The following is a 72,089-nucleotide window of genomic DNA, read 5'->3' as shown; positions in this document are numbered from 1 at the left end:
TGATTAATCGGACTGGTGCGACTCTTTACTGGTACCACCCCTGTATAAACTAGCATTGAGTGTTAATGGTTATTAAGTAATATTAGGTTAATTAAATAAAATTAAAAAAAATAAAAATTGATGGATTTTTGGAAATCCAAAACAGTGAAAATTCAGGATGTTACAATCTACCCCCCTTAAAAATAATTTCGTCCCCGAAACTGCCGAAGGGTAGTAAGTAAATGCTTCATTATTTCATTTGCCCAGGTTTGTTGATTTTAAGTTTATATGTATGGTAGGGTGTATATTATCTATACTAAGCTGGCTCATTTTAGTCTACCCCCCTTAAAACTTTTTCACCCTGATGGTTTACTAAAATTTATTTATAAAGATTTAGATTCATGGCGACGGTTTTCCTCTATCTAGAGTAAAAAATATTTGTTTTCAATGGTAGACCAATACGGAGAGACGGTTGTAGTAGGCTTGAACCCGATACGTCGATCATTTACCTGACCAGGGTAGAAGGCTCATCGTATCGCTTCTTCATCCTGGTGGATCCTGGTCTTCTGCTCGGTCAAAGCAGTGAGTCCTTTGGTAGTCACCCAAGATTGAGAATTGAGTCAAGCCGCGAATGCTTCGTAGGTATATACTTCCGTAATTCCGTAGTCTAATCAACCTAAATGTTTAGGAAACGGCCATTATTGGAATGTTTAAATCTCCTATTTATGAGGTTGTCCTTTGGGTCTTGGTCTGAGAGAGTTCTTATTTTAATTCTTGTCTAACTTAGTGATTTAAATCTCCCACGGTGCTTATGGTCAAATGATTATCTTAAAAAGGTTTCTAATAGTATAAAATCTTATATGTATATCACCATTTCGATCTCATGTCTAGTGGGTTAGGAGCAGACTGCACTTTAGTTTCATAATTTTCAAGAATGAAGGAATAGTCGAAAGTTTTAAAGTATTCTGGTGGTTTGAAGTGCTAATAACGTTAACAAGGACGCAGTAAGGCAATCATACCTACAGGCATTCACAAGGCAACAAGAAAATTTCAAGGCAATCCATACATACATATTGGATTCATAATGCCATTAGTATGGCCAGTTACATCCTACAGTATGGATTTCAGCATAGATATTTCAAACATAAGGGAAATACAACCTAGTCAAGCAAAAGTTCTAATTATCCTTCAATACATGGAAATAGCCCTAACTGACTCAAAACAACTACTAAATTTCCATAAAGTTACGCTACTATTCTTTTGGGTCGGACGAGGACGGGGGTACCTCGTCCCCTATGCTGCGGCAAATCAAGATTTGGGAAGTGATGAGGGTGATTTGGAGAGAGCTAATGGAGTCAATCAAGACTCAACTTCTGCTACAGCTCCAACAGGACAACAAAGGCAACTTATCGGTTGGAACACCTAGCGCAAGCTATTGAAGGGTCAGATCGCACCATCCAGGTCGATGTTTTGGATCCTCATTGATTATGTGGACTACATAGCATCATTAACAACTTTCTTTATCTGGAAAGCTTTGGAGAATGGAAAGAAATTAAGGTTTGTGGCCAGAAAACTCAAAGGGTATGGTCGTTTGGTGGCAACAGCACCAATTGGCCTATGAAAGGAAGGGAACGGAAAAGATTATTATTTGGGCTAAAATAAAGTTGAAAATGGATAGTAAAATATTGTCTCTTGATTATTATCAAACCTCATATAAAAATTTCAATTGCAACGATCTAATGATCAATCTGGGCTCAAGTATATAAGATCAAATTTACAAATTATTGACCCGTATTGATTTGCATGGGGATAAAGACGAATTGATGGCTCATGTTGCTACTGATGACATATGTTAAACATGAGTTGTTGAGGTTGCACTCACTCCATTCACTTGAGTAAACCAATACCCAGAACCAGAGCCACTCGACATTAGTAGGTGTTACTTTCTTGCAATCACTGTCATTGAATCTTCTTCAATATATATCTGGAAGAAGTACATGACACCCTGGTGCACTTATTCTGTTTGTAATATTTAGGTGGATAAATCTCCAAGCATCGACATACTCTTATACTTAGTTAGCTTTACTCCTTAGACTGTGTGCTTTTGGTATGTAATCACAATCACATTCTCTATTTAAGAGATATATGTAGTCACTTGCAACACCTTTCCACCAATCCAAACAGCCCCTCTAGTATTTTAGAAATAATTATTTCTCATTTCATAGCCAGTTTTGGTCGTGCTCACGTTTCTCCAATGATTAATTTACGTGAGCTCACTGTTGTCATGTGTATTTTCAGAATTTATACAAAGGAAAAGACTAATGCCTCCCTTTTTACTTACCCTCTCCCAGGATCCTTCAACAGCACTGGGCTGGTAGTCTCTTCTAAGCTGCCAAGGTTCTCTGAAATGTATACACCCTCTATTGTCGGTGCTGATCTGAAACCAATTTATGCTAGAAGGCTAGTCCAGTTCACAAGAGTGTCACCAAGTGGTTTACTCGTGATGGGGTTATTGTGAAAAATCTATTCTGAAAAGATGTTATAAACTGATTGATGATTTTCCTGAAGATTCTCGAAAAACCAAATGAACCTAAACAGACTATAGGTACTAATATACAAGGCATGATTGGCCAATCAAGTGAAGTGACGTAGTGGCACCATTGCCTTGAAATTTTTGACAGTTTGAATCCTACCTATTTTACCGGAGCTCTTTGGAGGTTGCGTGATTTACAGTAAGCTATTCTCCAAACATGGTTGAAAAGAAAATTGAATCCATAATACATTTCTTCCCAAAAAAATATATATATAATGATATTAATAAACAAACACTTCAACACATAAGCAAACAAGGCATTATGATTCTCATCTAGTAAAAGAATATTGACAAAATAGTTGGTACACAAATAGTATCAAGTACAATGCACGTCTTCAGTTAAAATTAGAATATTAACAAAATAGTTGGTACACAAATAGTATCAAGTACAATGCACATCTTCAGTTAAAATTGTATGACAAGACTCATTGAAGACCATATTAAATAGAGGTGCCATAGTTGGAGATGGGTTTTGGAAAATGAAATTGAGAAATGGGTTGGAGGTGATGATGAGTAAGATGAATTTGGGTTGGATGTGAGAAAGAAGAGATGGGTGTTTGTTGGAGGAAAGGGATTCGAGAGTGGGTTTGAAGAAAAGGGAATTTGGGAATGGAGTTTGGAATGATTGAGTGAATGAGTTTTGAATGGGTTTGTGAGTAAATGAATGAATGAAGTGGGATTTTTAGTGAGTGGGCTTTGAGATGGGTATTTTGTGGGTTTTAAGAGTGAAAGAGAGTGTGGGTGAATGGTGTTGGATTTTGTGAATGGGATTTTGTGGATGGACTTGAGAATGGGAATGAGAAAAAAAAAAAAGAAAATGGTTAAGAAACAATTTAGGAAGGTGGTTTGGAGGTGAGGAAGAGGAGATGAGGAGTTTGTATGAGGAGATGAGGGATTTATTTTTTTTTTGAAGAAATGGGTTTGAGGATGGGAGAGTGAGGATGATGGAGTGGGAGAAAAGGGAAATGGGCTCGAAACATCCCTAACTTTTGAAATGTTTCTCATACTTTTAGTAACTAAATTATTTTTAAAATTTTTATGATAATTTATCATTAAGTTTAAAGCCATCCTACAAAATTTTACCTCATTTGGAGTTGTAAATAAATTATTAAAATTCCAGGAGCAACAGTTGTCCGAAATTAATAATTTTTAGGACAGTTGATAAAACATCTTAATTTTAACTATATTTTTAATTTTTATTTTATTTTTTAATTATTTTTATATAAAACTAGACTCATCAAGCTTTAATTTGGCTTTTGAATCACTTAAATCGGAGTTGTAACGAAGGAAATATGAATTTTTGAAGTTGACCTAAAATTGCAGGAACTGCGGCGGGGGCAATGCCGATTCGGCGGGGGCCACGCGGTCCCCTGGACTGTTGGCGGGGGCTGCGGCAGGGACCACACGGAATCGGCGGGGGCCACGCGGAATCGGCGGGGGCTACGGTGGGGGCCACGCAGTATCGGCGGCGGGGGTACTTTGCGACGGACATATCTCGCAAACCAGAATGAGTTACGCGACGTGCCATATATGAATTTGGGGTAGGAGGATCTGATCTACATAATGAGCCTATCTATTTTATAAAATTCCTCCTATTTAGGGGCTAAAATTCTATTTTTTTCTTCAGTTTCACTATTTTCGATGAATTTTCATTCACCTCTAACTCTTTACCCCCAAATGGGTCGAAACTATCAAATTTGGCCCGATATTCGCTCATTTGGTGTAGGATGATGGCTTTGACCGTCAAATCGTTAAGTCTCCGGCTCGTTTCTATCAATGTCCCAGAAAAACTAAAGGACAGAGTGATGGTAGGTGAAGATTTTAAGGGGATAGGTTGGGGAGAGAGATTTCGATTTAGGTCTGTTTGGTCAGTGATATTAAACTGCACTGAATGGGATTACAATGCCAATCCCAGCTCAAGATTGGGAATGACACGTATGGAACGAGTGTGGGATAGACTCAAGTTCACTTCACAAGCTTTGCTAAGTGAGCCTTGCGTTGGAAGGAGTAATGTAGGATTTTCAAATCCCAGGATGACGAATTTCTAAGCATAATTGGGAGGGAAGACCCGGGATTTACCCTTAATTGAATACATCCCAACGGGGCATTATAGAACATGGGATGCACTCATCCTAGGGACAATACCTTACCTGCATTTATCGTTACTCTAAAATTCATTCCACCCTAATCCCACCTATTTCAGTTAGCCCAACGGGCCCTAGGAATTTGGTGGACTAAACTAGCTAAATTTCCTAGTTAATCGAATCGAATCTTGCCGTCAAGTTTTCAATTTCTTGCCCGAGAATGAGCTGTGGCACTGTAAGACTCTCGGATCCCCCTCTCTAGCATTACCATTCCCTTTCTCGCTACCCATTCCTAACTCCTTGGAAGTCCTACCCTCCGTCTACAATTGTTGGTTCAGGGTTTGGGACGGTTCCTAGCGTTCTAAGTCCCTGTTGCGTCTTCAAATATGTATCTTCTCAAGTCAGCGGACGCGTTAGTGAGTTCATGACCCATGGCCCAAGGGATTCTAAACTATTGCTTTGATACCATCTTGTAACGCCCTAAAAATCGGGGTCGTGCATATGCTCGACTCCCGAGTTTCCGGGGTCACTTCTAATCGGTTTTCATTAATATGCATTTAATTAGGTTTAAATGCGCAGCCTGGAGTTCCTGGAACATGAAGCACAAATGCACCTGTCGACTGAAATGAAAGAGAGCTAGCATATATATATATATACACACACATATATATATATATATATATATATATATATATATATATATATGTATATATATATATATATATACACACACATATATACATGACCAAGAAAAAAATAATAAAGGGTCGCACATGGTGCCACCTAACAAAATCGCAAAAGAATAGTATGTCCAAAAAGAATAGAACTGAGCCCGTTGCTCAGCGATCCAACGGCCCATCTATTAATCCGACGAGGTCCCGCTCATTAGCTGGAAGTAAGAGAACTCGTCCTCCTCCTCGAGACTCGCATCACCATGCTCCATGATATCTATATCACTTGCATCTACGGGCGAGTCTGGTTGGTGTTTTAAAACACCGTCCTAGAGTGAGAGTGAGGGATCAACTCAGTGGGTGCTATTAGACTTAAGTTGTAACAAGCATCAATTATAATAAGAATTTAATGAAAAGTAAGCAATCATAAACATCTATCTAGTCTTGTTAATGTGCATGCATGCAGGATGATATGATGTATGCCCTCACCACAATACTCCCTCGTGCGACAACATCTAACGATCGCCAATGCCAACACTCACTCAGTGCGACCTCGACTGCCGAGTCGCCAACTAGCTAATGTCATGCAATGATGATGTTAACCGGGTTCTTAGTTAAGTCCATTCATCCAGCAGATTTGGAAATCTGATACACCCCATGTATCAAATGCCCTGAACTAGTTGCGAGGCCAAGACCCCCCAATGTGTGAGGCCGAGACCCCCCGATCTTTGACCCCGTCAGGTTTCCCCCATCCCCGACTTCAAGCACATTGGGGGTGCTGAATGTCGGGTCGCTCGCGGTCACTATGGGGAGGCGCGTCACCCCAGCGTAAGCCGACAGCTCGGACATAGTGTCCCATTCCACCATGCCTGGCTCACGAGACTGTGGATCAATATTTCATCCGGTATCGATGGGCTACAACGGTGGTGGGGTGTTCCAGTTTTCATACATATGTGAACAAACAAGGTTAACAAATTAGGTGGGTCAGCCAGTGGACTAAACCGCACGAGCTCAGGCAAGTATGTGGCGGAACGACATCGGGTACAAGCGACCCATGTAGCCTGACTACTACCACCCACACATACTCGTCTAAACCCATGGGTTTAGCCTCAAGGTGGTCCTACCAACGGAACCACCTTCGCTCTCCTCATGTTCCTGACCAACCCAAGGGTAGGAATAGTGACTTATAGCATGCCAACTACCAATGCCGCATCAAGCATATTCAACACCGTGATCTCATGTTACTCAACATACAATTCAAATTTTTCTATAAGCAAATCATTAATATTATAAATAAAGTGTATGTGTGTGGTGTGGATTATTGAGGAAGTTAACACTTCTTCCATGTTGAGAAATCATATACACAAGAGTAATGAAATCATACGAAATATGAAGCAACAACGTATAAAAATCAATACGGCATGAGCATATGATCATCCATACATCGAATCATGTGAGAAACATAAACGACATCATGAGAGAGAGAGTCAAACATATAAATCCATACCATTTCAACCAACATACAATTCCTAGGATTTCCTAGGCTTTCAAAAATAACATCCAAGCAATCAAAATCATTAATCTCGTATTAAAATTGGTGCTAGATCACCTAAGAGTAATAGTCCGCACCTCCGGATTGTTAAAGGCTTGAAAGACGACCTATGAAGATGGATTTTTGGGGTTGAACGGCCGGAATCCCTAAAGCAAGCATTTGTATGTTAAAATCCATGTCAATCTCTTCTCAATACATGGATTTCAAGAAAAATGGGTGAGAGGTTTTACCTACATGATCAACGGATGATTCTTGTGGTTGTAGTGGAGGGGTCTTCCTTGAAGAAGAGGTAGGGAGGTGCAAGATTGAACTCCCTTGTGTCTCACCTTGCCTATGGTCCACCTTCACTCTCACCTTTATTCTCTTCTTCCTCTCTTCCTTCTCCTTTTTCTCTCCTCTCTCCCTTTGTTCCCTAGGGCAAATTCGTATGGGGGAGGGGGTGCCCCAAATAAGGCCTTTATATAGTCTCAGGTTTGGTGTAAATGGCCCTAAGGGATGGGTTTTCACTATACTAGACCTATGAGAAGGTCTTTCTAGCCTCAAGGGCCCACTATGGGGTTTACAAGTCAATATACACCGTAGGATAGCTAGCCCTAATGATGATCTACGTATGGATATGATCGGCCCGCTATTTGGATGCGCCGATCAACAGATATGATAAGAAGTCTATTCAACGGTCACCGATAGTCGATCAGGGCCGCGGCTATATGGATATGAGCAGGAAAATATTTTTACTCCATGGGTAAAGTTTGGTCGCAAACCGACGGTCCGAAATCCTCAACTTTGCATAAGAATGGACGACTCAATTCACTTAAGTTCCAACTCATTCCTTTAGGGTATTTGCACTTCTCATGCACTCATCCTTCAGCTCAAGTTGACCGGTTATGGACCATACCCAGGTCCGATTCCCGCGATGGACGTCAAGCCCAATGGGATGGACATTATTCTATAGTTTTGGAACTAGTGGTCCACCAACGAGCGGTCTAGATCTTGTTTGGATAACCGGGACAGTTCTGGTGGTCCTCTGACTATGAAACTTATAGGATAAGTGCTTCATGGCCCGATGAAGGGCCATGCAAAATTTGGGGATGATCAGATATGAGGTTTGGTCGCACGGGTCTGATTCGCGATCAACGGTCACCGTGCCACGATCGGGTCATAGAGTTTGTGGGTGGGCGTAGAAAAATACATTAGACCCTCATCGTAAATTATGAAGAAACCTGACGGCTGAAATGTCTTACATTTCAGTTTTTATTTACACGTGCCAGATTCCAATTTTGGCATTGGTGGGGCGCATCTGGCAAGTGCTAGATTCCACTTCTGGGTGTCCACTGGGTCCGTGGTTCTGATGGTCCCCAAGCCCAGTGAGATCTATGCTCCCTTAAATTTTTTATAATTTTCTGACCTTCCCATATCGAGGTATAGCCCGCACGGGCTGTCGCTAAGTGTAAACGGCCATCTGGCTTGGAGGCCCGCACCAGGTTCTATCAAGGCTCGTCTGGTCTATTCCATTGAGTTAATTTTGGTCTAATTTATTTATGATACCTCACTATGAGTGTCTTAAATGAATGGTCCTGTGACAAATCCTACGTGGACGCCCAGGACACTGTTCTGGTTGGGCAGGACGTTATACTACACCTGATGTTCAAGTGATCAGGCGAATTCATTGGCTTCCTACGGCTGATTAATCGGACTGGTGCGACTCTTTACTGGTACCACCCTTGTATAAACTAGCATTGAGTGTTAATGGTTATTAAGTAATATTAGGTTAATTAAATAAAATTTAAAAAAATAAAAATTGATGGATTTTTAGAAATCCAAAACAGTGAAAATTCAGGATGTTACAGGGACACACACCACCCACCTCAATGGTGTGTTGAGGTCACCAAGTTTTGTACGCCCTACGACGATGTATGTGTTTTATCCACACCGTTCTTCCCTTTTTTGAGATCATTTTACGGTGTAGGAAAAAAAAATGTAGATCCAAAGCTCAAGTGGACCACACACAAAAACCAATGAGTATTGAATGCCTATCATTGAAAACTTCTTGGGACCGCAGAAGTTTTGGATCAAGCTGATATTTGTGTTTTCTCTTCATCTATGTCTGTGTGACATTATGAACATGTTGGATGGAAAATAAACATCACGATGAGCACTAGGAAGCTTTCAACGTGAATGTCACTTTCCCCACTGCTTTATATGGTGTGGGCTACATAAGCTTTGGCAGCTTCATTTTTTAGGCTGATGCCCTAAAATGATCTCCCAAAATGGATGGATGGTGTGAATATAAGCCATATCTTATGGTGGGGTCCACAAAACTTGGAGATGTAAACACACCATTGATGAGGCGATGACAATAATCCATCTGTCCATGGGCTCCCGTGGAGCCTACCATGATGTAACTGTTTACCCACACCATCCATCCATTTCCTCGAATCATTTTAAGGTATGAGTCTAAAAATGAGGTAGATCTAATGCTCAAGTGGACCACAATAGAGATGACCTTTGCATTTAATGCAACCCAAGCTCACTATTTGGTGTGGTCAATTTGAGTGTTGGAACTATGTCATTTTTTTATTCATATCTTAAAATTATCTGAGAAAATGGATGGACGGCATGGATAAATAGATACATCACGATGGGCCTCACAAGAGCCCCTGGTCAAAAAGATTATTATCCGAGCGAGGTCGGACGAATTATTGGGTTTGTTGAGGAGTGATTTCTCTTGTAGTTCTTCAGAACTTGAAATTAGATATGATGGTTATTAACATGGGAGAGTTGTGGTCCATGGATCTCAGCAACCTGTTAGACCATGACCATCACAAGTGCATGTGATCCACATGTGGACATCAATTCATGAGATGTACGGTTATCTTATATGAGGAGATTGACTTAGGTCAAGGTGGACAGTCTCCACTATCGGGAGTTGACTTAATGTTAGTTTATGTCTTGTCCTTACCCTGCACAAGAGTATGAGTGTATCATGAATGAAGGATTCAAGTTCGAACATTTGGTCACTCATATTAGTGGATCGAGATCAAGTCAACGGTCTGGGGGTCTATTAGTTTGGACTGTGATCATGAGATTAAGACTTCATGATGCATAAAAAAAAATAGTTTGATCGTTAAACCTGAGGATGTATAAGGGTCATGATCTTGACTGTCGGTTTTGGCTCTTCTTATAAAGTCCATGCAAGAGCCAAGAAAGTGAACGTAAATAGGTACTTCCATCAAGAGTCGTTGATTCTTGTACAGGCCAACAAACAATCCATTGATTTTCCTAGGAACATGTTTATGGACTTGATTTGGATAGATCAATGACTCATCGAGTGGTTTTTCCATTGGGCCCAACACTATGAATGTTTTAATCGAATTTTCAAAGGGTTTTAACCGTTAAAACTATTTTGAACGCACTTGATGATAATTTGATGGCCCAGATCTAATGATCTACTTTTGCTTGGCATGGGATATGATCATTAGTAGATACCTCATAGTAATGAAGGGATAGAATTATGAGCATACGCATACATGAGATGGATTGATGAGCTTCTTCACAGTAGGTTACACCGAAGTTCATAGGGTGACCGAGTATCATACTGGGTACACCCCTGAAACCCTAACCCCTCCTTATTTTTATGATTCTATCCAAGTGAAGAGGTAGAGCTAGCCCTAAACATCCCTACCCCATGGGACCTGTGAGTGTGAGAAAGTATGTAAGAGAGTGGAGATCCACTCCATCCTCTTCAATTGTCCTCATGTGTAGTCCACTTGTGTGGATGGTATACGTCTTCCTCAGTGCTTATCAGAAGATTAGACGTTGGGCTATCTTGATTCTCTGGCACTAGGATAGATCAATGAGAGACTCCTTAGTTTAAGATATCGGCATTCACAGATTGGCATCACATACATCTCTTTCGTGCACATCATGTGCATATATGATCTCCTCCATTTACAAATTGCTATAAATTTGATGTTATTTGCAAACAAGAATTCTCAAAATGGGTCCCATGATCAAATTGTATTGTACTATATTCTACGGCATCCATAAACTAGGGACCCAACACATGCTCAGCCATATACCATAAGAGAACAAGCTAGTATTTACTTTTTGAAGGAGCAATGAAAGCGTTCTAATCTTCATACAAATATGGCAATCTGTCCAAGTTTTTATAGGGTAACATGCAAACAAGTCTTAAATAAATCATGTATAAGAGGCTTGCCAGATGTGCATCTTGCACCTTCATTGAAATTTATAATGACTCTCTGACCATTAGTATAGAATATTTTTTCCAGACAATCAAAACCATTCAAAACACCAACTCAATTATGAATGAAGTACAACCTAAATATTACATTTAGGCCAAGCTATTTACCATCTTATTTTACATTTTGGAATTCGGATCACTCAATACTTTAACCATCCATTCCATGGCTACCAATTGAATGGCTAGAATTGATTGATCAACATGATCACAACAAGAGTCTTGCATTGATTTCACTACTTTCCTACATGCTCACCTTTTGGTTTTTGTAATTAGAAATCCTTCTTGCGTTTTTCAGGCATTTCTAAAAATTAGTGTGAAAAATCTCACACAACCATTATTCATAGGAGAGATATTATGCTCTCTACTATAAATATGGAACTATCCATCTCTACTATGAACATGGAACTATCCGTGTTTTCATTTTAATTAGCTAGGTGGGCCCATTGTTTAGTGCTCCACCCCATTATAAATCCTCCATGACTAACCAGCTCTAAACTTTTCAATAGGTAGTAGGAAAGAAAATGCAGCAAACGTTCCAACTCAACTCATAAGAGGCCAAATGTTGGATTGAACTATCTTAACTTCTAATTCTTGGACACTTGCTTGAAACATGACCGTTGGATTTTTATTTTTTTTTTAACGGTTTAATATGTTGTGTAGCTATACTCGTAAATATTTGACAATATCACACGGTACCCAAAAGAAAAAATCCAAAACAAAATTTTAAAAAGCCAAATAAGAAAAAAGAGATTAGTCGTGGATATTTATGTGATTCAGCAATATAACTATTTTACGAGGGTAGCAAGACTGTGTTTTCTTCTTCATAAAATAAAATAAATAAAAACTACAACACTAGCCTCTTATTCCCACTCTTTCACTGCACTAAAACAAAATCACTCAAAAAACTTAGAAGATTCACTCACTCGATACATATATTCCTTTATCTCTAGAAAACACCACAAGAGGAGTACTTGACAAAGCATAAAGAAACTAGACTTCACCATACATGCACGTACAAAGAGACGTAAGAAAGTGAGAGAGCGAGAGTTGTAGAGAGAGACAGAGAGGGATAATGATGTAGAGTCAGTCGCAGACAATTTCATGGCCAAGATGAACCAGAAAAGACCCGGTTGGCGACAGAAGTGATCCGGATTGTCAGAACCTTAAAACAGACATATCTCACGAACCGGAATGAGTTATCGAACATGCCATATATGATTTTGGAGTAGGAGAAGCTACTTTAGCCACCCAACCCACTACGCTGGGTTGCCCACGCCGAATTTGCAAGATTCCATCAGATCGACGGTCGAAATCCCAGTTTATTTTTGTTTTTAGTATTTTTAATAAGTTTTGGTTTAATTGTAACTCTTCATCCGTTGGGCTTTAGGAGTTGTGTCCAACATAAAAGGTACTTAGAAAAATTAAGAGAACAACATGGTTGAGCCAAATGGGACACTTATTATTTTTTGCTGAAAACCATGAGGTCTAGTGAAAATCATTACTGTTTATAAATAGTAAGTTTACTATTTATAGTAAGTCACGATTTAAGGGAGTTTTAGTTGTAGTTTGATTCCGAAACTTCTCCCTAGGGTTTTTGTCTTTCTTTAAGAGGTTGTAAACTCATTTTTTATCATCAAGCAATTTATTCTGAAGTTTTTAGAATTATTTCTAATTTCTTATTTTCCTCGTGGGTGAGGAGTCCAGAGTGATGGGGTTTTCCTCCTCAAGTCAGAGGAGATGCGGTGCGGTTCGGATGCCACAAACAGTGGAATTACCGCACTGCTCGACCAATTAAGAGCACTGCTCAACCAGGCGAGGGTCACTCGACTCAAAGTCCAACGAGCTCAGTGAACAGTGCTCGACCAGTCGAGGTTACGCAGATTTGAGTCCGGATCTTGTGCGGACTACGGAAATCTGAGGCGGTTTCGCAAGAGGTGTGAAAAGGAGTTGCCTAAACTATAAATAGGAGTCCCTGGGGTTTTTCTAGGCCATGCAAGAGGTAATGCAAAAAGGGTTTCCTAAAGCTTTGCAAGGGTTTGCTAAAGGGTTTAGGTCTATCAAAGGTGTGAGAGAAAGAGAGAAAGAGAGAGTGGAAGCTTGTGGAAGGGAGGTTATGCTCATAGAGGTGATCTATTGTGCTCTCAACATCTCAGTGCTTATACGTCCTCGTAATTGGTTAGATCTCTCCGTTTTTCTATTATTCTCTTATTGTTTATCCACTCCTGTGTGAGTAAAGAAGGTTTGATCCAAGCAGTGTGTGCTTGTTATCAGTTGTAACGTTCTACTTCATAGTAGATTGTTGATCTGGACGAGGTCCCGTGGTTTTTACCTCTTTGAGGATTTTCCACGTAAAAATCTCTTGTGTCATGTGGTTTGTGCTTTGATTTATTTCATTGTTTTATTATCCCATAATTCTAGTGTTTTTGGGAGGCTAGATCCTAAGGTTTTATGCAAAGGCCCCCAACACAGAGAAGCTCCATGGATTCGGAGTGGTTATCCCCTCGAGGAAGACGGTGCTCGACCTCAACACGTCATTCCTTGCATCAAATAACGTCTCATGATGGGAGACGTATACTACCAAGAGACGTGACACAGATAATAAAATACAAGTTTACCAAATCCGATAGTTAGATATCGATAACAAGATCTAAATTAGGAGCCATATTTTGGACAATTTCGTTAGGATAACTTACACACTACGTATGCAATTTCGATTTAATTTATAAATGCTTGTGTATATCTATCACACTTTAGACCATCAACGATTTTCTCATGTAAATATTATAAGTGAGGTTGTTGTATAGATAGGAAGATGAAACATTTAAAGAAATTAGTAAAATAGTGCTTCTTTGCAAAATATTCTGAAAACCAATATTCTTAAAAAAAAAAAAAAGTTTAACATTTTGCAAATATCCTTCAAAATGCTATCATTGTATAAAAATTAGTTAAATTATGGACAAAAAATCCTTTGAGAACAACCTTCTATCAAAATGGAGAGCTAGTTTTAGTCGACATCAAAAAGGATGGCCAAGGAGTTTTATCCTTCATCTAAAATAACAGCCGAAGGCTCGGCCTATGTTAAGAATATTTTTCATCTATAAATCCAACTCGCTTTAAACCTATTAATGGCGTTTTTGTTCATAATTCAATCAGCTTTTGTTAAATTTTAAAAATTATTTAGGAGTCATGCAATTCGTGGATGCATAACACATCCAACCATTAAAATTAAATAAAAATAAACTATTTAAATCTTATTATAAGATCCAAGTTGCTCAATGTGCCATATATGATTTTGGGTTAGGAGAAGCTACTTTAGCCACCTAACCCACTACACCTGGTTGCCTATGCCAAATTTGTGAGATTCCATCAGATGAATGGTTGAAATCCCAGTTTATTTTCAATTTTAATATTTTTAGTAAGTTTTGGTTTGATTGTAACTCTTCATCTATTAGGCTTTAGGAGTTGTGTCCAACATGAAAAGTGCTTAGAAAAATTAGGAGAATAACATGGTTAAGCCAAATAGGACACTTATTATTTTTGGCCAAAAACCATGAGGTCTAGTGGAAATCATTGCCATTTATGAATAGTAAGTTTACTATTTATAGTAAGTCACGATTTATGTGAATTTTAGTTGTAGTTTGATTCCGAAACTTTTCCCTAGGGTTTATGTCTTTCTTTAAGAGGTTGTAATCTCATTTTTTATCATCAAGCAGTTTATTCCGAATTTTCTGAATTATTTCTAGTTTCATATTTTCCTAATGGATTCGAGGTCCCTATATGAGGAGTCCAAATAAGCTCCGTGGATTCGGAGTGGTTATCCACCTAAGGAAGGCAGTGCTTAACCTCAACACGTTATTCCTGCATCAGATAACGACTCATGATGGGGGACGTATAGCACCAATAGACATGACAAACACAATAAAATAAGCGTCTACCAAATCTGATGGTTAGATATCAGTAACAAGATCTAAATTAGGACCCATATTTTTGACAATTTAGTTCGGATCACTTACACACCACGTATGCAATTTCGATTTAATTTCTAAATGCTTGTGTATATCCATCACACTCTACCAGACTATCAACGATTATCTCATGCAAATATTATAACTGAGGTTGTTGTATAAATTGGAAGATGAAATATTTAAAGAAATGAGTAAAATATCCTTCAAAATGCTATCATTGTACAAAAATTAGTTGAATTATGGACAAAAAATCCTTTGAGAACAAACTTCTATCAAAATGGACGGCTAGTTTTAGTCGCCATCAAAAGGGACGGCCAAGGAGCTTTGGCCTTCCTCAAAAATAACAGTTGAAGGCTCAGCCTATGTTAAGAATATTTTTCATCTATAAATCCTCCTTGCTTTAAACCTATTAACCGCGTTTTTGTTCGTAATTCAGCCGGCTTTTGTTAAAATTAAAAAACTAATGGAGAGTCATGCAATGCGTGGATGCATAACACATCCAACCATTAAAATTAAATAAAAACAAAAATAAACCATTTAAATCTTATTATAAGATCCAAGTTGCTCAACGTGTGGAACCCACTCTTAACATAGTGGCCCAAAAATGAAGCATGTGAGGTCAGCATTGATCTACACATGTATCATGTTGATTGGTAAATGACCATTTTTTAAATAGCCCAATTACTGAAGGGCTTCAAATTTCTTTTATTTGGAGAACATTTGCAAAATGTTGAAATACATACAGATATGAAAATTTTAATATATATTTTTTTTTCAATAGTTGCATGGGCTAGGCATAAATTCATTCAAGTTAAAGGCTCTATATGAGAAAGAATAAAATTAAAAAATAAATAAGTAGAAGTCATACAAAAAAGACTTAATGAACTATGGTTTAATTGAGATAGGACATGATTCATGTAGTGGACCCCAATTAGTTAGTCCATGGATAAGAAGATAATGGTGTTGAAATATATTTTTTTAAAATAAATTCTAATATTTATGGTAATTATTTGTTTATTATTTCTAATAAATAAATGTGAGCCTCTTATCTAAGTTTTCAATGAGAATTTGTGGTATTCAAAGTAATCTTTGCCGGCTTTTGAATTTGGAATAAGGACTTGAGACGTTCAAGTTGAAGTCTTTGAACGGAAACATTACGAGACTAAGAGGTTGTGTAGGGAGCCTTGGATGGTCAAGTCAGCTCATTCACATGCCACCACCATATGCCGGCATGACAGATGGGTGAAAATCCAAGCCATCCATCAGGTGGACCTCACCCTATAGATGTTACTGCCATGAATAAAGATGGTCCATTTAGTAGGTTTGCGATGATATTAGAAATAAGTTGAAGGGTTAGAAAACTTCTGATTTTTTATGACCGTATATTTTTTTCAAACCGTTCATGTGGTGGGCCTCACCGTTTATAAAGGAAAAATAAGAAAATACTCAATATTCTAATTTGGGTGTTTCTAATTTTTTGGATATACCCCATCTGAAATGAGATCCACCTAATAAACGGTTTGGATTATTGAAATATGATCTTAGATCCAAAGGCTAAAGTCCCAACGTGTCCTATAGTAAGAGAAGATGGTCCACCAGTTAAGCTACACGTGAAAGTTCCATTGATTACCTATGGTGCATGAATGTGAGATCTGAGCCTTCTATCTGATGAGAAACGCTAATGAAATCAGGACATTTGAATCTTCAGTGGCCCACAATGAGTAGAACAAATGGATGGTTGGAAATCCTCGATGGGCCACAATGTGCAGAACCGATGGGTGGTTGAGAGAATTCTTTTTGCTAACCATCCACTTGCAGTGGACAATGTGGTCCGCCTGATGTAATCCTAAACAGTAGGGACCACCTGATGGAAATCTCGGATCTCTTACACGTGTTTGGTGTGAGACACGTGTGCCAGCGTGTGGATGGACATGGCTCTAGACGCGTGTGAGTTAGAGAGCGGGCTTGATCCACCTATGGCTTGATCCACGTGTCAAGCTTGCATACGTGGTCACACGTGTTTGGGAAGGAAAATTCTTTTGTAGTTAATCCATCTTCAATAGAAATCTCAGCCCTCCATCTTCGAATCTTTCTCGATAATGATGTAACGCACAAAGAATCGAACGTGGTTAGATAGAACCCAACAATTCAAAGGACATGATCCGCAAGGGATTATAAAACACCTTTTCTAGTAATTCTAGAAGCTATTGTTGCCGTAGAACTTTGGGAAATTCATTTGCAGCCAGAGTCATTGCATACCTGATATACCTTTTAACTCAATCATAACCATCCAGATAATGGGACCCACTCAATAATTATGCTGCACTAATTATCCTGACTGACTGACTGGTGGCCATTAAATGAACGGATAAAATCAAAATTAGTCAGGGATCTGCATTCGATAAATAAATAACTATTGATCAATGGTTAGGATGAATTGATTTGTTGATGTGTTCCATCTAGAGTTGGAAATTTTGGATTTTCATACATGACACATGTACAGAGATAAATGCATGTGTATGGATCATCGTACTCTGCCGGCTTATCAATGTTTTCTTAATTCATTAATACCGAATTACATGAAACATGCTTCTCATGTCGTCTACGCAGTTCACAAGAATCACGTAAGATTGTGCCACGTGTCAATTGATATACAAACAACGTCTCAGGGTGGTGGCAGGTTGGTCACACGCCTTTTATATAATCCGACATTTCGGATTCACACACACGGTTGCTTCCACACGTACCACAGTGGGTGACAATCCAAGCTATGAAACAGGTGGCGCTAAAAATAAAGCCACTCCACAGGTGGGCCACACAGTATGAAAAATGGCCAGAAAGAAAGTTGGATTAACGGTCCATATTCATTGTACATGTTGCAAAGCTTGCAAGATCATCGCACATGCGGGAGCATTTGCACGTGCATGGATTGGGTTCCCTTTTCTGCATTCATCTCTTTAATACACTCAATTGCACACATGAGATTAAAAATAAAAATAAAAATAAACCGTCCATTATTACGGGACCATTGTAATGAAATCGTCTGATGATTTAACAGGCATTTTTGGCAGCTCTTTTTAACGATGCGGCCACCTAATGAACGGTTCCGATATCCTACAAAGTAGGTAAAAGGCAATAATTTCGGACGCGGATTGTGAAGTAACTCACCCCACTGTAGCGCGGTGAGTAAGCTCTGTGGGGTCCACCATGATGTATTTGTCAATATCCACACCGTCCATCCGTTTTTCCAGATCATTTTATGGTGTTATTCCAAAATTTTCAATGTCCAAAGGTCAAATGGATCACACCACAGGAAACAGTGAGGATAATCACGTCCACCATTGAAACTTAGAAGGGCCCATAGTAATTTTTTTTTTTTCATCCAACATGTTGATAATGTCACACAGACATAGATAAATGGAAAAAACAAATATAAGCTTGATTGAAAACTTGTGGACCTCGAGAATTTTTCAACGGTAGGCGTTTATTTCCTACTGTTCCAGTGGTGTGGTCCGTTTGAGACTTAAAATTTCTTAAATTGTAAGAACATGCACTAAAATGATCTGGAAAAATGAATGGACGGTTTGGATAAAAAACATACCTAACGGTGAGCCCCACAGAGTTACCGTGGTGAAAATCCCCGTGTCTGATAAGTTCTCCGTTGGTAGAAATCACATGATTCCCTTCCATTTTTTTCTAGAAAGAACAACAGTAACGGAGCTGAACAACCATGGGCAGATGTATTCTAAGTGATTATGCAGTTATTTTTTTCAATAAAATTGTCAATTTTAGGAAATCTAAACCGTCAAAATGTTTTAACTCACATTGATGATTATATTTGATGAAATTCAGAATGATTCAATAAATACTATGGACACATATATAAGAACAGTCATATCATCGTCCATCCATTTATTTCGAAGGCGTGGCCGAGATGATTTGTATAACAGGCCTTTTTTTGTTCCTTCATGTGTGTGGGCCACCGTTTTCATGGCTGAGATTTCTTACAGCAGTATCAGGTTGGCATGAAATATCAGGAAGCGTACTAAGTTAGCATACAGCCGACCGTAGGCAATCAGTTCTACAGCTAGCTGCAGGTGATGAACGAGCTGTACATCCAAGGGAGATGATACGGTAGACCAGGGACAACCGGAACATGGTACAGCCATCTCCCCACAGACACGTGGCAGGATTATCTATCAATCGGATCAACCATATACTCGCAGTAGAACCGATGGCTTAGCTTTAAATAAAAGAATCATGATACATTCTCACTACCATTGTATTTTGTTTCTCCACCGTCACTTTAATGACCACAGATCAGATGGATAACGCTGTCTAATAAAAGAATTTTTTTTTAAATATAAATCATCCCATGTTAGGGCCCACATATGTAGGTACTCAATTTCATGTTGCCTTGCCACGTATACTGTAGAGAGATGGCTTTGCCATATAACGATTCTTCCGGCTCCGTTGTATGAAATTATTTGATACGCGGGCTGCGTATGTCGTAGAATCCATTTCTTTTAAAAATAAATAAATTACATATAAAATTTCTATGTAAGATATGGGTAGCATCCAACCCCTTTTTTTCTTACGGTGTGGCCCACCTGAGTTGTGCATATGGCTGATTATTTTTTTTAGTGGCTAGAATCGAGGATGAAATCTGATGGACGGATTGTATTTTAAATATTCAATACGGAGGCCTCACAGAGCTTGGGTGTTTTAAAAAGGGTGGTACAGTGGATTCCGCTCCTAGCTAAATCATCCACTTGGCCACTCTAGGTAGTTATGGTCCGAAAGTCAGATGGATCGGACAATCCCGTCCTTTGATTCCTGGACAATTGTTTGATGAAAAGGGACAGCTCGACATTTTCATTTGAACCGTTCATTAAATATTCAAAAATCAGTCTTGATTTGTTTAATCATTTGAATTGGGTCCCCCAATCTGGACGGTTCACTTGCTGATTGACTTAGATCTTACACAACTTTCCGTGGCCCCACATGTTTTGGACCCGCTCATTGTGCCATTCGGTTGTTGTTTAACTGAAAGATGAGACCGTCCATTTTCAAGATCAAATGCCCAAAAGATCGAAGATCTGAAATATTTTAATATGAGATTTTTCTTGGTTCTTTGCCATCCACTCTGGGTCCCATCAAATAAATGGTTTGGATCATTGAAAATATGATCCCAGATAAAAATATGTGTCCTATTACAGTACGTCGCGTTGCATCCGAGCAAACACCGGGCCTGTTTGTTTTTTCAAAGAAATGGGAAATACAGGGAAATGATAATTATTACGATTTCACTGCGTTTGTAAATTCATAGGGCTCTGTGCCTGTGAAATTGGTTCAAAAGATGTAATTTTATTTTTTGAATTGCAAATTAATGTATATGATATATCCATTCCGTCAATCTGTTTTATTACAATATTTTGAAGCATCAGATAAAAAATGAAATGGATCCAACACTCAAGTGGCCCACACCAAAAGAAACAGTGGCCTTACAAAGTTTTCACCGGTAAGTATTCGATTGCCTTTTTTGTATGACGTGGTCCAATTGAGTATTGGATATACCTCAATTTTTTACTCATGCTATGAATTTAATTAGAATAATGGATGAACGGTGTGGATAAGAAAAATGCATCACAGTGGGACCGACAGATATTTTGTAATATTTTCGATTTTCGTGTAAAAAGTAAGTGGTCAAGTCAGGTAAGTTGTAAATTCATGGGGAAGTAATTATTACTTTTCTACACGCTATTTACCATTTCACCGTAAAATCAAACACGCCCATCCACAGAAGCATCAAGCATGGATGAAACCGGCATCGTTTATAGCGCCGGTTTTACATTCTGTGTAGTACACCCAAGTCTGTGGGGCCCATCACGTTATAAATATCAAATTCACTCCATCCATCCGGTTCTAGCCCAGATGTTGGACCATAGCAGAGACATCAGTTATATCAACTACTCAGATGGGCCACACCGCATGGGCAAATGGGAAAGGGATACCCGACCATAGGTTTCTTTGTACGGCCCACATGTTGTGTATCTTTCATCAGACCCGTTAATCAGGTGTATCTCACGATGATAAAGAGAATATACGAAAATAATTCTGTTAAACGATTTAGGCGGGCCACACAATCTGAAATTAGTAGTTTTGGGAGAATTATATATTATTCCTATTGGTATGACCCATATTTTCTCTTAATCCGGTATATATTTTGTATACACGGTTAAAATAATGCTTCTTACCTGATGGACGGAATGGATTTTTCACATACAATATCATGGATCCCACAGAGCTCTTGCCTAAAACAGATGTTGTAGGCCATTCCAGTCTCACACGCACCCTTCTGCACACGCCTTTATATGCAGCACACGTCCCAACCTTGTAAGCGTCGGAGACGTCTGTACGATTCCTAGCTGCCATCGGGAAAAAGACCATCTGTAAAATTCAAGCTAGTCGACCAGCCAGATGGACCACACTTATACGTAAGGTATGGACGGTTCAAATAAAAATGCCAATGGTCCAGATCAAACGTACACACATGGCCCGCCTGATTAGCGGATCAGCCTGGTTTTCTTTTCATAAAAAACTTATAAAGGTGGCCACCTCATGCACTGGAAAGATTTTTGGCACACGTAGCAAGTTCGCACGTGTGCTTCATGTAAAGTTCTGGTGGATGGGTGTGCATGTAGGGCTGGCCCAAAATAGGACCAGAATACAGTGATGCTTACCCCTGTTTTTTTAATGGCAGTGATCAATCCACCGTACAGGTGGGGAAAATGTTCATAGATCAGCCCATCTAAATTTTACGGCCTACCTTGGATGGCGCAAAGCTAAAAATTCTCACTGATCAGACAATCCGAACCGTCCAACTGATGGCATTCAAATGGACGGTTGAAAAAACTAGAAGGGTCAGCAATCCAAATTCAATTGGTGAAGTGAGATTATAAAACCTCTTGACGGTGCAAATGAAGCCCATGGATTTGGATGGTCCGTACGCAGATTGCCTGCTACAGCCAGCGCAAGCTAGGTGGGGCCCACCGTGATGTTTTTCGTGACACCCCGTTCGTCCGTTTTGCCAGTTCATATTACGACATGAGACCAAAAGTTTGGCTGATCTAATACTCAAGCGGACCACACAAAAGGAAACAATGAGATTGAACTCCCACCGTTGAAACATTTGTGAGGCCACAGAAGTATTCTAGCATACTAATATTTTTCGTATTTTCAGTTTATCCCAGTGGGAATGACCTTATGAACGGCTTGGATGACACATAAACATCAAGGTGGACTCCGTGAACGTTTCAACCGTGGCCATTTCACTACCCCACTGTGTCCTGCCGTGTGGCCCATTTAAGTCTTGTATCTGTCTCATTTTTAGTCTCATGTCCTAATATAATATGAAAAACGGATGGACGGGATGGATTCCTCGAAAACATTAAGATGGGCCCCAGATAGCTACGTACAGTAGTAACTTCATGCGCTCGGCTGTCGCAGGCAATCCCGTTCCAGCATCGTGTATGATTAACGTGATTGAGTTTCAACCGCGACTTTTAAAAAAAGAAATTACCATCACATACACAACATGTATCATAGAATATGATGCAGCCATTTTTTACCTTCTAACAACTCATGTATGTTGATAATCGTATACATAAAAACTGTATCCAACTACAAGATGATCCACTTGTCCTGAAAATCATGCCAATCCACTAATTGAGTGGACCACATAAGTACACTAAATATACCAATGGCTATCCGTTGATATCTGTTTTTGGTCCCTATCAATCAGTCGATCATCCTGATTTTTAATCCTTAGTGATCTTCATGATGTGATCCACCTTTTGTACGGTTATGATACTCTACACGTGACACGTGGGCAAGAGAAAAACATCTCATTTTATAGATGGTGGTAAACCACCACGTTAGTTACGCGAAAATAAATAAAGAGAAATGGCGCATGACCCACTTTTCTCCTCCAAATTCAAGATTTGTGGCCCATTTTTCAAATTCCAAAAAATACCCATTCGTCAAAACGGGACAAACAACCTGCCCTAAGCCACACGTGCCAGGAACCCACCTCACTCCACACGCCTCACCCCGACACGAATCCCGACGCCAGCCCATGGCCAAATTCAGGAATCTACCACCTACCAACGAATCAGAATCGTCCACGTGTCATCCCAAAATGATATAACCTACACGCGGACTACCATTCACCTGAACCTCTTTCAACCTCTCTTTGGCCGCCTTCTCTGTTTCTATTTCCAATTTCGAAATCACACAGGATTCTTCTTTCTTTAGACTCTCTCTTCTCCTCTCCTCTCCTCCCCCTCTCTTTTCATAAAAATCAAAACTCGTTTTTCATTGGGTTTTCTTCTTTCAATCCAAAACCTACTTCAAAAAAAGAAAAAACCCAAAAAGGAGAGAAAAACATCTAGAAAAAGCCCCAAAGTCTTTTAAAAATATAAAGACTCCAACGCATCCTTCGTTCTAGACGTACCTCCAGAACAAGAAAAGATAAACCCAAGAGAGAAGATCCCAACTAAAAAGAAAGTGGGCCATTGAATCATCAAAAGACCAAGAGACCCATATCAATTTCTTTATAAGTTTGAGGATTCTAACCTGTTCTATGTTCTAAATCCACTCCCAAAGGAAGGAAAAAAAGCTCAAGATAGAAGAAATTCTCCTTAAAAAGAAAGCGGGCTAATGAAATTGGAGACTACCATACATCTTCAATTTTGAAGTGTTCAATCGAAAGAGATTTACAGAAGAGAATGAGAAGAGCCATCGACAGCCTGACATATTGGTTCTCTGAGCACCCATCAATCATCGGATTCCGTTGGAGCGCCAGCCAATCATGGGGCTCCACGTGGTCATTTCTCTTCAGCTCAATCTCAACTTATGTCATTCTCTCTCTCTTCCTCCACCTCACCTTAGTACTCTTCAACCGCCGCCGCCCGGTCCCACTAGGACCAATCCCCGCCGTCCACAGCCTCATAATGGCCTTGATATCAGTAACCATCTTCGCCGGAACCCTCATCTCCACCATCGCCGAAATCCGTGACACCCGTTGGATATGGAGCCGATCCAAGACTCCCCTCCAATGGCTACTCTGTTTCCCGCTCGGTACTCGGCCGACAGGCCGCGTTTTCTTCTGGTCGTACATGTTCTACCTCTCTCGATTCATCCACGTCCTCCGGACCTTCTTCTCAATCCTCCGCCGTCGAAAACTGACCTTTTTTCGAGTATTCCACCACTCGATCTTGATATGTATGTCGTTCTTGTGGCTTGAATTCTCCCAATCGTTTCAGGTGATGGCGATTCTATTAACGACGTTTGTACACTCGATCGTGTATGGGTACCGATTCTGGGTGGCAATCGGACTGCCAGCTGCGTGCTTTCCGTTTGTGGCGCATTGCCAGATTCTGCTACTTGGGTGTAATCTGGTATGCCATGTAGGGGTTCTTAAGCTGCATTTTTCAAAGGGTGGGTGTAATGGCATTGGAGCTTGGGTTTTTAATTCAGTGATGAATGGTGCATTGCTGCTATTGTTCTTGAATTTCTATGTGAACATGCATTTGAAGAAGAGGCGTGTCATGGATGGTGATTCTTCAAGTCATTCAAGGTCTGATGTGATAGATGGGAAGAAAGACACATAGGGTTTTTTGGGTTTTTCTTTTTTTCTTTTTTTTTTTTTCTTTTTGTTCTTTTACTCCCAGTTGTAGTTTTTTATGTTTTTTTTTTTTTTTTGGTAGATTTTAAGTGGGTGAAGAAAAATCAAAATTCCCCTTTTTGTATAGACTGTCAAGGAAATACATACTTTTGTGATTTTATTTTTATTTTTTTAAACAAGGTTTCTGATTTTTGTGAGAAAGACAACGGGTAGAAAGGGTTTAAGAAGTGATGGGTCAACATGCTTTTTTTTTTTTTTTTTAATTGCCATTTTTGTTTTAAATATTGAATATTGTATTGGCATTGTAAAGAGTGCTAAATCATGTGTGGACGTCTAGCCTGAGGATTTGCACAGTTTCCTAAGGCCTGATGAAGATTTACCTGGTATCCATCACACTCAGCTCCATTGGAAAAGTGAGCCATCAATGAAAACGGGCCATGTTTGTGTGTACAGGCACGAAATCTTCATTCATGATACACCCACGCGGCGCTTTGTATTTTATGTCATGTGAAATCCACCTCATGAAACAAGAGTGATGCAAGTTGGCTCGGCCCTTTGGGCAAGGAAGTTTCTACATGTGAAAGTCTTGTGGGGCCCACATTGATGTATGTGAGAAATTTATATGATGTACATCAAAGGTTAGTACATTAGTTCAAAAGTGAGACAGATCCATCACTCAAGTGGGCTACACCGCCATAAATGCCTCGTGATATTTACATGACATCCAAACTGTTAATAAGGTCATTCCCACTTGGATGAATTAAAAACAAAAATATTAGCTCAACCTAAAACTTTCGTTGCCCAATGAATGTTTTTATGGTAGGCAATTAATCCTCATGGTTTTCTTTTTGTGTCCCACTTGATTTTTGGATTTGTTTTATTTTTGGGCTTATGTCTTAACATGAGCTGGATAACGAGGAATGGATTGGGGGGACATATCATGACCATTATGGGTGAGAGCTTTGGGCTGTAAAGCAAAGAAGACTCCCTCCAAATGGAGATTTGCACTTTCCAATGTGGGTTTTATGTTTGTACTAGTGCACATGTCACTTATTCATTTACTTGTCAGACCCCTTGTTCTCAAATAAACTTGATATCTTTTTAATGGGAATGATTTTTAGCAACGAAGATGGTTGTTTTGCAATTAAACAAATGATTGTTTTTGGGCACGGAGATGTCCTGACCTAATCGGAACATCCATTCCATTCATCCATTGCACCGGCACATGTTAAGACGTGCCCCCAAAAATCAAGCAAATTCCAAACTCAAGTGGACCACACAATAAGAAATTGGAGGGCTTTTTTTTATATATACATACTAATGGTGTAAGAGAGAAGGGATCTACTTTCAAAATTCTAAGGAGGTGCTCTCTTGGCAACCATTCGTAATGTTTAGTAAATCCCTCATACAGGTAACCATGCACACATATGCCTACGACCCTATAGCTCAGTGGTAAACTCACAAGAGTACCTATTGCAATGTGAGAGCGTGGGTGTGTGTGAAAAGAAAAAACCATGTACACATACACACAACTGGGATGTGCCAATGTGGCACACATGCACATGGTCAAAATGATTCATTAGGCGGGCCATCACGCATGTGCCTTGGAACGAAATGTATGCGGTCTGATCATCAAAGTGGGCTCATGGGAATTAAAAAAGCGAAGAAAAGAAAATCTTTATGACTAGAATAATTATCAACAATCCACATTTTAATTTACATGTGTGGCCTATAATACCATTGGGCTTATTGTTGTTCAATCCAGATACATGACCATACGTGTTATGAATGGCTTGAATTCAGTCAAATGTGTGCGATTAAATTTAATATCATGCTATACTTGTGTGCGACTTAAATCGATTGAACGCTTATAACTTCAAGCACTGAACTAACCAAATTAGGGCTATATTTGTAAAGATTGACTGACTATTCAGCCACCAATTGCTACAACAATCAAGTAACTTTAGAATGTTAGGATTAGTCCTTCTTAATGGGATCTTTTTACCTTTAAACTAAGTACTTTTCGTTCAACAGTGATAGCAAATAAAGTTTCTTATAAAAGAAATAAGGATGAGAAAGAATTAAAAATAAGGCTAGATTGCCAATTTTATTGATTTAGATGTTAAAGTGGTACAATCAATGAATGAAAATAAAACTAAGTGGAGGGAAAAATAAAATACCTATGGTGGCTTATATTATCAAACTGGTTGTGGAAACTACCAGACGGTCATAGCGTGAAGTCAATAGGATGTGACTAGAGATGTAGTAAGGATTCGATAATTAAAAAATTCGACGATGGGCTTGTGGATATTTAACCTACTCCTAAGTGTATATTGGAGCAATGAGATGTATAGTAGCAATTCTAAGCTAGACTAATAATGCCTTTGGACTTACTACAGCATGGCTGAACAGAAGTGGAATGACTAATGTAAGAAGCTAAATTAATAAAAGTCTATAGAGGTTAAAACATAAAGGCATCGTGGAGCTATAAAGAGATTGATTGTTGTTGGCGAGGACCAAGAGCTCTTCTTCGAGTGCTTGTTTTATAGAATTTTGAGAGATGGTGGTCACGCATAGGTTTCATGGTTTATGCGTGAATCTTCTGATTATGCAACGACCGTATCCTACGAGTAAGTTTTGTGATTTATGCATGAAAGATATGATTGTCCTATTAGGATTTAGAATCATTGCTGCACAATGTCATCATATGTGATTTATTTCTAATTTTGAATGATTTTTTTAAAACTTGCTCCTAATTCTTTAATGCCTTCGAAAGAATCTCGAGCGTCCCTTTGGAAAATTTTCCTTTTGGGATTGATCTAGGACAACCATATATTGTGTACATGGAACTTAAAAGAATTTAAAATCGGCAGGTTTTTGGGAAACTTCCTTAACACGCTAGGAGTCACATGTGTGTGGCATATGTTGGTCACATACGTGTGTCATTGTGAGATAAGAGTTGGCAATCTCTCTTAGTGCGAGTTCGTTTCACTCCCGTCTTTCCTACGAATGTGCTGACAGTTGGTGGCTTCTCGTTAACCAACATGGACTGCATCAAGCCATGTGTAAGAAAGGCTAACTTGAATTTTGGTTGAGGGCACATACATGTTACTAAGGCCTATGATAGACAAGTTTGATAAACGACGTACGTCCAGACACATGTAGGATTGTTAAAACATTCAATTGGAAAAGATTCAATTCGTCCGATCTAAACTTATCTTTACACACTTTGATGATGATATTTCCGGACTTTATGTCCAATAAAAGTCCTCGGAAGAACTGGGGTCCATGGTTCACTTATCCGGATTGTTGACATGATGAGCCCCACCTTTGATTGATGTCCTCTTGGTAGAATTGGGGTCCATGGTTCACTCATCTAAATTGTTCACATGATGAGCCCCACGTCTGATTGATCATGCACAAAAAATCCCCGATAAGAAGTGTTTACACTCATTTTGACATACTCTTATGGACCAATAAGATGTCGCCATATGTCACACTACGCGTATAATAATGAAAGAATCACACTCGCACCTGACGATATTTTTTGCCATTATCCTTCTACGACATTTCACCTACCAAAATTAAAGTGGTGCAAAATTTTATGCATATTTCAATAAGAAATGAAGCAATGAATGACATGTAGCACTTGGCTAAGGCAACGTGCTTATCACATCTATGAAAGATTCACTGAGGCAAGGATCTTCTTACATATTCGGATATGCTCAGTAAGGCCATCTCTCGCAATCCTTCCAAAATCGAAGATCTTCCTATAGATGTTTGGAGCTCTTCAGGCAAGTACGAAGATTTAAAAATCAGACTAATATTTGAGTGGATAGAATATGATCCCAATTTGGATCTAGCAGGACTAGTCCCATCAAATATACAGATTTTCATGATCACGATAAGAGGAGATATGAAAACGGTTTGTAACCAAATCGAATGAGACAAAACCCTAAAGATCCACGGATGAATTGAAAATAGTTTTTGATATTAGATGTCTTGGGCAAGATAGGATGATCAAAGAACAATTCAATGTCATGATTACAAAGAATCCTAGATCAGTAAGGAAACCCAGTGAGGATTTACCACCTCCCAAAGTTATAAAAGGAAAACGCGATAAAGAGCTCCTAGCTCATGCCATACACAATCTATCTTTACAATTTATGTGTGTGTGTGTGTGTGTGTGTGTGTGTGTAATTTTAGTCCATTTACTTCTGTCCATCCATACTACAGAATGTTTTAGGTTTGGATTAGATTGCTATTATCCACCATCACCAAAGCAGTACCATAGAAGTAGGATAAAGATCTACAACTTTTTGTTTTTAGATACTGATCAACTGAGTCCCTACTTGGAAGATCAAATGTTTTAGTCAAATCTTGGTGACCATTTTCCTAGATCATTTGTCTATGCGAGTGGTTCAAGTATTTTTCTTGTTTTTATTTGTTAATTTGCCGATTGTGCTGAGCATCATCTATAAATCAAGAAAATTCAACAAATTTAACAATTTTCTAGCTTTCTTCTATTTTAATTTGTTTATCTTTGCTCCATTAATGAGAAATACATTGACAACAATTACTGGTTTTAAAAATTAAAAAAAAAACTATTTGGAATGACTAACCCCTACCCTCATTCAAATTGCCTGATTAGTTTGTATTCTGTACACGTTCATAGCTTTAATGGAAAGATGTGTCACCACATCCTATGTTTCATAGCTTATATGGAAAGATGTGTCACCACATCCTATGTTTCCTTCTTAAGAAATATTCAATGTGGACCCTCGATTGACAGGACACTGATAAAAAATTGGTTTGATTAGACTATTCTTAATCAATCTAATAAACGGACCTTTTCAGACCCTATAGCTGACTTTTGGCTTTTAAATATTGATTTTTATGCCACCAGTCAAAGGTCTAAAATAGCCCAAACATCACCACTTTTAGACCATGGCCCACTCGCTATTGGAAATAGCAAATGAATGATTTTGATCTCCTCCATGCATAAAACATGTGAAGAAATTACTTGAATTTCCGCATACGAAAGCTAGCAGGGAATTTTCTGGGTTAATGAGAACGGAAAAAAGATAGCCTTGCCGCAGAAAATAGGAGCCGTTGTTGACGTGAAGAAGTACATGCTTGCATCGATTTTCTAGAGTTTCAACCCAAAAATACATACCGTAAGCCCTTTTAAACAACCCCTATTTAACTTTAGAAAGGGTTATTGATAACAAGGGCTGTCTCTGCAAGTGGCAACCATGTGAATAACAGAGCCCATTTGCATCTGTGACCATTGGTTTAAGATTCCTGACTCAAACCGACTCTATATGTATTGAGTCATGTCATACCTGACGATTTGGAGGCAACTCGGCTGATTCGGTCTCTAATTCTGACGGATGGGGACCATGCTTCAGTAATCTAAACCATTAGTCTATCTTTTATAGCATCTTAAATGAAGCATGTCACAAAATATTCCCAGATGGGCTACGTGTTGTGTAATTCTTTATGAAGAAAAATATTGAAATACACTGATGGCCTACACTCAAGAGGGAAAAGTTCCCAATATATTCCAATCTGGAAATTGTGCCATCAACAACACACCAACGGTCCAGATTGCCAGACAATAGCCCCACTTGCCATTACAAAAATCCGAGTACATTGTACAATTCACAGCCAGATGAGTCCCTCAGGTCGTGCCGAATCACCCAAGCCTGCAGCAACTCGTCCAGGTGCTTCGTGTCATTCTGAGTCAGCACAAGGCTCTAAGTCTCAGGTATCCAACATTCCAACCGAGTCAACTCAGACGAGTCATCTGGGAGACTAGACTCTTAAAGCCATGAAGATACAGTGGAAGCACTTAAAACAAAACTAGCAGGAACCCAAATAATCGAAGTGGGACATTGCACAATCCAGACCTAAGGCTTCCAACTGCTGGGAAGGTCCCAACAAATAGAACTAGAAAACAAATGACAAAAATTTGCAGACATCACCCATCCAAAGTGGGGCCCACTAGATCAACGGCCAGATTTGCAGACATCACCCATCGAAAGGAGACGCACTCATATGGCACCATTACCCCCCAAAAAGGGGGCAATCATTGATGTCCGGCTCTGGGGCGAAAATCAGACCGAATGGAAACCAGCCGAAAATCAGCCCGAATGGAAACCCAGGTGGGCCAGACAAGGAACGGATGGGAAGGGACGACCATCCATTCATCAAACGTGCCCCACTAGGATGAAGAGACACCAAAAATCAGGTCATTCCAAAACCAAGGTGGGTCACACAATCTGATTTAAAGGGCTTAGGCACGATAAAATGAGTCCATGATGTGGCCCACATAAGTTTGGCATTGACCTATTTTTCGTTTCTACAGTGAGCATGGAGTGTATGCGATGGTCTGAATGGATTGGATTCACAGCAGCCCATCACACCACGGTGCCGGTGCCCTGTAAGCCACACCTCAATTGTGATATGGTAGTGGGCCCTTCCAGTCCACATGGCAAGGATCATCCACCCAGTAGGATCTGCCTCAGATGGCCCATGGTTCAAAAGCCACACCAATAAGACAGACAGTCCATCGTTATCTTATTTTGCCTTTCACCATCCATGGAAGAACATCGGTGCCAGAAGCTATCTGTGATCGGATCCACTAGATGTACGGTCCAGATCCTCTACCTACCATGCCATGGGCCATGTGTTCGGATCCACTAGTTGAATAGAGTCTGAATCATCTGCCTACCATGCCATGTGTGAGGTTAAGGAAGGCCTCTATCATGTCAATTCCCATCCAAAAATATTCTGAAATTATAGCAAAATATTACTTCAGCAAAATATCTTGTGTATGATGGTCATTTTCATTACTTTTGGAAACTCTCTAAATAATAATAATAATAACAAATTCAACTCACCAACCTTGCCTGCCAAGAACATTTCCATGATCCCAAAATGTCCAATGCATTTATGAAACATCACCTCAACCTGGTTGCTGTCATGGCTAACTTTTCCATGGCCGAAAATGGTTGCTGACAAGTAATGACAACTATGGACAGGTGAAATTCATAAATGCAACTCAATGAATATGAAATTCCTCGACCATATGCTACGTTAGATGAACTTTGTTTTCTCAATCTCGCACATGAATGCATCTCTTTCTGAATCTTCGTGGGTGTAGTTGATCGCTCTCTATTTCAACCTCTCATTAGAGAAGAAGATATTACATGATGTCGATCAGGAAAATGGTGTCTTTCTTTTTTGTGTCTTTCTTTTTTGTTTTGTTTTTCTCATTCAGCCCAGATATGACGTGGGCACTACATGTTGGGGCCCATGCCCTAAAATCCATACCAACTCACCTGGTGGATTAAGCAAGTTAGTTAGCTTTGATGACAAGTTCAATGTCGGCTCCCACTTCAGCAATCTTCGCTTCGATTGAAGCTTTCGCAGCTTTGGCAATGCTATGAACGTCAAAGTCTATAGCTATGCTTTTCACGAGGCCCTCTAGCATCTGTTTTAAGGGTTAGATCAAGGGCAACAAAAGTGGAAAACAGTTCTGAATTGCATTTGAAGCTTTCTACTCTCAGAACAATGATTGAAAATGAAAAACGAAAAATAAAACCAGCAGCAGTTAGCACTGGCATACATAACCTCAATTTTCAAAGGATACAAGAGACCCGATGGCAACAAGAGCCCGGAATTTTGAATCAGCATCTTGATTTCCCTCTTCTGCAATCTGTGAAGAAAGTAATTATGTGACCCAATGATTTAAAATGGATAGTAAACATGGATTGAAGTTTTAGGAACAGAAGTTTCAAATGTATAGAAGAAATACTTCGAGAGCCGCTGAGAGAACTTGAGCTTGGCCTTCTTGATCCTTTTTCTCAATCAACAGCACCACATAACTGTAAGAGGTCAGTCACAGAATAGCACAATGTTAGAAGGCAATATAAAGAAGTTTGTAATTTTCAAGATTGGTCTCAGGAGAAAGAAGCTAATAGCTTAAGCAAGACGATCAAAGTAAATAAAAAACTCTGCCAAATAACAATGTTTAGGACCCATCTGGATGCACAGTCCAAAAGGGCATTCGAGGCCTAAATGCAGTTTTGATCCAAACGACATTTGTTGTCGTGTTTTGGATGCACTGTACAAGCCAAAATAGGTGCTAAAACAGTGACTCCAAAAAAACCAATCGAAGTAGACTGTAAAAGCCGTTTGAGACCGCATTTTTCGGAAACACCCTTTGAAGTAAGTGCATCCAAACAAGGCTTTAGTATTCGCCTGATCCAGTGGCATTTGCTGTTGGAAATTGGTGGACTCCAATCCAGTTCACTTACAGACTTAGAGAAATAGTTTGATACTCTGGAGGAATGTGATGGATGAAATGCAGGTACTTAAATTTTACTTAGAAATTGCATACACGGCATATAAGAAAGTCAAATTAAATTGTACGGATTATGGTTCTCAGTTGAGATGTATAATCATCATCACCATCTAAGCCTTATCCCAATTGGAACAAGGATCAGGTTAAGGCTTAGATGATGATGATACATCTAAACTTGGGAACCATAATTAGATGCATCATGAACCAAAAGTTATGCTTATTTGATTATCTGACTCTCCAATTTGTGGATATCCATTGGATGGTGAAAAATGAAAAATATCCAATGATCCTATTTTAACAAGTGTCTGCAAGTCAGAGGTTAGGAGCATTCAACCAATCTGATATTGGGACTGGCTTAGCAACCATGGGTTCCATAATTTAGTCAGTTCACTTGAGTTAGTATATGCCACATGTGCAATTTCTAAGTGCTTGTGTGTCAAGAATCATATGCTGCCTGAGTATCACATTATTCCCTAAAGAGTTACAAGAGTAGTTCCAAAGCCATTCACCCATAAGGTTGATCCACCATTGTTCCAAAGCCATTCACCCATAACGTTGATCCACCATCGAATGAGATTACAAGTGTTAGTCAGTGGAAACAACCAAATTGTAATTTCCCAAGCATTCACATTACAGGTCTCTGGACTCTAAATTGCAACTATGATCCTATCAAGTTGGGCTGTGAGAATTACTCCCGCACTGAATGCTAGGAAGCATCATTAAATTTTTGTCATTTTTTATTGATTAAACTGATAGCTCTATTTCAATTTCAAATTCACTTTTGCATCCCAAATGCAACCTTAATGAAGAAATTGAAGGTTCAGCCGTTGTAAGGATTTGAAAGTCAAGAAATAATTCCAACCAATGGATATTTCTCATTACGAATACTTGAAAGAACTAAATATGTTGAAATGGAGCAAATTATGGCTTAAAGAAATCACAGCTTTGGCTAACAATATCAAATGATCAAAATGCTAGTTCCACACTACTTATTTCAATGTATTATGTAAAAAATTGATTGGAAAAGATGTGCCACAAGTGTTGAGAGTTCATGTAAACACAGCTCCCATCATCCAAAGATGGCAGGTGGAAATCTCAACACGTTTTCCGAATGAGATTTTAGGAGTCCATTTGTTGAACTAAATGTTGGATTTCCACCCAACAATGGGGGATATTTGCAACGAATCTTAGAGGCCATTAGGATGCTCATATAATTGTCTACTGCACAAGTTGTCTTGAATTAGCCATGCAGGTCATCTTGTCTTGTACCCTGTTTGTCAAACACCTGGAATCGGGAGTTGTGGAACATGTGGGGAGTCTTAAGATGGTTGGTGGCACATGTAACATTTATGTTGCATGTGTGCACACTAACACATGGGGCACATTCGAACATGGTGTGCCGTAACAGCCGTTATGGGGCCGTAAAGGGCGCGGATTGTGTCCTACCCTCGCCCATCTCTAGCCACGAACGGGCAGGTCTGTGGGGCAGCCCACTGTGATGTATCTGTTTATCCACGCCATCCATCCCTTTTTGCAGATCATTTTAAGGCATGAGCCCAAAAATGAGGCAGATCCAACGCTCATGTGGACCACACCACACATGACTCTTGCATTTATTGCTTTGTGCATTTAATGCAAACCAAGCTTACTATTTGGTGTGGTCCACTTGAGCATTGGATCTACCTCATTTTTGGGCTCATACCTTAAGATGATCTAGAAAAAAAAAAGGATGGACAGCGTGGATAAACAAATACATCACGGTGGGCAGCCCCACAGATCTGCCTGTTCGTGGCTAGAGACGGACAGGGGTAGGACGCAATCTGCATCCGGTTGTAAAGGCCGTTATGGAAAAAAAAAAATGACTTGTAACGGCCCATTACGCCCCCCATAAAGGCCATAACGACCTATTACGGGGCCGATACAAGTTTTTCGGGGTTTTTTTTTTTAAAAAAAAAAAAAAAGACCATAACGGCCGTTATGCAGGCCATAACAGCTATTACAACCCATATCATAAAGGTAACGTTTGATTGTGGCATATGCGGCATATATGGATGCTTGAACATGGATGGTTACACGTCAAACATTTGAAAAATGTGACGCATGTGCATAGAACATTATGTTCTGCATGCACCGTACTAGGAATAAGCCATCCAATCCTTTTAGCAAGTGTACATTATACCAGCTTCACAATCATATCTTCAGTATATAGTCCACTCATTTTTGTCAGTTCGTGTGTAAAAATGAGTTTGCCAAACTATTTACAAGCTGTCTAGCCAGAACAGTTAGCGCGGTACATAACTTTGTGAGCATCCAAATGGCCCCTTAGCAAACACCGTGCACCAAAGCCAGGCCCAATAGAGAAAAAGTAATAAACAATATAGGACTTACTTGAGTAGTAATGTCGAATAAGACAAATTCACATTCTTATTGGAAGATGAAGAACAACTAGATAATGAATCAAGAACCTGCAAGCACCATAAATAGACAAACCTATATTGGTTATACCATCAAATATCAACCAAATGCATAGGAAATAAAATGCTTTTGGAATTAGGCTACAGCTAAATATACCACCATTTCATTCTCATGATGATAAATGAAAGAAAAGAAATAACGAGTGAAAGAAAAATAACAGCTCGTTTGTGGCGTACCACCAGCAACTTTAAGAGAGAGATCTGGTTAGTTTATATGAATCGCCCAGATGATGACAGATCGTTGAATGATAGAAAAGGTCTTAAACTGAATGCAGACCTAGCTTGCCCTGCATTGCTAAGATTAGGACAAAGGGCCATGCTTCATGCTCAATCAGTTGGGATGTGAGGGTCTATGTAACCCACACACATTGTGATGGGTACCTTAGCTGTGTTTGGCAGCCTTTTAAAAAAAAAAAAAAAAATAGGATGAGTGGGGTTTCTAACTCTCCATTTGGTAGCACAAATGTCATGGCGTGAGACACCCATGTCATAACCATGCCATAGCCTGGTAGCACAAGGGAGGGCTGTGATCTTAAGGTCATGGCATTGACCCTGTGTTGCCTGTTAAAAGATTTCATCCAGCAGTAACAACAAAGCACACCATGGCCCTCACAATGACCATCAAGAATAAGAAACATCCCATTTTACAGTTTATTAAGGTATTATTAGAAAGCGGAATTGCCAAGAACTCGTATTCAAAATCATCATAATAAAAAAATAAAAATAAATAAAAAACAACAACAACATTAGTTTTTGACAGCCATTCTTACTTAGGAGTGTATTAATAGAGAGGAACCCAATAATTTCAGTGAAGAAAAGACTGACCTCACTTCGGTGCAATTGTAGCCATTGATGGAAGCATGAATTCTTGAAGAGATTTGTCACCACTCGCACACTAGTTAAGAGATTTGCTGGTAATGCAGGTGATAGAGTAGATTTCTTGAGTGTCTCCATTAATATATCTGTGCAGCATAGAAAGGGTGGTGGTGATTATCACACTCCAAAAAGGCAGGTTGTTAAGAATCATCATAAGTGCCAAGGAAACTTAGTCCTGTTGAGACTAAACAGCACATGTGTCATGGAGTACTAATTACCTTTTTTGTTTTTTTAAGAATAATGGAAATTTTATTAAAGGCCCACATGCGGACACAACGATAAAAGAATGCAAGGAAAAAAAAAGGCCAAAAAGATTACATCCCTAAGACTTCCAAAATAACATCCTGCTCCACATTTAGGGCCACAACCCACTCAGAAACCAGCAGTTCAATAAGAGCTATCACTGCTTCACATGATCGTTCAATATATCAGAACCGGCGTCTATTCCTCTCACTCCAAATAGCCCACCAGACAGTAGACAAAACCAGCTACCATGTAGCCCTAGCTTTCTTGACCATGCCTCCTCTATACCACGACCAAAGGAGATCACCAACTGACCCCGCCATAACCCAAGGTGTCCCAAATAAAGCTAGGAAGTGCAACCAAACTTCGAAGGTGTAAAGGCATGAAATAAAAAGACAGTCTATGGACTCGGCATCTTGCTTGCATAGGCAGCACATGTTCGGAATAGACATTCCACGCTTTTAAAGGTTATTGATTGTCAACACTTTTTTTGGCCACTAACCAAGAAAAGGTGATCACCTTCAGAGGTGTGCTAATGCAGGGGCATTTTCACACCGGGCTCGAGTGGAGTAGCCAGTGCGATGCGAGGACACACTCGGCATGGGTGACCCATGTGATTTGGGGCCCACAGGGGAGATCTCGTGTTCGAGACTCCTCACCAGGGGTGATTAATGTGCATTTCACACCGGGCTTGAGTGGGGTAGCCCGTGGGATGCGGGGACACACTCGGGGTGGGCGGCCCATGTGATTTGGGGCCCACGAAGGGGGTTCGGCCAAGGTCCTAACCCATGCAATATGTGGCCTCGGTTATGAGATAAATGGATTAATTCGCCATACTCTAACAGTTCGAGCTTTTAGAGCAAGTGGTTAATTGTCCTGCATCATGTGCCATAGAACTAAAAGTGGTAAGCGAAAGGTCCCTCTAGACTTGACTTCTCCGGGCATAGCATTGTATAGAAGGAGACAACTATGAACTGACCCGATCCATGGTTAGCCCAGACCAAAGAATCATCCTCATCTAAAGGAAACACAAGGCGAAGGTGATCTTGAAGGGAGAGAAATTCTTCGAGCTCACCATCCATTAGGTTCCTCACAAAAGGGTGCATCCAGCTAACTGAAGAACCCTCAAGAGAGAAGCAATCTGCCACTTTTAGCTTTTCAAAAGTCGTAATACTAGCCAGATTGCGATAATCAAGATGTAGAGAGCGGCCGCCAAGGGTCCTTCCAAAATCTAATACGAGTACCATCTCCCAAAGAGAAAGATATGGCTTCCTTGAATTTCTCTCTCAAACCTAATATTGATTTCCATATAAGAAAAGCTCGATAGAGAGAAGACTCCTTCGCCTCCCAACATCCCTCCTTAACACCATACTTGGAAGATATTATCTCGCGCCATAAATGACCTTTTGTCCCAAAAGGCCAAAGTCGTTTACTAAGGAGGGCCAAATTCATGGTGGACAAGCTTCGGACTCCTACACCAGCTAGAGAAATTGGCTTACGGACCTCAACCCATCTCAAGGGATGAAAATCCCTCCATAAGAAATCCCTTCTAAGCTTGTCCAATCTAACCTAAATCGATTACAAACACTTGTACAAGGACATGAAATGAAGAGGCATATTTGAAAAGGTTGCTTTGATTAGGGTCAAACTCCTGCCCAAAGACAGATACCGGCTCTTCCACGTGGACAACCTTCTTTCAATTCGCTCGATCACCGTATCCCATAAATGCTTAGGGCGTGTTTGATTTCCAAGAGCTTGGGTAAATACCCAGGAAATGGGTAATTATTACCATTTCATCCGTTTGAAAATCCAGGGAAACTTCTGCATTGGGAACCGGTTCAAATAGCTATTTAAAATTTTTGAACCTCAAGGTAATGTATATGATATATCAATTCCGTCCATATGTTTTACCACAATATTTTGAGGCATGAGCCAAAAAATGAGGATGATCCAACACTCAGGTAGCCCACACCAAAAGAAACAATGGCTTCACAAAGTTTTTAACAGTAAGTATTCGATTACTGTTTTCGTATGGTGTGGTCCACTTGAGTTTTGGATATACCTCATTTTTTTGCTCATGCTATAAATTCAAAAGGCATAATGGATGAACGGTGTGGATAAGCGAAATGCATCACAGTGGGACCCATATATATTTTGTAATGTTTTCGGTTTCTGTGTCAAAAAAGTAAGTAGTCAAATCAGGTGCCTTGTAAATACACAGGGAAATAATTATTACTCTTTTACCTAGTATTTACCAGTGCAGTGGAAAATCAAACAGGCCCTTAGGGGGCTTTCCTACGCATAGGGGCAGCCCCAAATAGGCGGAAGGAAAGGATCCAATCCGGCAGCCAAAACCAGACACCAGCCTCTTCTGAAGAAAGATGGATGCCCAACAATTCACTTTTCCCCACGTTGATCTTCAACCCCGAAACCACCTCAAAGCACGCAACAATTTTCTGAAGTTTGGATATCATTGTACTATCAGCATCACAAAAAGATGATTGTGTCATCCGCAAACTGAAGCTGCAAGACTCGGTTCGCCGAGGGGGCCACTCTAAAGCCACTAATAAGGTCAGTCTCTTGACCATTAGCTAGCAATCGGATAAAGGTTTCTGCATCCACCAATAAAGATAGGGAGAAAGCGGGTCCCCTTGGTGAAGCCCCCTAGACAGCTTGAAGAAGCCCTTTGAGGAGCTATTCACAAGTACCAAGGAGGGGTTCTTGACACATAACTGAATCCTCTTTTTTCCATTTAACGTCGCACCCCAATCTGTCTAGCATATAGTCGAGGAATTCCCACTCTATATGATCATAGGCCTTCTCGACATCCAACTTGCACACCACCCTCTGTTTAAATCCAGAGTCTATGCACTCATGGGCTATGAGAGCACCGTCGAGAATATGTCTTCCTGCCACAAAAACCCCTAGAAAATCTGAAATAATGCCACCCAACACACCCTGAAATCTTGAAGCAAAAAACTTGGTCAAAATTATATACGGATTTCGAATAAGGCTAATCGGCCTGAAGGCTTTTAGGCTCTTGGCACCTTCAACTTTAAGGATAATAACAATAAAGGATGTTCCTAATTCAGGAGGCAATTGGTCTTCAGTGAAAAATTTTTTGACAGAAGTAATCACATCTGCCCTAACCACATTCCAAAAAACTTGGAAGAAAGCAAGAGGAAATCCGTCCAGCCCAACCACATCTGTCCTAACCAATTAGCTTTTAATCATGCTGGCATTAAAATAAGACCAACAAACATCATCATATTCAGAATAAACAAGAAACAGCCTAAAATGATCCAACCCAATAGAAAGTAAACCATAACGGGCATTCTACTAAAGGAAAGAACACTCCTAAGAAGTTCTCATCTCAATCAGGTTACACAAATAGAAACCAAGCATAATGGGTACTCTACTAAAAAAAATTAAATACCATTTCCATCTTCAATGTAGTTGAGAAGTAAACTTGCGCCATCAGGATGCAAGATGATCATTCTTAGGATATCAATTGCTGCATCACCGAAAGAAGGTGACATGAGAGATGACGGTAAACTATTAAAATGTTTACAGAACTCGAGCAGCATGAATTAACATGTGATTTCATATAGATTTGTTGCTCTGATAAACAAAACAAAAAAGACATTCAACGAAAAACTGAATAACAGATAAAGGTAGCAGATACAAAAGAATCACATGATGGTGATAATAACAATGGCGAAGACCAACCTGGAAACATCATTGTGGGGGGCCACAATTTTAACAATTTCACCAACAAAGCAACGTCAATATCTGCAAATCTGCTGCAATGGTAGTGTGATGTGTCTTTTAGTACCTTAGTGATGGCAGTTAACCTTGATATCTCAAGCTCTGTCAATGACAGATTATTCTGCCCCTGCAAAAATATTGTCAAATTTATTCCATCATTTCAATAATCAGTATGCATTTTTCAATAGCAATTCAAAATGCAGACCTATCCTCAAAGCTTTCACTAAAAATACTAGCATGCTTTCTGCCCAAGCATAACTCAAGCAGCAATTCAAACAGACGTAACATGGAAACAAGCAACAAACTACAAACTCTTTAGATTCTGAGCAAAGAATGGGATTTAAAAATCCAAGCACTCAGCCAAGCATCAGATTCACAAGCAAGAATATTCCCACAGTACCATGATATCCACGTTAAGAAAGCCATGCAATTAATGAAGAGGAAACTAGCAAACATATGTAACACTACAAATAAGCAAGTAACCAACATCTAAGATCTTCTGAATCTATACAAAACTTTACCGTGTTAGATGATAGTGCATTGTTGAACTCTGTGATCTTTTTGAGAATCCCGTCATACTGAGCCACATCAAAGAAAAGCATCCCTTTCTGAAATCAAAATCAAAGAGTAGAAAGACATATAGTTAGAAACTTCAAGAACAGATACCCTTCAACTATTTGACGCAACTACTACGTCAACTAGAGATTCTTACTCAAAAGCTATGTTGGAAAATAGTCTTTTTTGCCTTTGCATCTTTAGACCATAGAGATTCTCATATCATTTTTATTAACAGAAACATGGAGAAAAGGAAAAAGGAAAGTACCTTGGGTATATGCTTGAAAGTAGGTTTTGTTGAAACACCTGCTATGAATACCCAGAACATAAAATACTAAATAAGACAATCCAAGTGTCTCACACTGATTGTTTTAAAGTAAACTCGAGAGAATCAGAACTCAGTGCAACGAGAAACATCAATGTTTTCTCTGTAGAAATCATAGCAGCATTTTGATGGTTAAATACCATTTATGTATAGATGTCAAACACATACCTGACAGGTTAGATGGCTGTCCTGGTATATAAGCATTAGCTGCAACAAAAGAAAAAAGATAAAAAAGAAAGCATAGGCATTTATTTACAGCACTAGAAGTTAATAAAGATACATACCATATCAACTTTCATGTCAAAATCTTGCAAAATCTGAATGCTTACCACCAGTGTAAGGATCACGGAATGACGTATCAAGAGCAAAGTCCTTCTGCCCAGAATTTTGCAGTATAAACTCTACAATTTGTTGGCGATAAGAAAGTGGAAGATTCTCCTTGAGAAGCCACTTGTCAGCAGTATCATAAGGATTATCTGGAAACAGCTCACTGTTTGTAGAGTCATACTTTGGATTGACAAAAACATAAAGCTTGCCTTGCATGAAACGACCAACTTCCAAAAAACACAGGCACTAAGTAAATCACAAAATGGAAATCATATAGCAGCCAGCTTAAAACAAGTTGGGGTATCAGATGACAAACTAATAACTTGTTATGCCAATAATGTGATGATCGTTAGATGAAGGAAGAAAGTGATATAGAAACAGGAAACAAAAAAGCTAATATAATCCCCACCACATCATAAAAGAAAAAGGAAAAACACACAGTATGTGATATCAAAGATTACCTGCTCGATTGTATGGTAATTTGCGAATAGGCTCACCATCTCCAATGTCAACATCAAATACTGAAAAACAAACATTTTAAAAGCTCAGAAAGAAACAACACAGCGTGTACAACAAGTGATTTAATTTACATATCTGTAAATTAAAGCAGCTTTACCATAATCATATTGAACACCATCAAGAACCGCACGATTCATATTATCTTCCGGCCCATCCACAACCTCACCAATCTGGAATCATTAAAAAACTATTCAGGTCATCATTGCCAGCTTTAGAAAAGGCATCAAAAGGGGAGTGAAAAACAATTAAAAAAATCACACTCAAGTGATTCAAGTTTGACCAATTACATTTATTTTCTAGTTGGTAAGGGAAAACTAAGTTCAAATTTGTTTTTTTCTAAATTTTGGGGATATTTTTGTCCAACCAAATTTACTTTCCCAACTCATACACCAAGAACAGGTGGTGATAGAAGACAGAGACTTTGCTAGAGCATTGCAAATGTGGACATGGAAGGTACGCTTGATTCCATATCTTAACAACAAGTAATAGGATAAGCCCCTGAGCTATGCTCTTTCCTATGGCTGAGAAATTGTGATCTAAATAAAATTCTAATATTGGTAATAACAATATGACAGTAACAGAATGTCAAAGGATATTAATTTTTATAATTTTTATAATTTAAAAAATAAAAATAAAAAGGTGAAGGACCATAAAATGCTTGGATATGTTGTGCTTCGGATGCAAAGTTTTTGTCAGTAGTGTTTTTTTTTTTTTTTTTTTTTGAACAGTGATAATTTTATCAAGAAGAGGTCATAGCCTAAAGCATTACAAAAGAGCAAAAAATACATAAAAAGGAAAAAGAAAATACAAATTACAGACCTAACCAACTATCAGGAAAGTGGGCAGTAACAATAGCCTTTGATGCTATCACCCATTCCATAACATGCAGTTTAGCTAAATTGAAGATCTCCAAGAATCAGCCCCTTCCGATTTCTGAAACATTTATTATTCCTTTCTAACCATAAAAACCAGATTACCACTAATAAATCGAGACGCAAAACTTTCTTCCCAATTTTTCCTTCACCTCCACCAGGACAATCCAAGAAGAAATGCTCAATGGACCTTGGCAAAACCCATGCTAGACCGAACAACTTAAAGAAGCATTCCCAAGTCCTTCTTGCGAACTGATGGTGAATAAAGAGGTGATCAACCAATTCCTAATTCTGATAACAGTATCAGCACACTTTCAGGAGAATCATCTTCCTCTTGTGTAAACTGTCAACTGTGAGCACTTTGTTTCTACCCACTAACCAAGTTAGAGCAGCCACCATTGAAGGAGTATGATATGGCCACACATGAGCTGTCTGACTAACTGACCCCACCAACACTTGCCATACCACTAATCATTTTATATGAAGATTTTACTGAAAACTTGCCGGAATTTCTTCTAACCATCTAATCAAATCCCTTTCTGAAACCACAAGATGCACCTTACCCAATATATCCAGAAATTTCAACAACTCCACCTCTACATCATCCAAATTTCTCCTACAAGGAGCCCAAATAACTTCCTCCGCCGGGAAGACAAGCAACTCGGCACCATTGTATTTGCCTCTATCGAAATCCCTGCTAAACAGGAGAATACCTCACTCAACTTTTGCTCTCCCAACCATACATCCTCCCGGAACCTAATCTCTGTTCCATTTCCCAAGGAAAAACCCACCCCTGTAGTCAGTAGTGTTATAAGCTATAAGACGGTAATAGATGAAGAAATTTGACAAACAAAGATCAGGATATAATCATCGAAAACCCCTACAAGCATTTAGTGTAATTAGTACCATTGCCCAATAGATACATATATTGAGAAACGCAGTTATCATCATAAAAAAGAGTTCCCCATTTACAATAATTAGCAAGCAGTCAATCTTTGCAATTTACTGCTTAATGAGTTCATTTAACAAGAAGAATATGAAACCAATTTAATCAAAATTGAAAACAAACTAAGGCCCTGTTTGGTAGGCACCTAAAAATGAGTTTGTCACTAATACATAATTACTGTCAACTAAAATGAGCTAAAATGAGCTCATTTTTATGCGTCTACCAAACAGGGCCTTTGATGTTCTCATACATTAAAAATCAAAGTTATAAGACAGCTTCAACCATGAAAGTGAATGGCTCTTTAAAATAACTGTACAAGACTAGCTATCAAGTTCGTACTTTATCCCACGTCTGATCTCTTGCATTCCATGAGTAAGCCATGCCATTATCCCCTTCTCTCACAACTTTTGTCTGCCCATCACTAGTTCCTGATCACCAGAAAATAAAAATAAAAACAGTATGAAATATGAGAAGGATATGAGCATATATGCAACTACAAAATACGGAGAATCACCACATGTGTTAATTGACTACTCAAACTTCCTCAGACTGAAACAAAGAACTAAAGCACTCAGGAAAAACAGAGCTCAAGAACAATTACAAAGTAACAGAAGACCTCAACGAATGCTTAAAGTTTATAATATAAAATTTAAAGAAATTTCAACATGGAAATTGATCCATGGATGCCCTAAGCAGGGCTAACAACTTCAAAGTATTTCCTTAGCTCTGTCATTGACATGAGCAGATCATATGGGGTATATTCTACAATAGGGTAATATATTTCTTCAATGATGGACTTCATCTTCTTAGGTAAATTTCTTAGAGGCAGAAAATTAGGCATCAAGGAAGCACAATATACAATAACCATGAATAAATAGGGTTGTCACTGGGCCAAGCAAGATCAAATTTTTTTATTAGGGCCAGTCCAGCCAGTTCAAAATCCAGGCTGAAGCCATCCCCAGGCCTGGCCCACTGACAGCCATATGAACGTGTGGCCAAGCACCCATTCATCGATTAAAGAAAAAAGAACTCAATTTCAAGGACCATATTGCTATCTACGACAAACATAAAGAAGCATACAGATGTATTAAGAATCAATGCCGATAAAGGGTGACCCAGTAATTAATCTTGGCACTTTACCGCAGCCTTCATGGTGACAATCACATGGCATTGTTACTTTTCTTATAGAGATGTGCAACAGAAGAAAAGGATATAAAGTGTAGGAGAGGGGATTGGACAAAGATAAGCCAGTTTCTAGAATACAGCTACATAAGAGAAAAAGAAAAAGGATAAAACAAAATCCATTGAGATAGTAAATCCAGACAAAAGTTCACTAGTTTGGCAACCGATGTGTTTGCTTTTCATGAACGACTTATTTTGAGGGAATCCACAACACCACAGAAGCTCTCATATTTGGAAATTGGTAATGGAAGCTCAAAACAAAGTGAAATTTTGCTTTTACCCAAATTATTGTATCAGCCGCAGTAAATCTGTAAGTTGCACAACCACAAGCTGATACTAATTTTAAGACCTTGAAGAGGAACCATAACCTTAGTCATTCTAAATCCCGAGAATGGAATGGATTAGGAGATAAACATGACATCATCTTCAAAACTTGAAATAAGGTCATGCACCCTGGCTCTACAAAGAGTTCCTCCACCATCCAACTTTTCCCTCTCCTCTTCAAAATTGGAACAGTACACAGAGGAATGCATCACAGGCAAAGGGTTGGTATAAAATGTTGGCCAGAGAATATGTACAGTTTGCTTGGGTTTTCAGTTTGTACACATGGGCCCCAATCCTCATGGTTCAGTGATCCAAAAAGGCAATGTGTGCATCAAAACAATAAAGTAAACAAGCTGAAATAATCATTTACCAACTTAAAAGTGCATTAATAACAAAACACAGAAACCTATCAAGGGTGTGCGAAAGAAGCAGAGAGAAATTTATAAATTTATAATATATAGCTTTCAATATCTGTTAGACTATAACCAAATATCAGATCATTTACATAGAAGAGCAATTCAATGTAACAAACATAAAACCTGGAATTTGCAGAGCTTCCAGCCCAGGCAAGTCCTCCAACTTCAACCCACCAACTTTTTTCCTGATGCAAATAACAGGAAACAAGTATGCCTATTAGACCAAAGAGATGAAAATTTGATGCATTTAGGTCAGACAGATTTTTCTATTCTTACTAGCAAGGATTTTGCAACAATAGTATGAATCTGTAACCAGTTCCAACCTTTTATTTCCAAAGTTTGCATTTAAAACAGGAAAGCATCTGAAATATATTTTTTAACCTTACAAACAGTTAATAAGATTCAGTTTATGGTTGCAATAGAAATGATATAAAAGAAAAACAGGATCTTCTTTGGATAGTTACTGGGCTAAGCCATGGGATTGCAAAAATTAGCGGCAGCACTCCATTTCCTTACTAGTAAATTTCTATTCCACAGTTTGAAGCGTCCTTCAATACGACAGGTATCACCAAATATTTATCAGTGTCTCAGTGTACAATAAACAAGAGAAAGAACATGAAGATATCATCTGATAAACATTGAAACGCCCAGTAAAACAGTAAAAACAACCAGTGGTTAAAGTCAGACGATTACCAATGGTTTTTACGGGCCCAATTAAACAATACAGAAGTATTCATCCTCTATTTATCTAGCAGAAATTGACATCCTGAAACATAGGCTACAATAATCATACCTGCTGCACTTGTATTCAGAAAGTTGGAAATCATATGCCTCAAGTTCTTGTGGCTCGGCAATCCGATCTTTATGTGCTGTCCAGATCCGTACGACTCCATCAGAACATGCTGTTACGATGTCTCCATTTTCCAAGAACTTGGTGTCCCAAACACAACCAGGGTGCTCGATGCTTTGAATGCAAACTCCATCTGCAGTGCAAAAGATTTTCCTGAGTAAAAACAAACACTCGAGCTCAATCTCATAAAATAAATTGTGGTTAGATAACTAAACCTCATTAACTCTGGGCAAAAGTTGCAAAGCAAGCACAGCTGGTGATAACCAGCAGTCAACATTGAGACCAACAATGAAAAGAGGGTACATTTAGATACTTACTAATTTCTATGGGTTTTTTTATTTTTGGGAGAATTCATGAATTTTATTGGTTTACTGATGAAATAGGAAATAAAAGCAGCAAGCTGCAAAAAGAAGAAAAGTATAAAAGAAGACAACCCCATGGGCCAACCCTAAGGACCCCAATTCTTAATTTCTATGGGTTTACTGATGAAATAATCTAAATGTTACCACCAGTTGAAAGACATTCTATCAATTTATGAATGAGGCCCAGTTTAGAAGTCCACAGGAAGAACCTTTCCATATCTTGGCCGAACAATCTTCACTGCCACTAGCAATAAGTCCAGATGAGTGTGCATCCACAGAATAGACAATAGACGTATGACCAACCATCTCCATCAACACTTGGCCACTTATTGCCCATAACCTGATGGAACTGTCATTGCACAACAACTCACATAATTAAGAACCATGCAAGCCTAAGAAAGGCAAGAAAAAAAAAGGGGGGAAACAGAGAAGTTGATATTAAAAAAAACACTGAAACAAATAAAATAAAGAGGAATTATATAATGATCTAACATGGACATACTGCATAGATCCGCCTTGCCTTTGGCATATATGCCATCAATCCAGAAAGATGGGGAATAGATGAAATTGACACTAATAATACAAAAGCACCATCCAATAGATCATCATCAAATGAAAGGTTGAAAAAAAAAAAGGGTCAAATTTCCATGTTAAACAGGCAGAATCAAATGGTTAGGATCATGCAATCAGTTTACTGCACCATGCTCCATCCAAGATCAGGGACATGATTTGGCTGGTCCCATTAAAAGCTAATATTCACATGTACGGTGGACTGCTACATGTATATGGTCCATTCCACGATTCCCTAACAGAGTAGGATATATATCCACTAATTGAATTGAACTATACAAAAATAAACCATAAGAGCAATCAGAATTCCATCACAATTCACAAGTACATCCATCTTGTAGAGGTTCCATCACAAGTACATCCATCTTGCTGAGGATTCAAGACCCAAATCCACGTAATGCATTTTTCTGTCACTAATTTGACAAATTACATAAGACCCAAAATTATTAGCCCAACTCTTAATGGTAAATTAATAGAGAACGGAAAAGCTTTTACACAAAAAATAATGCAGCTGGGTCACTGACAGACCAATCTGAGTCATGTTTTCTGGTAGATCTGAATCTGAAAATGATGTGGAAGAATCGCAGCAACAAGGAGAATAAGAAATAGAACTGCAGGATGAATCCCAAGAATACACTAATTGTAGTGGTAGGCAATGATTTAAACATCGATAGTATCGGCCAATAAATCACTGATTCGGTATCAGACTCCGCCAATACAAAATCAGGGGGGAGTATATCACAACATAAAGTTCCCGAATATCATCAATGTATGCGATATGTATTGACAATACCGAGAGAAAAGCGCCCTCTATGCGAAAAAGAAGAAACAAAGATAGAATGCTAAAAATCCTTTTTTTTTTTCCTAATTTTTTATGGGGGATTAGATTCCTAGGAAGATTTTGACCAATGCTTGTGAGTTGTTTGGAGAGAAGAGGATTTAGGTGGGGAAATCGAGATTGGCAAGCGGAGATAGGCCGAAACCCAATTGGTGAGGTTTTTTTATATAAAGTGTTTTTCCCTTATTTCAATGGTTTAGAATCAGTGGAACCAAGTTACTAATCCATGATTCTGCATGTTTTGCACGCTCAATCATAAATTTTTACCTCCGATTTGATTTTGGAAAAAACGGAAGAATTTGGGGAAAATGTGAAATTTCCCGTACTTCACCCATTTAACTTGCAAAGTGTGGAAAAATCATGTGAGAGTGCTTGTAGGCTCGCCTACAAATTGACAGAAATTTTTAGAATTTTTGAAAATTTTTTAATGAAGAATATCAATAAATAAATAAATAAATAATATTTTTTAAAATTACACTAGCCAACCAAAACTAGTTCCTATAATATTTGTGTATTGATGAGTGTATGTTGATCTTAACATCACACACTCTTTTATTTATTTCCAAAAATATATATATAGAAAATTAACAAAAAAAATTGGAAACATATTTTTCAAGACATGCACTATATCAATACAGGTATATTTTAAAAAATTGTTAGCTTTTGAATGTATTGGTTGTGTTTTCATACTGTCTTGTATGATTTACAAAAAATATGAATTCATTTTGGATATAATTGCATCACTTCTCTCAAACAACGCATAGTTTAGGACCCTATACAAAGGAAACTTGTTGTGTGTATTTGTTTTTTGAAATACTTTGAGTTATAACAATGTAATGATGTCTTTTTAACATCCCCTCAAGTTTCATTGGAAAATTCAATCATTTTCCCAATGTTTTCCAATGTTTCTCAAAAACAATTATGCATTCTGCTAAACATGCGATATTTCCCATGCGATACTGATATTAAAATCACTTGCGGTAGGGACCCCACTAGGGATTGGATGACAATTGTGATGGGGCAATCTGGTGATTGTTGGGAGGCCATATGGAAGGTTAACGTGATGCATAACAACTAACCACTTGCTCTAAAAGCTCGAACTGATAGAGCATGGCGAATTAATCCCTTTATCCCATAGCCCAGGCCCCAAATCCATAGGTTAGGTTCTTGGCCAAACCCTCATCGTCAGCCCCAAATCCATGGGCTCCACCCCCTCGTGGGCCCCAAATCCATAGGTTCCACCTCACACGAGCCACCTATCTCACACAGGCCCCAAATCCATGGGTTCCGCGGGCCGCCCACTCCGAGTGTGCCCTTGCATCCCACAGGCCACCCCACTTGAGCCCAGTGTGAAAATGCCCCCGCATTATAACGTTTTCAAGCCTCTTCCGTAGGGTGCACATGGCTCATATGGCCGAAGCCTCAACTCTTCATAAAGCAGTTTACTTCATCCATAGGAGATGCTCCGATCGCACGATTATTGTTGAAAAGGATTCAACAAATGTCACATTTGGCATTAAGAATCCGGGATCAGAACCTTGGGGACTAAATATTGTTTTTAACGAAATTAGAGTTCTTGCTACTGGGTTAAACATCATGCTTTCCCATGTAAGCAGAGAAGCTAACCATGTCACGAATAAGCTCGCCAAGGTTCGTGTGGTTCACTCATAAATTTGTATCAAGGTATTCTATCGCTCTTCTTTAATTTTAGTATATCTTCATTGTCTTCTCATAAATTAAAAAAGAAAAGAATAAGAAAAAGGAAAAGGAAAGAAAAACCCCAATATCACCCTTCAACAATTTTTCTTCAACAAATAATATTTCTACCAATGATTGTGTGGAACGAGGAAACTAGCATTGGCAAGATTATGTTTAAATAAGAATAGAAATCAGCAGTGACAAAAGCCATCAAAATTTTGTCGGTACTACTTTTAAGCAAAAGTTGAACCCATATACTGGAGATTACTTCTTCCAAGCATCTTCCCAACATTTATAGGAAATGGAGATCACTTGAAAGAAATCCAAGTATATATGTAGTTAAGTGAACCTTCAGACAAGTTTTAAACTTAAGATATCATTTATTTCAATGCACAGTCGATAAATATTTTGGTTTTAGCATATGGATAAACATTTAGGTTAGGGGTATGTCATACTATGTGCATATTACGCACACAAATTCTGTGCATGGATACAGATTGCTACATATGAAAGCAAATAAATAGTCTTGTCCAAATCAAATTGTTCTACAGAACATGCAGGAAAAGGTAAACTCACGCCTTCCGCACCCCCCACCCCCCCGCCCCAATAAATTAAAAAAAAAAAGAAAAAGAAAGAAAACTCACCCATCGTGTGATGCGGATAAAATCCCTAATGCAGGCATCACTGCTAAACCACGAACAGTATCTGCACAGATGTCACGTAGCATGAGGGGACTTGTTTTTGAATTTTCACAAAAACTCTGGTAACAAGATAAGCTGCACTTTAGAACAATATATGACTTTTGAAAAACTGATAAAACCATAGAAGTTGATAAGATGTTAGCACCAAACAAGTATGACAAAAATTGCAAGGTGCCGGGAAAAGTATTGCGAATCAGCACCAAAAATATTTTCTAGGTTAGGTATGTCAATAAAAACCGGAAAAACATTCTGACCACATTAATGCCAGTAATGCAATCTCAAACCATTAACCATTTGATGGAAGTTTCAGCATTCTGAGCCCTAAGCATGCTCAAAGTTTCTATGATAACAAAATTATTTGAAAAGATAAAGCTACAAGTAAGAAATCTGTGAACCTTTAAGCCTCTATAAAGATAAATAAATAAAACATGGAGAAGAAAATATAAGACTGACCTGTATGCCCAGCAAAAGTGTGTAGACAAGTCCTCCCTTTCCATAGCTTTAGAGTTCCGTCACTTGAACCTAGATACCACATAATATAATAAAATATACTTTAAAAATGGGATGAAAATTCTTCTAATAGCAGACACGTAGCTCCTGAGTTTCAACATTGCAATTTGCAAAGCATCAGGCTAGCCCATATTTACTTCTCGAGAAGTATCCCTACAAGAATCACCTGATCAATCCACCCTCCGTTAGTTCATTAACATCAAAAGTGGCTCAGGAAGTAAAATAAGTCTTCATAATATAATATATGCGATGGTTATTTGAATATTGTCTTATAAAATTTGATTCAGTTCTTTAAGGTTGACTCCTGCACTAGTCTTTTGAAGGTTGGTCTTTCTAAGCCACATATGTGCCAATTAGCTGGGATAAGGCTATGATGGTGACAATGATGCATGTACTAAATTGTATCATCTCGCATCAGCTAAGATTTGTTCACGGGCTTTTCTAGTCTGTCCTTCAGACCTTGTGGCATTGCTTGCTTTGAGTAGATAGCCTGCACAGAGTTTGTAACAGGCACATCTAGAAGCTTTTAGAATCAAACCACTTAGTTAACTTTCTGAAGAGCAGGGGTATTTGCATCGTTCTTGCAACTTGTGGGTATTTCAGAAAATTTAGATATTAAAATTAGAGAAATAAGGGAACTTCGGACATCTACATGACATTTGAAGTCATGCATATTTCAGTACATTTAAAGATCCAAAGGTACTCATGCATTTCCTATCCCTCTGATAATTTCTGAAATCTTTCTGATCTAAAAAGGACTATAGGGATCCTTACAGACCAGTACCACTGCCCCCAGATTTTAAAGATGGAAATGGGTGTTGGTTGCGAAGGGATGAGCAGTGTTAAACTCATAGCCCATCTTCCCAAGATAAAGGTAAGGACTGAAACAAACTCTTTAAACTCAATCATATGTTTAAAGAAAGATGCACCACCTCTGGTCTCGTATTAAAAATTTTGGGAAATTCAAACACCCAACCTTTGTTCCCATGCAGCAAATTCCACACATACATTGCAAGAAAAATACCAAGCCAATGAGTCCACTCACTGATTTTGATTTTGATTGTAATTTCCTAATGTCTTAAGATTATAAGCCTCCTACCTGCTTATGCACGTTGGGGATTTGTGCTGCAGAATCACATAGATCTAGATCTAGGATAGCAATCCAATGGCACCAAGCAAACACAAGAGAACACAGAGATTTAACGTGGAAAACCCTTGCGGGAAAAAACCACGGCACAAAGCGACAGAATTCCACTATGAAAGCATAAATTACAAAGAGAAAGGACTTACCCAATTCGAACAACCTCAAATCTCACCCTTGCTACACCCTTTAGAAACCCTAAAACCCTTTTAGGATCCCTTGGAAAACCTTTAAGAAGCCTTAGAATGCCCTAGAATAGTCCTAGGGACCCCTATTTATAGTTTAAGAAACTCCTCTTCCGCACCTCTGCGAAACCGCTTGAAATTTACGCAGTCCACACAAAATCCACGTAGAATCTACATAACCCTCGACTAGTCGAGCCAAGGCCTCGACTGGTCGAAGGGCACCCTCAACCGGTCGAGTAGCCCGGATCTCCAAAAAACAGTGCTCGCTGGACTTCGAGTTGAGCGGGCCTCAACCGGTCGAGTTGTGCGGTGAAAAACAAGATTTAAGACATCTTTTTGCAACAATGCAGTCATCAGCCTTCAGGTCAAAGAGTTTGTAATTTAATAACTTTCCATTTGAAAAAATAAAAATCTACTTTCACTTGATCCAATAAAAAGAGAATTAGGCTAACGTTCTAGCAGTCCCTAACTCTCTCCAGTTTGTAAATCATACCTTTAGAGATTTTTTTAGCTGGCTGCGTGACAAAACCAACAAAACAATTAAGCTATCCATGGTAAGAATGCCGTAATTAACCATACTTTTTATGCAAGGCATGTCAAGTCAATGCACTTATTTCATAGAACCAATTGTCCTGACAACCAAATAGACGTTCAACAGGCATTGTCAGATTTTTAATGGGTTGAGATGGAAATCTTTGCTTCATGTAACCAAAAATAAATAAATAAATAAATGAAAGCTACCATGATATTTCTGTCAATCTATTTCCTCTACAATTTAAATTTGAAGTTAAATTAGATTGAGGCAATTAAAAAATTAAAAATTAAAAATTAAAATAAAATAAAATAAAATAAACTTACTATGACTAATAGAAAAAGTGGTTTTAGACTGAAGAGGTCAAGATCAAGTAACAAGCAAAAAGGGCCATATTTACATGATAATATTCTACTCATCAAATAGAGGCATCACAAATATGCTTTAAAAATATAAAAATTAAAAAAATTAAAAAAAAAACAAACAAACAAAGAACATAGAATCCAACTTCATTCTCAAATTGAATAAAAAGAAACTAAAGAGGGTACATCACAAAAAGAAATTGATACCAGTAACAAGCTCGCCCGTGGGTAGCTTTATAACTGTTTGGATGGCTGCCTTATGAGCTTCCCAAAACTCAATAGGTTGACCTTCCTTCCACCGCCTTATATTGCTACAACCCACAAGCACCAAAAAAAGAATACATCAAGAGATAAGGAATGAATTCCCAATACAAAGAGAATCCACCAATCAAGATATAGCAATAAAATCAACAATCAAGTTTTTAACAAATAGGCACAAAAATACTAACAGCATTTAAAAAGCCATAAAAATACTAACGTTCTGAAATAATCAAATGCCTTGAAGTAATCAACATTTTACTACATTAGCATATAGACTATACAAGAAGAAGGCCTATGACGACAGGAGGAGTAACTAAAAAATGTAAGCTATTATAATGAATTGCAGTTTAGAATCATTGAGCTTCATCACAAGTAAAGCGAGGTCAAATGATTATCGTAGAATTTACCAAGTTATAGTAGAATTTACCAAATCGTGTTCTTGAAGCTTACTTCGATGCTTCACCACCCTCTATATACTTTTCAATGAGAAGGGGTAAGCAACGAAAGGGACACACACACACACACACACACACACATGTGTGTGTGAGGCACTCTCAAGTCCAACCAGCATAGATACCAGTGATTAATTAATGCTAATGAACATGCGAGGCGTGGAGAGTTATCACCACTTGGAAGAGGGTCGGTAGCCCGGGTGGACACTACAATAGTGTTTATGTGAAATCCACCCCCACCACCAGGCATGTCACCCCATGTTAGGCCAAGGGCCCAAAAATCAGCCCCATCTATGATTCAGGTGGACCATAAGATTGGAAACAGTCTACAGGATAACACTCACCCTCCAAACTATTTCCCTTCATGGGGCCCACTTAAATCATGTATGGGCCTGATTTTTGGGCCCCAAGCCTAAGTTTTGGTGTGGCATTTAATGGTTGGAGTGGATTTCATATAATCACCACTCTGGGGCCTGTAAAAAACAAGGGTGGAGGTCTCTCTTCCAATAGTTTCCCTTGGTGTGACCCGCCTAAATCACAGGTTAATATGATTTTTTTGGCTCTAGGCATAACATGGGATTACACATCTAATGGCTGGAGTGGATCGCATGCAAACACGATGGACCCTGTCAAGAATCAAGTCCACACCAAGCGTTTATGAAAAGGGGTTGCGGATCCGATGGACCTCACCGTAGTGTTTATGTGAAATCCACCCCGACCATTAGGTGCGTCACTCCATTTTAGACCTAGAGCCCAATGGGAATGACCATATAAACGGTTTGGATGGCATATAAACATCAAGGTGGACCCCATGTAGGTTTCAACAGTAGGCATTTCTTCACCACATTTTCTCATCGTGTGGCCCACTTGAGTTTTGGATCCACCCCATGTTTTGTCTCACGTCATAAAATGAGCAAGCAAAACTAATGGATGGGGTGGATTTCTTATAAACATCACAGTGGGCCACACCTAGCTTTCCGCAATAACTTCTCTAAGGCAATCCGCGTCCAGATTCTCTCTCCTGCAATTGGGGGAGCAGATTACATGTTACGCAGGTAACACCTTGGTGTCACCCTGACCACATGGGGCCCACCTTGATGAATATTTTGTATATCCACGTCGTACATTTATTTTTCCAGCTTATTGTAGGACGTGGTCCCAAAAATTAAGTAGATACAAATCTCAAGTGGACCACACCACTAGAAACAGTGGTGAATGACTATTAAAAAACCTTTTGTGGGCCACAAGTTTTGGATTAAGTTAATCCTTATATTTTTACCTTCAAATAGGTCTAGTTGACCTTATCAACAAGTTGGATCTTGGATGGCAAATAAACATAATATTGGGCCCTAGAAAGTTTCTAATGGTGGTCGTTCAATCACAACAGTTTCCTATTGTGTGGTCCACCTAGGATTTGGATCTACTTACTTTTTGTTACCAAATCCTAAAATGGGCTGGAAAAATGGATAGACTATGGATATAAAACACGTCATCAAGGTGGACCCCATGGTAGGGGTAACACCCACTAAGGTGTTGCCCGTGTAACACTTAATCCGCTCCCCACAATTGGAAGCAAATTGCATGGTGAGCCACACATGACCGACCTCCTTGGCGTGTTGATGTCACCAAATTGTATGTGTTATATCCAAACCGTCACTCCATTTGGCGATAAAATTTTAAGGGCATGAGGCCAAAAATGAGGTAGATCCAGAGCTAAAGTGGATCACATCATGAAAGCAGTGGAGATTGAACACCTACCATTGAAAGCCTCTTAGGGCCATAGAAGTGTTGGATCAAGCTGATATTTGTCTTTTCCCCTCATCTAGGTCTATGTGACCATATGAATAGGTTGGATGAGAAATAAACGTCATGGTGGGCCCTAGGAAGGTTGCAACGGTGGGTGTCATTGTCCCTACTGCTTTATGTGTGTGGTCCACTTGAGCTTTTGGATTTGTCTCATTTTTTTGGTCCATGTCCTAAAATGATCTCGCCAAATGGATGGACAGTGTGGATATAACACATACATGATGGCGATTCCCATAGAACTTGGTGACGTCAATACACCATGGAGGTCAGGGTTGTGTGCCACGCTCATGCAAGACTACCCTAACTGCACCAAATTCTCTCTCCCGGACTTCTCTCAATTCTCTCTTCCTCCCTCTCATGCAAGGGACCCACAACCCGACCAGGCCCACCCCGCCACACTTCTCCCCCATCATGCATGTGTTATATCCACATCAACCATCCATTTGGTGAGATCATTTTAGGGCATAAGACCAAAAAATGAGAAAGATCCAAAGCTCAAGTGGACCACACCACAGTAAGAAGTGGAGGCAATGACGCCCACCATTGAAACCTTCCTAGGGCCCAACATAATGTTTATTTCCCATCCAACCTATTCGCAAGGTCACATAGACCTGGATGAAGGGAAAGAGAAATATCAGCTTGATCCAAAACTTCCATGGTCCCCAAGAAGTTTTCAATGGTAGGCATTCAATCTCCACAGCTTTCTATGGTGTGGTCCACTTTAGCTTTGGATCTCATTTTTCGCCTCATGCCCTAAAATTATCTCGCCAAATGCATGACGGTTTGGATATAACACATACATGATGGTGGGGCCCACAGAACTTGGTGGCGTCAATACACTAAAGAGGTCAGTGGTGTGTGGCACGCCATGTAATCTGCTTCCAATTGCGGGAAAGTCGAGATGCAATCCACTTTTGAAGGAATTTCCTCTGCTATAAAGCTAGGTGGGGCCTAAAATGGGATGGCACATGTAATGGTCCGAGTGGATTTCATGAACACATCATGGTGGGCATGTCAAAAATCAAGCGGGCATTCCCCTCCCAAGTATGGCCCAACATGAATCATGAATTAGGCTGGTTTTTTAGAACTACATCTAAAAAGAAACTTCTCTAATTCCTTCTAGTCGAGCTTCTCAATCTGTCATTATATTTATACCTCTATAAGTAGAAAGAATTACAATCCCCATTCCATCTAAAATCCTAGGAATTTGTTGATGGTTAGAATAGATTCATAGACCGGGTCAGCTGATATGCTTTAAAATGTCTATATATTCCTTTCATATTTCTTTTATGTCGCAAGGTTGAAACCAACAAATATTAGTTGTTTTCCCAATGTTTCCTAACGTTTTCCATAAAACCTTCTCGTATAAGTATTTTAACAACGCTTTCGGTCCTGAAATAACTGAATCCTTTTTTGTTAAAACTCGCATAGAAATATGCCATTGACGTGGGTAAAGCTAAAGCAACAATAGTATTTATATCATTTGTCAGTGCAGCTAACTCCCCATGAGGTAACTGTATGATTTTCCGAGGTAAAAGAGCACTCAACCAATTAAAAACAAAAATAAATAGGAACATGGTTCCAATAAAGGGAACCCAAGGACCATATTCTTCTCCAATCTGGGTTTTGCTCAAGTCTCGAATGAATTCGAGGCCACGCGCCTGATGGTGTAAGTTGATTTCAAAAATACATTGTGGTGGAACCCATCCGAGCCAGCCCACCATTTGCTTGCACATAAACTATTTACGATCTCGCTCAGCAGGAAACCACTATATGCCTAGAACTGGTGATGATGCAAATAATGCGATGTGTCGATGTCTGATGAAGTATGAGCAGGTCCATATGCAATTAACCCAGTCAAAGCAACAGGTTCAAAAACCACCACAAGGGAAGGGAATGATGCCCTGACTAAACAAAAGCTTCTTCAATGGTTGGTTTGAGATCAAGAAAAGGGTGCCCATGTTTTTTTTGAAAGATAACGATTTCTATATTGATGAGAAACATATTACAAAAATGGGGAGAATCAGCCTGCTAAGATAGCGAGAAGATTACTCACCTAAAAAAAAAAAACAAATTACATCCCTTTAGAGCAACAACATTTGAAGCCCATTCCACTATCAAGAATTTCACCCTATTAACTAGAGATTCCGCCGAATTTGAGATATCCCTGAAGCACCTACCATTGCTTTCTTCCCATACAGGCAACCAGATAGCCAGGAGGGTCGTTCTCCAAATCTCCTTTCTATGGTTTCCTAATTTAGCACCTTGCCAGGCTGTGAGCAACCTCAAGAAAAGGGTACCCTTGTTATATGATAATGTTGGGTAAACTCAAACTCCAACCTCCCCCTCTGCCACTGATGATGATTCCAGTATAATTAGCTCGATCTCTGCCGGTGATGTGCCCCAACATCTCGACCCAATGGAACTCCTGACTCTTGCTCTCAAACTGGCTTTTATGCTTGGATCTGATATGTACTAGTTGGTTTGGTTCTAAAATTGGGCTTAGTTCTCTTACTGACAAATACCAACTCCATTAGGGGAAGCGGTGGCCCATTGACAACAGAGGGAATTTAGTAGGCTATAGCTATGGGCCTAGTCTTTTTGCTATCGTGCCCTCACGAGAGTGGTTTTGATGGATTAACTGCAGTATCTGGTACTAGGCATGGGTCACTGTCAATTGGGATTTGGAACTGCTTCCATTCGTTCTTAAATGGATACTAACTCAATTTGGAACCAAGTGGGTTTGGGTTGAACTCAACCAATGCAATGCAATGAAGTCCTCGCTCTAGCACAGATGTCTAGCGAAAGTTATGCCTAAGCTAGTTATGCCCCTAGCTCGGAACCAACCACGCCCTTTCGACCAAACACATAGCTGTACTTACGCTGGTTGTACTAATCTTAATGATTGGTCTGATATATTGGTCTCACTTCATGGATAAGGATGGATAAGGATTGAGAGGTGAGGGAAACCTTGAGACTTCTTTCTCAATTGCAAAGAATCAAATTTTGAAATAGCTTTGAGTTGATCTAGATCTACCTTTATACCCCTTCGTTAGAGTATAGAGCTAAACAACAACTCAAATACACACTTCTTGGGGTGAATATGACCCGGCCTACAAGCACTAGAGAACCATGAATCACGGATCTTTCCCTAACGGGTGATCGATGACTCCACTTAGTCGTGCGTTGTGTCATGAGGTGGTCATGGCTTCACTCCTGCGACCAAGCCGAATCCATGTGGTCAACGTTTCATGCTGACAAGGCGAATCCGAGCCCTAGGAGATAATAACCGTTCATTGCCCATGAAGATAATGGGGATCCATGGAAAAGGAAAATCGACAAGGATACATTCGTCAATGGAAAATTCCTATTCATTACAAGAGTTGCACCGACTTCAACTGACTCTAAGAACATGACGAATGAAAGAACTTATATACAATGGTCCATGATTTTACAACACCCACCATACAAAATACAACCATGACAGTTTCTTCAGGGGGGACAGGCACAAGTAGGCATGATTAATCTCAAGGATGTAATGGTGACTACATCCCAGTGCTTTCAGCTTATCATTTGGCTCCTTAGTGCTTCCCAGTCATTTCCTCCCATACCTCCCGAATAACTTATCGTTATTCCTTCTACAATCCATCCTGTAGCTCGAATGAAACTCTTGTTCTGGGTTTTGGCCAATCAACAATGAACATCTACACATCCAGGATGAGCCACAGTTCCTCATAAATCAGCCTTGGTACCCAACATTTTAATTAATACGTCATTGTGTAGCCCATGTAACTTTGATCTCCTTTGAACCATTGGTACAACTTGGAGCGTCAACGCTCGTCTTCGCACCACATAACCTATGTGGTACAACAGCCAGACTTGTCACAAGGAGTCCAACTTGCTGTATATATTTTATCTAGGCCGTCCAGTTATTTTTTCATATAGTTTAAGCATATTAATCCAAAAATTAAGTAATCCAAATCTTGGGTAGACCGCACTAGAAAAAGTAAGTAGATCCATATCATTTAATGGTAAGTTTTCATTAATCATTGTTTAATGTGGTGTGGTCCACCTGATATTTGAATATGTTTGATTTTTGGGATTACATCATAAAATGGGCTATAAAAACGAATGGATGGATTGGATCTACAACATATCATCAACGTGGACCCTACAGCAAGCGTAACACCAAGTTGTTACTCACGTAGCATCAATCCACCCACGAGTTACAGGTGCATTTAGGGGTGCATTTTATTTTGTGTACTTAGTAAACACTGTGATGTCCACCATGATTTATATATTTTATCCACTCCTTCAATACATTTTAATAGGTAATTTTAGGACTTGAACCCAAAAATAAAGCATATTTAAAGCTCAAATGGACCGCACCACGGGAAACAACCTGAATTGAACATATACCATTGAAAAATTCTTGATGGCCACAGAAGTTTTGGATCAAGCTTATATTTATGTTTTCCCTTCATCCCTGTTTCTGTGATCTCATGAACAGGTTGGATGACAAATAAACATAATTGTGGGCCTGGCAAGGTTTCAACGGTTGTAATCATTATTCCCATTGTTTCATATGGTATGGTCCACTTGAGCTTTGGATATGCTTCAATTTTGGGATCAACCCCTTATATGAGCTGGAAAAACAGTTGGACGGTGTGGATAAACCACATACATTCACGGTGGGCCCATGGAGTTTTATCGGTACGATAAAGCGTACGAGTAACTCAGTACGCAATGGGATATCTAAGGGATTCAGCAAAGCTGCGTTTTGAAAGAGGGAAGAGGGTTCCGGAAGCTACGGAACCCAAAAAAATCTCAAATCTTCACCTCAATAGGCCCGATTTCTTGCCGAAATCTCAGTTGGAGAAATCCCTTCGCCGAAATCTCCGTTGGTTGCGATGCATCTCCATTGGATTCAACGGAAAAAAGAAAGAGGGAAATCGAAACCCACCAAATTCGACCTCCAATCACGGTACTGAAATCCTCCCTCCAGTTTTTCCTCTCTTTACAAAAAAAGAAGCTCGAACTGTTAGATCGGGGTGGGTTGTATTGGTGATATCAACGATGTATCGCATGATATTGACAATATATCGCACGATATCGACGATAATATCGTACGATATCTGAAGTTTTGGATTTTTGGTATCTTCCGGGGGTTATTGGAGGAGTTTCGTCTCGCAGTGGTGCGATACCGATAATATCGGCCGATAGTATCGATATTTCGAACACTGGTTGAAACCAACAAATATTAGTTGTTTTCCCAATGTTTCCTAACGTTTTCCATAAAACCTTCTCGTATAAGTATTTTAACAACGCTTTCGGTCCCAAAATAATTGAATCCTTTTTTGTTAAAACTCGCATAGAAATATGCCATTGACATGGGTAAAGCTAAAGCAATAATAGTATTTATATCATTCGTCAGTGCAGCTAACTCCCCATGAGGTAACTGTACGATTTTCCGAGGTAAAAGAGCACTCGACCAATTAAAAACAAAAATAAATAGGAACATGGTTCCAATAAAGGGAACCCAAGGACCATATTCTTCTCCAATCTGGGTTTTGCTCAAGTCTCGAATGAATTCGAGGACATATTCGGGGCCACGCGCCTGATGGTCTAAGTTGATTTCAAAAATACATTATGGTGGAACCCATCCGAGCCAGCCCACCATTTGCTTGCACGTAAACTATTTACGATCTCGCTCGGCAAGAAACCACTATATGCCTAGAACTGGTGATGATGCAAATAATGCGATGTGTCGATGTCTGATGGAGTATGAGCAGATCCATATGCAATTAACCCAGTCAAAGCAACAAGTTCAAAAACCACCACAAGGGAAGGGAATGATGCCCTGACTAAACAAAAGCTTCTTCAATGGTTGGGTTGAGATCAAGAAAAGGGTGCCCATGTTTTTTTTGAAAGATAACGATTTCTATATTGATAAGAAACAAATTACAAAAATAGGGAGAATCAGCCTGCTGAGATAGCGAGAAGATTACTCACCTAAAAAAAAACGAATTACATCCCTTTAGAGCAACAACATTTGAAGCCCATTCCACTATCAAGAATTTCACCCTATTAACTAGAGATTCTGCCGAATTTGAGATATCCTTGAAGCACCTCCCATTTCTTTCTTCCCATACGGGCAACTAGATAGCTAGGAGGGCCATTCTCCAAATCTCCTTTCTATGGTTTCCTAATTTAGCACCTTGCCAGGCTGTGAGCAACCTCAAGAAAAGGGTACCCTTGTTATATGATAATGTTGGGTAAACTCAAACTCCAACCTCCCCCTCTGCCACTAATGATGATTCCACTATAATTAGCTCGATCTCTACTAGTGATGTGCCCCAACATCTCGACCCAATGGAACTCCTGACTCTTGCTCTCAAACTGGCTTGTATGCTTGGATTTGATATGTACTAGTTGTTGGTTTGGTTCTAAAATTGGGCTCAGTTCTCTTACCGACAAATACCAACTCCATAAGGGGAAGCGGTGGCCCATTGACAACAGAGGGAATTTAGTAGGCTATAGCTATGGGCCTAGTCTTTCTGCTATCGTGCCCTCACGAGAGTGGTTTTGATGGATTAACTGCAGTATCTGGTACTAGGCATGGGTCACTGTCGATTGGGATTTGGAACTGCTTCCATTCGTTCTTAAATGGATACTGACTCAATTTGGAACCAAGTGGGGTTGGGTTGAACTCAACCAATGCAATGCAATGAAGTCCTTGCTCTAGCACAGATGTCTAGCGAAAGTTATGCCTAAGCTAGTTATGCCCGTAGCTCGGAACCAACCATGCCCTTTCGACCAAACCCATAGCCGTACTTACGCTAGTTGTACTAATCTTAATGACTGGTTTGATATATTGGTCTCACTTCATGGATAAGGATGGGTAAGGATTGAAAGGTGAGGGAGACCTTGAGACTTCTTTCTCAATTGCAAAGAATCAAATTTTGAAATAGCTTTGAGTTGATCTAGATCTACCTTTATACCCCTTCGTTAGAGTATAGAGCTAAACAACAACTCAAATACACACTTCTTGAGGTGAATATGACTCGGCCTACAAGCACTAGAGAACCATGAATCACGGATCTTTCCCTAAAGGGTTATCGATGACTCCACTAAGTCGTGCGTTGTGTCATGAGGTGGTCATGGCTTCACTCCTGCGACCAACTTGGGATGACGCATCTAATGGTTGGAGTGGATTTCACATAAACATCACAGTGGGCCCCATAAAAAATCAAGGCTGGGCATTCCTCTCCCAACTGCTTCCCACCCGAATCACGGACCACCCTGATTTTTAGGCCTTAGGCCACCTAAGATGGGCTCACGCATCTGTTGGTTGGAGTGAATTTCACAAACACATCATGGTAGGGCCTACCTAAGCCCGCCCTACTTAGACCGCACAACCGTCTCATGCAATTGTCTCCTGCGGTACTGCTCATAGGAGATCATGCAATTGTCTCCTGCGGTACTGCTCATAGGAGATCATGCAATTGTCTCCTGCGGTACTACTCATAGGAGACCAACTCTCTCTCTCTCTCTCTCTCTCTCTCTCTCTCTCTCTCTCTCTCTCTCTCTCTCTCTCTCTCTCTCTATATATATATATATATGAAAAACAATAAGCAACAAAATCATACCCTACATAGACTTTTCTATGAGAAGGGTTAAGCAACAAAAGGCGGAGGGAATACACATGCGCGCATGCACAAATTGGGGGATACACTTCAATCAAACACGAACGAGTTACTCTATTGATTTTAGATTTGAACAAAATTGTTGTGTTGACTGATTCCATGAATCTTGCCATTTTCATGTTGTCAATGCCTCAATATTGGTCATTGGTGAAGATCTATGTAACTAGGATAGTCTTTTAAGTTTTAGCTTTTCCATTGAGAAGGGACATTTTTGACATCTAGATATTCAAGTACAAAATCATTACAGCTCGCAAATAAAAACTTACTCATTAGTTATCATTTTAATAGCCGCTATTGTCAAAATATACAATCTACAATTCATATGAATCTTATTGTGTAAAGATTAAAATGAATTACAGCCCATAATCACAAATCTGAAATAATCATATGATTATGTACGAGTCGTATTGAATTGTAAGATTTTCATACCCAATCTACGATAATCGTAGACTACGTAATGGGGCCGAAATTACATAACAATCATTTTATTTTATTTTTGCATTTTTTATACATTTCTCTTCTTTCTTTCTTTTTTTAACCCTATTGCTTTTAAAACATTTAAAAGGCCCTCCCCTATTAAAAGGCCCTCCCCTGTTGCTTTTAAAACATAATCGAATGCTACTTATTTTTTCCAATGTGATTCTACACTCAAGAAAGGTGGAAAGATTTCTTATATGTTTTTAAGGTAAACTTCTTGAAAGGCGAGAATCCTTTAACACTATCATGATATGTTGCTGTCTACAAGATCTCAATTGTCAATATCTTGATAGCTATTGCTTTTCTTGGTGCATACTGATGGAAATGGATGATTGGTTACATTTTAATTCATTTCTTATTCATTTATATTTCTTCAGATTTTTTGTTCAAACTTTTTAAGAAAATCAGAAGAAGGAAAAAACTTACAATTTATGATACCATTTACAATTCAATACGATTCAGCACCTATGACGATTTGTGATACAATAATAATTTTGACAACATTCTTAACAGCCATTATAATTCCCTGGTATCTAAATTCCAAATGCACCATGTTCTCATTATAGGCATCATTTCCATGTCATTTCTCATAACTAGTATACAGCAATAAGTGTGGCATGCATCTATCCTCAATATGGGTACAAACAAACCATAGTGAAAAACAAAAAACTTCCAGTCTGATGCAGTGTTCGAAGTACCGGTATTGCTACAAGTTTCGCTGAGGATACGGAAACAATATTGATATCACAGATAACTAGAAATGCGGGGAAACATTGGGGAAACATGGGGAAAACGCTGGAATTTTTTAGTCAAACTTCAGGAGATGCTAACACACACATATTTGGGTATTTAGGAAATAAAAAATTGCAAGAAAGAATGCATACATAATAAGTTTCCATTTATTGAGGACCTAACAGTACATGTTGTTGTAAGAAACCAGTCCAACCATCCCATCTATCCATCCAACCATCCCATCCATCCATCCAACCATCCAAACATTCATCAATATTTCAAAATATCGACAACACACGATATTTTGCTGAGAAATCCTCGAGAACCGGAAGGAAACAAAAACGGTGGTCTCCATATCACCCATGTTTTGATAATGATAATATCGCAATATGATCAATATTATCGTTGACAATTTGAACATTGCATACAACCATGTGTCCATTGAAAAAAAAAATTGAGACGGATTTTTTTAATAAGCAATTTTTTGGCAATATCGATGCATTGGCAATATTATCAAATATCGCAAATATACTGGCAATACAAGTGACAACTGGAATTTACACAGCCGAAGATATTGGCAATATCAATACCCACTACACAAGCGACACCTGGAATTTACACAGTCCAAAATATTGGCGATACATTGATGATATCGATAATTTTTTATACTTAGCGATACATCGCCAATACCCGGAATTTATGAGACTACCAATGTTATCGGTATTGCCGAGCTGGAGATACAGATAATATCGGGGATATTTCGATAATATCGGGGATATTTCGATAATATCGGGGATACTCCAAACAATGGTCTGAAGTAATAATACTTCTTGAATGAGGTGCCAAATAGAGCACTCAAGAATGTTAATGAGGTCTTTGCCTTGACTTTATGGGATCACAACTAAGGCTATAGGGATGTCAAGCATCCAGTGTGAGTTCGAAATCATGAAGTCAGTATCTACCTAGAGGGTTGCAATTGATCAATCATAGTAAAGATATCCCTTCTTAATCACAAATCAAGCCCAACATGATCAGTGTCACTCAAACTCAATGTTTCTCTTAGTATTAAGGATGCATATTAAAGAATTAAAACTTCCCATTGAGTATCAAAGAAATTCAATCGTGAATGTGATAATGCCAACATAAAACCGTAGATCAAAAGGAATCTAAGCTATTTCATCTACAGAATTCAGGAAGAAAAATACCAGTCTACTGATGATGACACGATGTTCCCATTGTCATCTATGGTGAGGCCAGTAACCTGGAGTTGGTGACCCTTCATTGTTAGCACATTCTGCCCAGTTTGCAAATCCCACAGCAAAACAAGTGTGTCCATCCCACCAGACACAATCCCACCTTCTGGGAATCTTTCACTGGGTGCAATCCAAGCCAAAGGCCCCACGAAACTGGAATGCCCCACCATTGTTTTTGATAACACATATCTGTGTTTTTTCTCAGGGTTCGGAGACCAAAACCTGACAGTCCTGTCTCTTGAGGAGGTTGCTATCCCAGCATCACCACATATACAAATTCCACGAGCCTAATAAGTAATTCAAAAAAGCATCTTGAGTAAGCAATCAGCAATGCAGATTATTGGGATTAAACTCAAAATAGGGAGATATAATACATTCAAGCATGCCGACAAATATTTTTCTTTTTTTTTTTTTGGTAACTGCCGAAAAATAAGTTGAACTAGTACAGAGAGTGAGCTGGTATAATTTGAAGGCTCTAAAAGGGCAAGGGGAAGGCCAAAAGAATGTGGATGGAGGTAGAAAGAAAAAACTCGATGACCTATGGTCTAACTGAAGGTATGGCCCTTTTTAGAGTGGCATTGCATAACAGGACTCGTGTAGCCAACCCCAGGTAATTGGGATAAGGCTTAGACAATAATGATGATGATAGAGAGGACAGCCAGTCCACCTGGGAGAACAGAATTTTTGTCCTCCTGGGCTCATACCATTCTAGTGCCATGCTTATGACAATCCAAACCCCATTCATTCGTTATAAGAATCCAAAAGTGGACCATGTATAAAATAAATCTCAAAGATCAGAGAATTCTAACAATGTAAAATATGACATACAAAAACATAATGAACGGAACTTACTGATTTTGGTACACCACTTCTTAAATAGTTAGATTGTAACATCTTTTCTTAAGGGTAATGATCCTTTACTAAATAGGATAGTAAAAAATACAACATACCATTAGGATTGTTCTACCACTTCTTTTTTTGGTCTATGACCCATTCATGGTTGTCCCCAATGAATGATTGGTTCAGATATCATAGACATATCACATATGCCACATGTACAACACAAGGAGGGAGGAAAACCATGTCCCCCAAATGGACAGGATCTTCTCCCATAAAAATATGGGCATGATGTGTGTATGCACTACATGTACCTATGATGGCGTACATGCATTTGAATGCATGTACAAACAGATAGTCTATATGTGTAGGAACACATCAATGCACAAACAAGCCTGCACACTAGTATACTGCACAATGTGGAATCCATGTACAAACAGAATCTCTATACGTAGGAACACATATCAATGCTAATGCACAAACAAGCCTGCACACTAGCATACTGTATAACGTGACTCTAAATAACAACAATGCATTGACTGAATGGGTATTGACATCAAAACTTTATAAGACACTAGTTATGTCCTGTTAATGGTTCCAACAGTGTTTCGTATATTGCAATCCACATGCCATCCTATGCGTTACTCTATTTGTCATTCAACATGGCAGGCCAATAAATTGCCACACATGCTATGCATGTAGTAGATATTTAATCCGCCACATGTCAGTGGTTAGTTACTTATCACCCATCTGAGTTGGAAACCATTAAGGCCCATCATTCGAGAATGAGAAGTTATACACTGCGAATGCTAGGTAGCAGCCGCAAAGGCTCGACATGTAGGTTGTTACCCATGCTGCGTAATCCTCGCCATTCTTTTTTTTTCTTTTTTTCCTTTGTGTGTGTGTTTGGGGGGGGGGGGGGTGGAATGGAGTTGCTGACAGTAACAGAGAGTAGTAGCTGAAAATGTGATCCTTGCCACTCACTCTCTGTAAATCAATTAAAAGGGAAGAGAGCCATTACGACACTCCCCCAAAGGTGGCCATTTTCATGTGGTTGGTTAGTAGAAAGAAGGTGCACACTGTCGACACTCATTAAAAGAGCCATGGTCATTCCCAATATTTGCCTCATGTGCATGTGTGATGCTTAGTTGGTGAGGAAGGGAAGGCAATTTAGAGGATGGTTTTGATGGCAGTTCTTAGCTTTGCCAAGTTGGTTTCTCTTAATGAATTTTTGGTTAATCCTCTTTCTATATATATATAAAAAGGAGCCTAACCTCAATTTGAGGGCTAATCCCGCACTATGCTTACCAGATAGCATCATTAAATCCTCACCATGCCATCTTGATTAAACCAAGCATTCACAATCCAATTCACTTGTACATCCAAACACCAACAAAAATGTTCGACAACTCCGGTCTTGAAACAAATAAAATGAAACGGGTTCAAGCTAAAGGGGAATTATATGATACTCAGGAAGCACATGACACTTGATACATGGACACTAAGAAATTGTACCATGACACACATGAACTCAAATTAAACCAACTGAATTGTGTTACCCAATGTAAGCTGAGTCACCGCCCCAAAATCAGATTTTTTTGAGAGATCCGAACATCTGATTCATGAACATTAGATGTTTTTCATTTTTAACCATCCAATACCTGCCCACCAATCCAACATTCAGATCACCAAATAGGCGTAATTTTTTGCTCATGATCCATCTAAATGGGAACCATAATTTGAAAAGTTTAATTTGAATTACTTGTATACCACGTAAGCAAATTCTGAGTGATTTCAAAGTGCATGCGTATCATCCATCACACTCTAGCAGAGTATCAAAGTCTCCAAACTAAAACCCTAGGGCTGGCGAGAATTCAAGTAATTGAAACATCTAGAAAACAGATTTACAGCAATGAAATCTATAAAAAGAGAAGCGGAGAGAGAGGGAGGGAGAGAGATCTTACATCGTCTTCGTGAGCTCGAAGCTGGCAGCTCAAGCGATATTCGAGGGATTCGACCTCCATTGGTTTTTTCTTCTCTCTACGTGTTCTGGAATGCAAAAACGAGAGGTTTTTCCACAAGGAATGGGGTTTTCCTGGATTATTTTTTTTATTTTTTTTTTTCGGATGGCAGGAATCTCGGAAGGTAGCGCAAGGAAGCAAGGAAGCGTCGCTGTGTATGTTGTGGTTTGCTACCGTACATCGCGATGTATTGTTATTTTTACGTCTGGAGGCCGTAGCTAGCTGGATCTTTGGATCATCTTGCAATGATCCAAATCGTTTATTTGATGGGCCTCACTTGGAAGTGAATGCCTGGAGAAACTTTTTAATGTGATTGGATTGTGGATGTCCAAAGAGACCGGATGCACTGCAAGGTTTCTACCTTACCATGTGTGGGGCCACTGTGATTTTTAGATGAAATCCAATTCGTCCATCATTTGTGACATTTTATTTTATCCTTGGTGCCGAAAAATCAAGAAGATCCAAAACTGGGGTGACCACACCACATGGAATACTGTTTGGTTCTCCAGATTAGGCGTGGGTCCACCGTGTTTTTTTATAGACATCCAATCTATTCATAAGATGCTCCCTACTATAGTGAATGGACACCCAAAAAATTAGACCATTTCAAAATGTAGGTGGGCCACATCATGTCTTTGTAGAGGTTTTGCACATGTAATTGACACGGTGTGGTCCACCTGAATTTTGTATGAGCCAAATATTTCAGCTCCAAAGAAAACACGAGCAATGCAAGTGATGGACAGATTGAATGTCATGTAAACATCAAGCTGGGCCCCACACATCTAATAAATCCCCATCGAACGCGGATTTTGTAGCAAGGCGCTTATCAGTGCAGAGACTGTGGGACCCACTGTGATGTGTGTGTTTTATCCACACCGTCCATCCGGTTTTTCCATCTCATTTCAGGAGATGATACCAAAATTTAAGTATACCCAAAGCTCAATTGACCACACGACAGGAAACAGCAGGGATAATGACGACCCGCCACTGAAACCTTCCAAGGGACCCACATGGATGTTTATTTGACCATCTATACTGTAGGATCAGAGGTGTGAATAGATCCATCTGCTCCAGTAGTAGATAGGCGGACCGTTGAAGCGTCAATCTTCTGCTTTGTGAGGGTTCCAAAACTCGTGTAGACCGTCAGATCTTGAGGGCTCACCTTTTGCGCTTCCCTATAGTGGTGTCAGAGCATTTAAAGTTGACCATCATTGAAATTAAAAGACTATAATCATATCTAACTGGAAGAGGATTTGGGTCATGTATCAGTTGTCCTTAATTGTGATAAATGATCATAATATATCAAACAAAAATGGATGGATAGTGTAGATAAAATCTGCTTTAAGAATTAGTGATCTAAAGATCATTAGTGATCGAAACGATAATCAACCATGATGATCAATATTGATAAAAGGATCCATCATTAACAATGATCATTAACGGTGATGATCGGATCTATCACCAATGGACATGATCACTAGTGAAAATAGAACTCTCTTCATATCTCAGCACATTTTTCTTTCTGATGATGTTATTTATATGTGTGATATAATTTGGCTTGATGTGATTAGATGTAAGCCCATTTTTCATTTGCAAATAGAAAAAATTAGTGCTGGAATGCTCCCTACACATAAAAATAGGTTGTGCATAACCTGAGTGAGAGTTAATTCTCCTCCACAAAATGATGCATGCAATCAATAATAGAAGGTTGCACGTTATACAAATTTATTCTTATGAAAACATTAAACTCATCTTAAATAGAGGACTCGATTGTTCTACACCGCCCATTCGGGTATATAGACTTTCAGATTTCATTAAGATGTGTTGACTACTTTTATACTTTGAAAATTTATATAACACGTAGAAATACTGATGATTAGTGTCAATACCTTAGATCATATCTAAGTAGTGATACTTATGCAATGTAGAGATTGCCACCAAAGCATTAATCGCTGAACAGCTGAAAGGACAATATTTCGACGGTAACAACGACAAAGACTGGTCTCGCGCGGTGCGAAGTTTTCTAGACGAGGACGACATATCTCACACACTCGATGAGGTTCAGGAGGAACCCATACTGGCTGTCAACGAAATTTTACAAGAACATAGGGTTGTGATGATTCACTACAATAAGTGGCAAAAACAGAATCGTTCAGCCCGTAATGTCCTTCTTAGCACTATGCACAGAGAACTCATACATATGTATGGAGTGCATGACACCACTAAGGGAATCTGGGAAGAACTAACAAATGCCTATGCGCAAAAGTTAAATGCAAAAGTCAGGCAATGGAATTAGAATTCCAGGAGTATAGGATGTCAGTTGGCTGCCCCATCAAAGATCATATCCGTAAGATGGAGCAGATGATAGGTGCCCTTAGGAATGTTGGGTGTAAATTGACTGAAAATCAAAAGATAATAGTAATGTATCGTTCCTTGCCTGAATCATGGGCCCCAATCAAAAGAATTCTGAACCATACTGATTCTATCACTACGTTTGGAGACTTTTATGGCCACTTAGTACGAAAGGTTGAAATGAATGCAATTCAGTTAGGTTCGACCAAGGCCTTTATATCAGAGACCTATAAGCGGAAAGCTAACAATAAATAGTTCAAAGCTCGCAAGAAGTCGAAAAAGAATAACTAAGAACAGAAGACCACAACACCTCCTCCAAATCTCAAAAAAGGGAGTGAAAAGAAGAAACAGAAAAATATAAAAATAATCTGCTTTGTCTGCGGCAATTCTGACCATTATGCTCGGCAGTGTGCCCATAAAAAGACGGTAATTTCTCAGTCACAAGATAT

At 39.1% G+C, this 72,089-nt stretch overlaps 2 protein-coding genes across 2 annotated transcripts; one reads left to right on the top strand and one right to left on the bottom strand.

The window, feature by feature from the left end:
• The first annotated feature begins 23,171 nt into the window (after positions 1-23,171).
• On the top strand, positions 23,172-24,959 carry LOC131218556 (elongation of fatty acids protein 3-like). The gene has a single exon (XM_058213163.1). It carries the CDS (start codon positions 23,898-23,900, stop codon positions 24,780-24,782), a length of 885 nt encoding a protein of 294 aa, XP_058069146.1. The 5' UTR covers positions 23,172-23,897; the 3' UTR covers positions 24,783-24,959.
• A 7,157-nt stretch (positions 24,960-32,116) lies between these two features.
• Positions 32,117-69,430, bottom strand: LOC131218555 (uncharacterized). Its single transcript, XM_058213162.1, has 22 exons — positions 69,232-69,430; positions 66,383-66,717; positions 53,951-54,054; positions 51,467-51,535; positions 50,957-51,017; positions 47,416-47,555; positions 46,788-46,977; positions 46,118-46,179; positions 44,412-44,500; positions 42,352-42,424; positions 42,197-42,256; positions 41,738-41,884; positions 41,577-41,615; positions 41,352-41,389; positions 41,050-41,136; positions 40,490-40,655; positions 40,197-40,274; positions 36,467-36,603; positions 35,556-35,632; positions 32,619-32,688; positions 32,454-32,519; positions 32,117-32,294 (listed from the first exon to the last, which is right to left on the bottom strand). Exons 1-22 carry the CDS (start codon positions 69,289-69,291, stop codon positions 32,160-32,162), a joined length of 2,283 nt encoding a protein of 760 aa, XP_058069145.1. The 5' UTR covers positions 69,292-69,430; the 3' UTR covers positions 32,117-32,159.
• Positions 69,431-72,089: the final 2,659 nt, after the last annotated feature.

This window comes from Magnolia sinica, chromosome 11 (genome assembly GCF_029962835.1).
Source record: "Magnolia sinica isolate HGM2019 chromosome 11, MsV1, whole genome shotgun sequence".
NCBI lineage: Eukaryota > Viridiplantae > Streptophyta > Magnoliopsida > Magnoliales > Magnoliaceae > Magnolia > Magnolia sinica.
Note: the sequence above shows the minus strand (reverse complement) of the source record. Positions and strands in the feature narration are given on the sequence as shown.

What these genes read in the sequence shown, in the direction of transcription:
- LOC131218556 (XM_058213163.1), top strand. Translation starts at nt 23,898, where the DNA reads ATGAGAAGAGCCATCGACAGCCTGACATATTGGTTCTCTGAGCACCCA.
- LOC131218555 (XM_058213162.1), bottom strand. Translation starts at nt 69,291, where the DNA reads ATGGAGGTCGAATCCCTCGAATATCGCTTGAGCTGCCAGCTTCGAGCT. An exon ending in TTCGAGCTCACGAAGACGAT is followed by an intron (nt 66,718 to 69,231) that starts GTAAGATCTCTC and finishes ATTACTTATTAG; the next exon opens with GCTCGTGGAATTTGTATATG. An exon ending in TGGTGTTCAATATGATTATG is followed by an intron (nt 42,257 to 42,351) that starts GTAAAGCTGCTT and finishes TTTGTTTTTCAG; the next exon opens with TATTTGATGTTGACATTGGA.